Source organism: Pelmatolapia mariae, linkage group LG1 (assembly GCF_036321145.2).
Source record: "Pelmatolapia mariae isolate MD_Pm_ZW linkage group LG1, Pm_UMD_F_2, whole genome shotgun sequence".
NCBI lineage: Eukaryota > Metazoa > Chordata > Actinopteri > Cichliformes > Cichlidae > Pelmatolapia > Pelmatolapia mariae.
In genome coordinates, this window is record NC_086227.1 from 1,244,746 (window position 1) to 1,297,939 (window position 53,194).

Here is a 53,194-nt window from a genome sequence, read left to right on the forward strand (position 1 = left end):
CCATAAGCTATAACCCTCAACTTGCCATTACTGCGCTGGTAGAGCACTGCTCCCAACCCTGCTTGGGAAGCATCAGTATGAAGCACAAATGGTTGGTTTAGGTCAGGGTAGCCTAGGATCGGAGGACTGGCCAGCTTATTGACTAAGTAAGACAAAACCTGATGGTGTGACTCTGTCCATTTCACAGAGGCTGATGAAGGCAACTGTCCTTTAGCCTGTTTGCTTTTTTCCTTCCTTCTCTTGTTCTGTGTTTTTAAGTCTTGTGGGCTACTTTTAGCATTTGTTTGGACTGCTAGCAGTTCATACAAAGGTTTGGCGATACATGAAAAGTCCTGTATATAGGCTCTATAATAAGATAGGAAGCCCAAAATTTGTCTCACTTCCCCCACTGTACTAGGGTGTTTCTCTTTAAGTGACATCACGGAGGCGACCTCTGCTGGATCCATACTATGGCCATCTTTTGACACCACTCTACCCAAAAACCTGACCTTAGGCTTGAACAGTTCACATTTCTTAGCAGTAAGTTTGACCCCATGTTTCTGATACCTTTGTAGCACTGCTCTTACATGCTCAACATGGTCCTCAAAAGATTTACTGTGGACCAAATTGTCATCAAGGTATGGTAGACAGATATCATCACGCAGACCCCAAAGACACTCCTCCATGCTCCTCTGAAACTCTGCTGGGGCGGAGCTGAGTCCAAATGGGATTCTAACCCACTGGTACAAACCCCAGGGGGTGATGAATGCAGTGAGTGGCTGACTGTCTTCGTCTAGGAATCCTTGATGATAAGCCTTTCCCTGGTCTAGTACTGTAAACCAGGAGCTACCAGTAAGGCTATCCAACATGTCTTGTATCCTAGGAATGGGATGTCTGTCAGGCACCGATTTGCGATTAAGTTCTCGATAATCCACACAAAGTCTGAGGTCACCGGACTTTTTCCTAACACAGACTATCGGTGACGAATAAGGCGACTTTGATTTTGTGACCCACCCCCTATTGATCAAGTCCTGCAGGTAAGCTTTTACTTCCTGATGCAGAGGTTTAGGCACACTATTGTAAGTCTTTTGAACTGGTGTTTGGTCGTTGAGAGTGATGTGCATCCGAAGGCTAGGAATGCAGCCTACATCATTTTCATCTTTGGCAAAAGCTTTACATTCCTCCCTGAGCATAATCCTCACCGCCGCCTGTTGCCCGCTCGTTAGATGGTCTAGAACTACAGGAGGATCCCAAACACCACTTGTCTCCCCTGTGGGGGCTAACGGGACTTCAATACCTGCATCGTCTGCTGTTTTAGTTGTTGGCGTTTCTACAGGTTTTAGGGCAGCTGGGTATATTGCTTTTACGCCCTCAATGTTCCCCAGGACAACACGCGAATCTACAGTAATATTATGGCATGTGGTGTTTGTGACAGATACTGGGACCATGGCTGAGTTGCCCCTTTTTACTTTAAACAGTACTTCCTGCAAATGAAGCCCCTCAGGCAGGCTGGGGTTCAGAACAGGACAAAATAACATTACAGTGTCCTCGTCAGCCTGTATGCGTGTGCGACAGCGAATGGTAGTAGCTTCACTAGGGCCTAAGACAACTTTACTCCGCCCTGTCTTGACTTGGATCTCTTCCGCGGCTGTTCGATGTGTCTCTATCAACTGGATAAAAGTCTTAGCAGATCCGGTGTCAATACCAAAAGCACTACTCACAATGTTTGCAGCACAGTCACTGTTTTTAACGCCCTGTTGTTTAAGTTGCTCGTTGATGACTTCCTCTATCACATTATATCCAATAATAGGATCCTGAGCTACATTTGCGTCACTAGAGACCAATACAGGCACTAGGAGGCTAGAGCTGGCTGTCTCCACCCCAGTCAGTCTAAACTCTACAGGGATCCACCCCATAAATGGTATCTCTGTCTGATTAGCTGCAAGCCCATTTAATGGTTCTGATCCTAAGAGTTCATCTATCCCCCTGATAGTGGTGTGAGGTAAGTGCTCAACTCTCCAGCTCTCATTTATTACTGTAGCCTGTGCACCTGTGTCCCACAATGCAGTGACTGGTACATTATCAAAAGTGCATCTCACCATTTTCCGCCTACCAATCAGTTTCACTAGTTTTTGTCCTTGCTTATCTGATAGAAGGTCAGAATATCCCATGTGTGACAACCACCCCTTTTTCTCTCTTTCATTCAAATGTTGTTCAACTAGCCTCACCGCTCTACATACATGTTTGTGATGGTGCCAATGTTGTCCCTGACAGGCTTTAGAACAGTAACTAACAGATGAGCAGCCTGCACACCTCTGGAGTGGGGTGCTGACCGACTCCCTCTGGTGGCAGCAACCGCAGCGGCGGGACTCCTGATGTGGTGGTGGGGTCACTGCTGGTCCCGTGGCAGTGGCCCTCTGGCGTTTCCCTGCAGCTGAAGTGGAGCTCGGCATCCCCTGGAGATGTGGCCGGGCTGGCCACACTTAAAGCAGTGGGTGCAGTTGTCTCCCTCTCCGTTGCTCTGGCAGGTCCTGCAGCCTTTCTTCCTCCGGGTGTCCGCGGCAGCATCTGATGTCCTCTTTGTAGCCTGCGACTTGCCAGCGTTCAGGGAGGCAAGAACCATCTGCCTCACCTCTGCAACCTCGTTCCTCAGCTCTTTCACCAGGTCGTGCATTTCGGGTGGAGGATGATTTTTCTTGTCTTGCTTGGTGGTGGGGATCTGTGAGCTGCTGCCTGGTTCATCTCTAGTATGCAGCTCACTGATTCTTGGTGGTTTTGCATTGTTCCTCTTTAACTTGTTCAGTCTTTCCGTCTCGAGATTTGCAGCTTCATTTAGTTTCTCAATCAGCATTTCATCAGTCACATCTGGGTTGTCAAGAAGGGCTTTAATCTGGAACTTTATGTTGTCATTTTGCAGCCCAGTACCGACTGATCTCAAAAACTTCCTTTTTACCAGGTCCGGACTGTAGTGTTCTGCTTCTTTGTCCTCGGATGCATACAGGAGGCGATCTTTAAGCTCAATGGCCCTGAATAAAAAGTCTTGAGCTGACTCTTTTGGATCTTGGGAAATGTTTATCAGTTTTTGGTACAAATCAGATGTGTCATCTTCTCTGTAATGTCCTTTCAATATTGTCTTTAACTGTGTGAGTTTCAAATCAGTCTTTATTTCAAGCATATCACGCAGTTTGAGACCTGGATTGATGGCTCTTATCACTGCTTCAATAACTTCTGACTCACTGTGGCCTTTGCGGAGTCCATTTTCCATCTGATGCAGCAGGTTGGTATAGGACAGCCGATCGCGCTGCCCTCCCTCTCCTATTTGGCCACAGATGCGAAACTCCCTGCGAATTGTCACCTCTGGTACTTTAGAAGACGGCAGGTTCTGGCTGGGGCTCAGGGCAGCGTCTGCCATCTTGAGTTTCTGCCCTATTGCTCTAATTTCTTCCTGCAGCTCGTCATACTTGTCTCTTTCGTCTGAAGGGCGGGAAAAATCACTCTCGGCCGCATTGTCTTTAGCTTTATATTCGCCCAAAAACGATAAAAGTTCTTTCACAAACTGTACAGCATCGTCTTGTGTATAACTGTTTTCCACCTCGTCCAGTTTATGCTCTATAACTTTCATTAGGTGGCGTCTGGAAGTGTCTTCTGTGGGCTCATCTAGCGGTGTAGCAAAGCCTTTCACATTATAACCCACTTCTATGAGCTGATCACGACTTAGCTGGCAGAGTGTGGCGGTGATCTTATCTCGTAGGGCTTCTACCTCCATTGTGGGTACTCACAAGCTTGTCTTTAGTCCGTTAGATTTTAGATCCGGTGCTTGGAGAAAGGTTTTTCTTCAGCGGTGCGGTAGCGCTAACGTTAGCCGCTAATGGCGCTAACCAGGCCTCTGCTTCACTCACGCGCTGCAAGTTCTTCAAACCTTCCTCCTGGCTGGCTCGCCATGATATGTTGCAGCTTTAAGGCAGGGATGACTCCGGGAGTTGCTTTCTCACTGCATGTGCTTTATTTCACAATCAGATAAATGATAAAAACATACAGCAGCTCCTCTTCAACTCCTAGCCCTTCGCTGCGGTGGAAAATGAACGACTCTCAAAACCCCTTCAAGGAACATAGGTACACAAGAGTTTTTCTGACACACCCATGAGGCATTCACTGCTGTCTTGTAAATATGAGTGCTTTGGCAGAAAAACAGTTCAAATGAAAAATACACCAGAACAAACAAGCAAAAAAAGAAGTGTGGGGTACCTTTGAACCAATGAACAAAGTATAACAATTTATACTCTTTAATATAACCCGACCCCGTCAATATCTGTATCTCTCACAATAATAATAATAATAATAATAATAATAATAATAATAATAAGAAGAAGAAACGGAGCAGATACATTAGGGCCTTCGCACTCTCAGTGCTCGGGCCGTAATTAAAGCTGCAAGCAGCGTTATGATGGTCCTCGCACCCCGGCGCGTCGAGCCACGGCCAACACCTAACACCAGCACGTCCGATCTGATGTCACATTGATGGAATTCATGCATTTAACCACCAGCTAACATTTCATCTCATTCAATCAGGATTATAGTCGTCCCACTAGGTGGCGCGGTAGTCATTAATGACAAATGGTATAACAAACATTTCCGAGCTCGAGTCTCATCATGCCTGCGACCTATGGGAGAGATTGGACATTGTATTTTTGAGTGACAGCAGATTACTGCTTTTTGGCAAGTGATTGAAACTCCACGTGCCGCCATGACCACACCGTTTCCCTGAACGTAAAAAGCTTCGCAATTTAACATCACAAAGGTCTTTAGATTACACGCACTTGAGATTGCGGCAATATGATGAAATCCCTTGGAGGAGTTCGTCAAAGAACAGTGCCTTAAAAGAGGTGAAAATGTCGCCAAAATTACACATTCATTTTAAAATGGCTGACTTCCTGTTGGATTTGGGATATTGCTCCAAGAGACTTTTTTGTACATCTTGATATCTTCCATAAGCTTACCAGGTTTCAGACTCATAGATGAAACACAGAGCGAGGGCTGATGTTTTGAAATATTGTAGGGGGCGCTGTGGAGCCATTTTGCGCTATTCAATGAACATGATGAGAGAACCTGAAAGCCCTCATCACATTGGAGGTGTACGCCAAATTTCAGGACTTTTTAAACTTTCCAAGCCCCTCAAAAGCCACTTCATTGTTCATGGTGAACTGCGTTGCCACCAGGGTGCGCCGTTCAGTTTAAAGTCACAATTTTCTCACTGAAGCATCAAGAGGGGCTGCTGGTGATATTCACCGCTTTTCAGGTGGCCACGATGAACCTGTGAAAATCAGTACAACAAAATGAAAGACATGACATTTCCTGTTCCCACTAGGTGGCGCTCTACGTATTCCTGACAATGGGCACATCAATCTGTTCAGGGCGGGTCTGACATCATGCCTGTAAAGTCTGGTTCTGATCAGATTGGATTTCATTGAGTTATACTCATTTGTTTCTTCATGGCGAGACATCAATGTTCGCCATGCTGCTGGGGTTACCCCCTTTCGCGAAAACTCACAGTTTTCACTATAACCCAAGACCAACTCCTTAAGGCTTTCCTGGAGAAATTTGAGGCTGCAGATGTCACCGATCACAATACTGTACCCCAAAGTGTAAAACATGACATTTCCTCTTCCCACTAGGTGGCGCTGTCCCTGAGGTCAAATGTGGCAGTTGAAATATGTTCAGGGGTGGAGCCTTATCATATGTGTGCTCTTTGGTCCACGTCGGACCATGTATGACAGAATGGGAGGCATTAAGATTTTCATGGCGAGTCATCGAAATTCGCCGTGGCGCCACGGCCTCACCGTATCGCGAAAACTCAAAAGCTCCGCAATTTAACATGGCCCAGGTGTGTAGTTGACACTGACCAAATATGAAGCTTATACGACCAAATCCCAAGGAGGAGTTCGAAAAAGTTCGAGGCATGGAAATGGCAAAATTAGAGCCAAAATGTCACCTTCAATCCAAAATGGCAGACTTCCTGTTGGGTTTGCGTCAATGGGCCCACAGGCTTTTTTGTTCGTCTTGGCATGATACACATGTGTGCCAAATTTCATATATGTAGCTCCAACGATGTGTTCGTAGGGCTGCATTTAACAACACATAGGTGGCGCTACAGAGCCATTTCCCAGTGCTCATGTGTAAAACCATTAAAATATAAAATTTTTCACCAGACCTGGCATGTGTGCAAAATTTCAAGAGTTTTTGAGCATGTTTAGGCCCTCAAAAAGGCCCTTGTTTTGCCTGAATAATAATAATAATAATAATAATTAAAGCTGCAAGCAGCGATATGAGGGCCCTCGCACCCCAGCACGTCGAGCCAAGCCCAACACCTAAAACCAAGCACGTCCGATCTGATGTCACATTGATGGAATTCATGCATTTAACCACCAGCTAAAATTTCATCTCATTCAACCATTATTATAGTCGTCCCACTAGGTGGCACTCTAACCATTACGGACAAATGGCATAACAAACATTTCCGAGCTCGAGTCTCATCACACTTGCGACCTTTGGGAGAGATTGGACATTGTGTTTTTGACTGACAGCAGATTACTGCTTTTTGGCGAGTGATTGAAACTCCATGTACCGCCATGACCACCCCGTTTCCCTGAACGTAAAAAGCTTCGCAATTTAACATCACAAAGGTCTTTAGATTCCACAGACAGGAGATCGCGCCAATGTGATGAAATCCCTTGGAGGAGTTCGTCAAAGAACGGTGCCTGAAAAGAGGTGAAAATGTCCCCAAAATTACACATTCATTTAAAAATGGCTGACTTCCTGTTGGATTTGGGATATTGCTCCAAGAGACTTTTTTGTACATCTTGACATCTACCATAAGCTCACCAGGTTTCAGACTCATAGATAAAACACAGAGCAGGGGCTGTTGTTTTGAAATTTTGTAGGGGGCGCTCTGGAGCCATTTTGCACTATTCAAGGAAAGTGATCACAAAACAACAAAGCCCTCATCACATTGGAGGCGTGCGCCAAATTTTAAGACTTTTCACACTTTCCAAGCCCCTCAAAAGCCACTTCAATGGTCATGGTGAACTGGGTTACCACCAGGGTGCGCCGTTCAGTTTAAAGTCACAATTTTCTCACTGAAGCATCACGAGGGACTGATGGTGATATTCACCGCTTTTCAGGTGGCCACGATGAACCTGTGAAAATCAGTGCAACAAAATGAAAGCCATGACATTTTCTTTTGCCACTAGGTGGCGCTCCTCGTATTCCTGACAATGGGCACATCAATCTGTTCAGGGGGGGTCTGACATCATGCCTGTAAAGTCTGGTACGGATCAGATTGGTTTTCATTGAGTTATACTAATTTGTTTCTTTATGGCGAGGCATCAATGTTCGCCATGCTGCTGGGGTCACACCCTTTCGCGAAAACTCACAGTTTTCACTGTAAGCCAAGACCAACTCCTTAAGGCTTTCCTGGAGAAATTTGAGGCTGCAAATGTCACTCATCACAATACTGTACACCAAAGTGTAAAACATGACATTTCCTGTTCCCACTAGGTGGCGCTGTCCCTGGTGTCAAATATGGCAGTTGAAATATGTTCAGGGGTGGAGCCTTATCATATGTGTGCTCTTTGGTCCACGTCGGACCATGTATGACAGAATGAGAGACAATAAGATTTTCATGGCGAGTCATCGAAATTCGCCGTGGCGCCACGGCCTCACAGTATCGCGAAAACTCAAAAGCTCCGCAATTTAACATGGCCCAGGTGTGTAGTTGACACTGACCAAATATGAAGCTTATACGACCAAATCCCAAGGAGGAGTTCGAAAAAGTTCGAGGCATGGAAATTGCAAAATTAGAGCCAAAATGTCACCTTCACTTGCAAATGGCGGACTTCCTGTTGGGTTTGCGTCAATGGTCGCACAGACTTTTTTGTTCGTCTTGGCATGATACACATGTGTGCCAAATTTCATACATGTAGCTCCTACGATGTGTTCGTAGGGCTGCATTTAACAAGGCATAGGTGGCGCTCTAGAGCCATTTCTCAGTGCTCATATGTAAAACCATTAAAATACAAAATTTTTCACCAGACCTGGCATGTGTGCAAAATTTCATGAGTTTTTGAGCATGTTTAGGCCCTCAAAAAGGACCTTGTTTTGCCTGAATAATAATAATAATAATAATAATAATAATAATAATAAGAAACAGAGCAGATACAATAGGGCCTTCGCACTCTCGGTGCTCGGGCCCTAATTAAAGCTGCAAGCAGCGATACGAGGGCCCTCGCACGCCTGGCGCGGCGAGCCACGCCCAACACCTACAACCAGCACGTCCCATCTGATGTCACATTGATGTAATCCATTCATTTAACCACCAGCTCAAATTTCATCTAATTCAATCATGATTATAGACGTCCCACTTGGTGGTGCTCTAACCATTAATGACAAATGGCATAACAAACATTTCCGAGCTCGAGTCTCATCATAACTGCAACCTTTGGGCGAGATTGGACATTGTTTTTTTGAGGGATAGCGGATTACTGCTGTTTGGCGAGTGATTGAAAGTCCACGTGCCGCCATGACCACCCCGTTTCCCTGAACGTAAAAAGCTTCGCAATTTAACATCACAAAGGTCTTTAGATTCCACGCACAGGAGATTGGGTCAATATGATGAAATCCCTTGGAGGAGTTCGTCAAAGTATGACGCCTGAAAGGAGGGGAAAATGTCGCCAAAATTACACATTAATTTTAAAATGGCTGACTTCCTGTTGGATTTGGGATATTGCTCCAAGAGACTTTTTTGTACATCTTCACATCTCCTATAAGCTTACCAGGTTTCAGACTCATACATAAAACACAGAGCAGGGGCTGTTGTTTTGAAATTTTGTAGGGGGCGCTGTGGAGCCATTTTGTGCTATTCAATGAAAATGATAACATCACGAGAAAGTGCTCATCACATTGGAGGTGTGCGCCAAATTTCACGACATTTTAAACTTTCCAAGCCCCTCAAAATCCACTTCATCTTTCATGGTGAACTGTTTTGCCACCAGGGTGCGCCGTTCAGTTTAAAGTCACAATTTTCTCACTGAAGCATCACGAGGGACGGATGGTGATATTCACCGCTTTTGAGGTGGCCACGATGAAACCGTGAAAATCAGTACAACAAAATGAAAGCCATGACATTTCCTGTTCCCACTAGGTGGCGCTCTACGTATTCCTTTCAATGGGCACATCAATCTGTTCAGGGCGGGTCTGACATCATGCCTTTAAAGTCTGGTACTGATCAGACTGGATTTCATTGAGTTATACTAATTTGTTTCTTCATGGCGAAACATCAATGTTCGCCATGCTGCAGGGGTCACACCCTCTGACGAAAACTCACAGTTTTCACTGTAACCCAAGACCAACTCCTTAAGGCTTTCCTGGAGAAATTTGAGGGTGCAAATGTCACCCATAACAATCCTGTACCCCGAAGTGTAAAACATGACATTTCCTCTTCCCACTAGGTGGCGCTGTCCCTGGTGTCAAATATGGCAGTTGAAATATGTTCAGGGGTGGAGCCTTATCATATGTGTGCTCTTTGGTCCACGTCGGACCATGTATGACAGAATGAGAGACAATAAGATTTTCATGGCGAGTCATCGAAATTCGCCATGGCGCCACGGCCTCACGGTATTGCGAAAACTCAAAAGCTCCGCAATTTAACATGGCCCAGTGGTGTAGTTGACACTGACCAAATATGAAGCTTATACATTCAAATCCCAAGGAGGAGTTCGCAAAAGTTCGAGGCATGGAAATGGCAAAATTAGAGCCAAAATGTCACCTTCACTTGCAAATGGCGGACTTCCTGTTGGGTTTGTGTCAATGGCCCCGGTGACTTTTTTGTTCGTCTTGGCATGGTACACATGTGTGCCAGATTTCATACATGTAGCTCAAACGATGTGTTCGTAGGGCTGCATTTAACAAGGCATAGGTGGCGCTACAGAGCCATTTCCCAGTGCTCATATGTAAAACCATTAAAATACAAAATTTTTCACCAGACCTGGCATGTGTGCAAAATTTCATGAGTTTTTGAGCATGTTAAAGCCCTCAAAAAGGCAATTCATTTCAATGAAAAATAATAATAATAATAATAATAATAATAATAATAATAATAAACAGAGCAGATACAATAGGGCCTTCGCACTCTCGGTGCTCGGGCCCTAATAATAATAATAATAATAATAATAATAAGAAACAGAGCAGATACAATAGGGCCTTCGCACTCTCGGTGCTCGGGCCCTAATTAAAGCTGCAAGCAGCGATACAAGGGCCCTCGCACCCCAGCACGTCGAGCCACGCCCAACACCTAAAACCAGCACGTCCCATCTGATGTTACATTGATGGACTTCATGCATTTAACCACCAGCTAACATTTCATCTTATTCAATCATGATTATAGTCGTCCCACTTGGTGGCGCTCTAACCATTACTGACAAATGGCATAACAAACATTTCCGAGGTCAAGTCTAATCACGCCTGCGACCTTTGGGAGAGATTGGACATTGTGTTTTTGAGTGACAGCAGATTACAGGTTTTTGGCGAGTGATTGAAACTCCACGTGCCGCCATGACCACCCCGTTTCCCTGAACGTAAAAAGCTTCGCAATTTAACATCACAAAGGTCTTTGGATTACACACACTGGAGATTGGGTCAATATGATGAAATCCCTTGGAGGAGTTCGTCAAAGAATGAGGCTTGAAAAGAGGGGAAAATGTCACAGAAATTACACATTAATTTCAAAATGGCTGACTTCCTGTTGGATTTGGGATATTGCTCCAAGAGACTTTTTTGTACATCTGGGTATCGTCCATAAGCGTACCAGGTTTCAGACTCATACATAAAACACAGAGCAGGGGCTGTTGTTTTGAAATTTTGTAGGGGGCGCTGTGGAGCCATTTTGCGCTATTCAAGGAAAATGGTAAAATAACAAGAAAGCGCTCATGACATTGGAGGTGTGCGCCAAATTTCAAGACATTTTAAACTGTCCAAGCCCTTCAAAATCCGCTTCATCTTTCATGGTGAACTGCGTTGCCACCAGGGTGCGCTGTTCAGTTTAAAGTCACAATTTTCTCACTGAAGCATCACGAGGGACTGATCGTGATATTCACCGCTTTTGAGGTGGCCACGATAAACCTGTGAAAATCAGTACAACAAAATGAAAGACATGACATTTCCTGTTGCCACTAGGTGGCGCTCTATGTATTCCAGACAATGGGCGCATCAATCTGTTCAGGGCGGGTCTGACATCATGTCTGTAAAGTCTGGTTCTGATCAGACTGGATTTCATTGAGTTATACTAATTTGTTTCTTCATGGCGAGACATCAATGTTCGCCATGCTGCAGGGGTCACACCCTCTGACGAAAACTCACAGTTTTCACTGTAACCAAGGACCAACTCCTTAAGGCTTTCCTGGAGAAATTTGAGACTTCAGATGTCACCCATCACATTTCTGTACACCAAAGTGTAAAACATGACATTTCCTGTTCCCACTAGGTGGCGCTGTCCCTGTTGTTAAATATGGCAATTGAAATATGTTTAGGGGTGGAGCCTTATCATATGTGTGCTCTTTGGTCCACGTCGGACCATGTATGACAGAATGAGAGGCAATAAGATTTTCATGGCGAGTCATCGAAATTCGCCGTGGCGCCACGGCCTCACAGTATCACGAAAACTCAAAAGCTCCGCAATTTAACATGGCCCAGGTGTGTAGTGTACACTGACCAAAGATGAAGCTTATACGACCAAATCCCAAGGAGGAGTTCGAAAAAGTTCGAGACATGGAAATGGCAAAATTGGAGCCAAAATGTGACCTTCAATCCAAAATGGCGGACTTCCTGTTGGGTTTGCGTCAGTGGTCCCAATGACTTTTTTGTTCGTCTTAGCATGATACACATGTGTGCCAAATTTCATACATGTAGCTCAAACCATGTGTTCGTAGGGCTGCATTTAACAACGCATAGGTGGCGCTCCAGAGCCATTTCCCAGTGCTCATATGTAAGACCATTAAAATACAAAATTTTTCACCAGACCTGGCATGTGTGCAAAATTTCATGAGTTTTTGAGCATGTTAAAGCCCTCAAAAAGGCCCTTGTTTTGCCTGAATAATAATAATAATAATTAAAGCTGCAAGCAGCGATATGAGGGCCCTCGCACCCCAGCACGTCGAGCCACGCCCAACACATAAAACCAGCGCTTCCGATCTGATGTCACATTGATGGAATTCATGCATTTAACCACCAGCTAAAATTTCATCTCATTTAACCATAATTATAGTCATCCCACTAGGTGGCGCTCTAACCATTACTGACAAATGGCATAGCAAACATATCTGTGCTCGAGTCTCATCACGCTTGCGACCTTTGGGAGAGATTGGACATTGTGTTTTGGAGTGACAGCAGATTACTGCTGTTTGGCGAGTGATTGAAAGTCCACGTGCCACCACGACCACCCCGTTTCCCTGAACGTAAAAAGCTTCGCAATTTAACATCACAAAGGTCTTTAGATTCCACATCCTGGAGATTGCGGCAATACGATGAAATCCCTTGGAGGAGTTCGTCAAAGAACGGTGCCTTAAAAGAGGGGAAAAAGTGGCTAAAATTACACCTTAATTTTAAACTGGCTGACTTCCTGTTGGATTTGGGATATTGCTCCAAGAGACTTTTTGGTACATCTTGATATCCCCCACAAGCTTACCAAGTTTCAGACTCATACATAAAACACAGAGCAGGGGCTGTTGTTTTGAAATTTTGTAGGGGGCGCTGTGGAGCCATTTTGCGCTATTCAAGGAAAATGAACACATAACTAGAAAGCCCTCATCACAGTGAAGCTGTGGGCCAAATTTCAAGACTTCTTCAACTTTCCAAGCCCCTCAAAATCCGCCTCATCTTTCGTGGTGAACCGCGTTTCCACCAGGGTGCGCCGTTCAGTTTAAAGTCACAATTTTGTCACTGAAGCATCATGAGGTACTGATCGTGATATTCACCGCTTTTCAGGTGGCCACGATGAACCTGTGAAAATCAGTACAACAAAATGTATGAGATGACATTTCCTGTTGCCACTAGGTGGCGCTCTACGTATTCCTGACAATGGGCACATCAATCTGTTCAGGGCGGGTCTGACATCATCCCTGTAAAGTCTGGTACGGATCAGACTGGATTTCATTGAGTTATACTAATTTGTTTCTTCATGGCGAGACATCAATGTTCGCCATTCTGCAGGGGTCACACCCTCTGACGAAAAGTCACAGTTTTCACTGTAACCCAAGACCAACTCCTTAAGGCTTTCCTGGAGAAATTTGAGGCTGCAGATGTCAACCATAACAATACTGTACACCAAAGTGTAAAATATGACATTTCCTGTTCCCACTAGGTGGCGCTGTCCCTGGTGCCAAATATGGCAGTTGAAATATGTTCAGGGGTGGAGCCTTATCATATGTGTGCTCTTTGGTCCAGGTCGGACGATGTATGACAGAATGAGAGGCAATAAGATTTTCATGGCGAGTCATCGAAATTCGCCGTGGTGGCTCCGCTTCACGGTATCGCGAAAACTCAAAAGCTCCGCAATTTAACATGGCCCAGGTGTGTAGTTGACACTGACCAAATATGAAGCTTATACATTCAAATCCCAAGGAGGAGTTCGAAAAAGTTCCAGGCATGGAAATGGAAAAATTAGAGCCAAAATGTCACCTTCACTTGCAAATGGCGGACTTCCTGTTGGGTTTGCGTCAATGGGCCCACAGAATTTTTTGTTCGTCTTGGCATGATACACATGTGTGCCAAATTTCATACATGTAGCTCAAACAATGTGTTCGTAGGCCTGCATTTAACAAGGTATAGGTGGCGCTACAGAGCCATTTCCAAGTGCTCATGTGTAAAACCATGAAAATACAAAATTTTTCACCAGACCTGGCATGTGTGCAAAATTTCATGAGTTTTTGAGCATGTTTAGGCCCTCAAAAAGGCCCTTGTTTTGCCTGAATAATAATAATAATAATAATAAGAAACGGAGCAGATACAATAGGGCCTTCGCACTCTCGGTGCTCGGGCCCTAATAATAAGAAGAAACGGAGCAGATACAATAGGGCCTTTGCACTCTCGGTGCTCGGGCCCTAATAATAATAAACAGAGCAGATACAATAGGGCCTTCGCACTCTCAGTGCTCGGGCCCTAATTAGAAATGCTACGCTGGGAGACTGAGATAACTAATACTGCTTCCTGTTGTGCAGTTAGTTTCCAAAACACGTTATTCATGGTTAGATACAATTTTAGACTGATGTGGGCCAAAGCCTAGCATAGCCTGTAACGTTATTATGACGGACACATTTTATGAGTGAACTTGACTTTAAGGGACTTACAGGTTTCTTTGAAAAATACTTTCTTATATCCAGGTTCTTCCCTTGTGCTGCCATCCTCCTCTCCTCCTTGTAGGTCCTTGCAGTGCAGGATTGCTGTTGCTAAAACTAAACAGAGCTCCCTTAAAGGCACAGCCAATCACATTGGCCATATTTGTCACATGATGTAGGACTCCAGTAGAGAACGTAATTTAACTCTTTCTGCACCGCTAGGTGAATGAGACGTTGACAGATCGGGTTTTTTTTTCTTTCTTTTTATCGGGTTTTTCGTTTACTCGAAGAGATCAAATTATTGGTGGGGACAATTCAATAATCGCTGGATATTGGTGGGGACATGTCCCTTCCGTCCATGCCAAATCTACGCCCTTGGTAAAATGTCACAAGCGTTACGTTTTTGAGGTATATCTATGTATTTTTATGTGCATGCAATTAAAGACTAATTTTACTCTTTTTATTGTTTTTTACCATTAGAAATTACTGTATTGATAGATAGACTTCATTGCCATCCAGTCTATACAGTAACAGTGCAGAAAAAAATAACTATTTCCTGGCTCAAAATAGCGCAAATAAGAAACAAAAAATATATAATATGTACAATATATAACACATATAAACATATGTAGTGTAAATAATTTTAATACTTTTATAAATATATAAAAACTGAAATATAAAGTAAAAGTGTGACAATAACTAAAAAAAAAATTGCTTATAAATATAATTATTGGACATTAGATTCCAGAGAGAGAGAGAGGGAGCCTTGTTTCCGGTCCGGAACCAAAGAACGGTTTGAGTTTCCAGGTCGGACAATAGAAGACGCGGACTTTGGATGATGTTTTCTTTTGCTGGATAACGATGGCTTTCCCAGAGTTTCAAGCGGAATACATATAGTGTTATAATAAACTATGTGTTCGAGATAGCGACCGCTCACTGTGTATGTACACATTTATTATAATTCTAGAAATAACTTCTAAAATCGTTTGTGGTTCACGGACTTTTGCTAGTTAGTTAGCTAACCAGCGCTACGCGGGCTGAAAAGTTGGTGGCTGTAAAACATCGACACCAATAGTTACTGTTGACTTTCACAGCAACGTAGGTGCCTTGAACGAACGGACCAAGTCCACGGTCCGCTGTATGAGACTGCACTGCTTACACTGAGCCAAACGCTTTGCAGCTAACCTAGGAGCGCCGCTGTAGCGACCACAGTTGGCCAGAAATGCGTGTTCCCTGCGTTAGTCCTGCTCAACCTCCTTAGACCCGAACTCTTTCATGGCATGCATTTTTAATTTCTCTTTGCTATTTGGGCTCATTGAAGACAAAGAATGATCTTTTTACCTGATGTAGTTTCTGAGAAAACTGATATCCACATATGAGGACATTCGCTTTAAATTTCGATAGAACACTAAGTCACATTTAAATAATGATGTGCAAAACTCTTTACTTGGTGTCAGCATTTTTCCTGAGTACAAAAACAACAGTTGTGCCTCTTTGAGCAGTATGGCTCATTTGAAATGCTGCTAACAGCTGCAGGAAGACGTATGTCTGTGACAGTGTAAAAATATTGTAAAAGATTTCTGAACATCGCACGAAACACGAAGCATTTCTCCAGAAGTGCTACTTCAAACGTGGGAACATGTTTACACCTATGTGTGTAAAATTTAGCATTGTGGCTAGACAGCCCAAAATGTGATGTCCACATATGTGGACGCCACGTCCTAGGAGGTTAAAGACAGTATCCTTTCAGATAATCAGAGGTGAGAGTCAAATATACAACGTTAGAAGTAAATACTACAAACATTGCAACAATTTTCAAGATGAAAAGAAAAAGTCCAAAGTTTTTAACTACAGCAGCATTTCAACTAAAAAAATAATCTTGAAAGTCAGCAGGAACTTTTAAGTATTCTGCAAAAATTCAAGAGGGATCCAAATAAGCGTTCAAAAGTAGATTTCAAATGAAGTACAATAAAGAATGAAATGTAGTGTAAAAATTAGTTGTTGTTGTTTAAAAGCTATTGTAAACAGTGGTGGAAGTGAGCTGGAATGAAAGTGGTTCATGGGACGCTTAGATCTGCTGCAGTGCCAAATACGTGCAGCACAGCGTTGCATGTTTACGACGTTATCCTTGGTTTAACTCGTGCCTGTAACCTGCTTCGTATTGTTCTCTACAGCTCGATGGCCTGTCTCGGTCCTCCCGTCCCATCTGCTCTTGCTTCATTTCTCTACTCGTCGCTTCCCTGTGGCTTTGCTGTAGGCCCCTCACATCTCCACAAGGGCAGGCTGGGGCTTTGGTGGGTCGGACGCTCACTAGAGGCTGGATTCCTGCTGGGGAGAGACGGGGACATTGAGTGGGCCTCAGAGTATCACGCTGAGCCGAAAATTCACAGTGAAGACGGCAAACTTGCCACAAACTTTGAGACTGAAAGAGATCAGACCACGAGAACAGAGGAAGAACAGGTAATGCTCAGTGCTCACAGTATGCAGACAGAGTGGGCTATAGTCACTATTAATATTGACTGTGCTTGATTTTGAAGGAGAAGTGTATATTTTTCATTTGGGCCTATTTTCTGAATATTCCCAGTCTAAATATCTGCACTGGCTATCAATAAGCACACTTTCATGTCCTTATTTTCATCCACTCAGTGCACTTTGTTGTTCTCTGTTTGCTTCAGCATGCAGTACCAGCAGCTGGTGTGCAAAGCTAACATATAATGCAGGGAGATAATAGCAAATAGGCTGCTGTTTGGAGTCTGATCTTGCTACTGTAAGGTATTAGTGTTTGGAGAAAATCACAGACTGTATATAAAAGATGGACATAATGAAGTGGTTGTAGATTTCTGCACTCTGTACTTTGAAGCTTCAGCGTGAGTGTCTTAGCCACAGACGTGTTGGTTTTTGTTTTGGATACAGTGACAGTGAGCATATTTGGATGAGAGGGGGAACTGCTCCGATATCAGCGAGCTGCATCTATAAACTGTATGTGTGTGACTCACACATGTAGACACTGCTGTTTAGGACTGGGCAAAAGACCAATCAAATGCTTGCTAAACTTAAACTACCACCTGTACTGTGTGTGAACTGCCCAGTTGAGTAACTTGAATGATGGAGGTGAGGCCTGTGGGGCAGCTAGGAGCTACAGCTCTCTGTATCAGCACTCCTTTGTCGCTCTGGAGGAAAACCATAGAGCTGTTATGAAGGGGTTAAACCATCCACAGAGGCCAACACCACTCTTTGTACAGAGCTGTAAAAAAACTTTTTAATGCTGTAAAATGGGCCATGTTAACATGAGCCTTTTTGGAGATTGAAACGCGTTTGGAGCCAGCCAAAACTCCAGGACATGAAGTTTTTGGCACCTCTGTGTTGGCTTCATTTTTCAGCCCTGGAGGTTGCCAGAACGCTAAACCGACAGTACGAGAAGCTTCATTGACAAGCCTGTTATTTGGCCCGAGCAACAACGGCGTCATGTCAGAGCTGCTGGCTTTTTCAAGGTCTTCACACAAGAAGCCTCTGCATTGGTTACATTCCTGTTATTATTCTCTGCTTGTAGCCAAGAGTTACACAGAGACAGACATCTGGCTTTATCCTCACAATATGGAAACTTGTAGACAAGTACTTACCTCCAAGTATTCACCTGTCCGGTTCAAACATGCTAAATAGCTGTGTAAGGCCTCAGACATGTAAAGAAAGCTGCGTGTGCAGAGGAATATATGTTGGACCAGCATGTGAATCATGATTCATGACATTGTTTTGGCTGTGTAAGAACTGTATGCCTGACAGAGACAAAAACAAGCTACAGATGTGGATTCTGTGCATGTGATATGTAAGGAAGTGAGGAGAGTAAACACACACTGGTGTTCCTGAAAATCTTTTCAGTGATTCTGTCTCGCAGACATGCCTTAAAAGAAGACGTGGCAGCAATAACCCACTGCTGATCCAGTAAAAGTCAAACATCTTGTCCTGCTCTGCAGGCTCGGTGACATCGTAGAGCTGGAGTCCCGATGGTGGGAGAAAAAAAACGACAGGAGGTGCAGCTGAATGATATCACAGACTGGCAGAGCACTGGCCAGCAAATCAGCCTGTAGGGAGAGAGAACGGGTGAAGCAGCAACTGAACTTTTAAATGACACCGAGGTCCCTAAGCTTTGGGACAGTGACACATTTCTAGCTCTGCACGCTGTTATAGTGGATTCTAAGTCGAACAATTAAGTTGTGTTTGAAATGCTTAGGGACCAGGCTATACACACACACACACACACACACACACACACAAACAATTTTTACAGTTGGATGAAAATCCTTCAAAACCACAAACATCACAAAATGCTTCTTTTCCTCTGCCAGGCCTTTACAGCAGCTGCCTTCATTTGCTGCCTGTTTGTGGGTCTTTCAGGATTCAGCTCTGAGGACCTCTGCTCTGCTTGGGTCATTACCTGTTTGCACTCTGATTGTTTTCTCAGGCTGAATCTGAGCAGAGAGTACAGAGAGTCATGCTAAAAAGAAAGTACACTGCATTCAAACTATGATTACATATCATAGTAAAATGAAAAAACACTCTTTTGATATTTTACTTAGTGAGTGATGATGAGTGAGTTATCCCACAGGAAGGCAGGATGTCACTCGTCATTCTGTAACCACTGAACTTATCAGAAGGTAGTGTCTGCTGCAGGTGAGGTGAAAGCAGTCAGTTTGTTTGTGACAGCTTTTTTACCACCAGTGGACAATATCACACACACACCCCACACACACACACCCCACACACACCCCACACACACCCTCCACACACCCCACACACACCCCACACACACCGCCCCCCCACACACACACCCCACACACACCCCACACACACCCTCCACACACCCCACACACACCCCACACACACCGCCCCCCCACACACACACCCCAAACACACCCCACCCAAACCCCCCCCCACACACACACACCCCCCACACACACCCCCCACCCCCCCACACACACCCCACCCAAACACACCCCCCCCACACACACACACACACCCCACCCCCCACACACACACCCCACACACACCCCACCCCACCCAAACACACACACCCCCCACACACACCCCACCCAAACACACACACCCCCCACACACACCCCACCCAAACACCCCCCCCCCCACACACACACGCCCCACACACACCCCACCAAAACACACCCTCCACACACACACCCCCCACACACACCCCACCCAAACACCCCCCCCACACACCCCACACACACACCCCCCACACACACACACCCCACCCCCCACACACACACCCCACCCAAACACACCCCCCACACACACACACCCCACACACACACACACACCCCACCCTCCACACACACACACACACCCCACCCTCCACACACACACCCCACCCACACACACCCCCCACACACACCCCACCCAAACACCCCCCCCCCCACCCCCCCACCCCCACACACACACCCCCCCCACACACACCCCACCCACACACACACACACACACACACACCCCACCCAAACACCCCCCCCCCCCACACACACCCCACCCCCCCCCCTCCACACACACACACACCCCCACACACACCCCACCCCCCACACACACACCCCACCCACACACACACACACCCCACCCAAACACCCCCCCCCCCCACACACACACACACACACACACACACCCCCTACACACACACACCCCACCCCTCACACACACCCCACCCCTCACACACACACACACCCCACGACAGCTTACGTGTATGTCTGCCTGTCTAAAACATGGTTGGCATCCATGTGACCGTGCTGTCTGCCTGTTGTCTCCACCGTCGTTTGCTTTTAATATTAGTAACACAAGCAAAATCATATTTTTCCAGCTAAAATCTTTTCACTTCCTTGAGATTGTTACTGCGAACTTCTTTTTTATGTTGATTCTTTTTCCTTTTGTTTGAATGTATCTGATATTTCGACCCCTCTGTTTCCAAAGCTGTAATCTGGAGCTGATTTTCACATGAATCTGTTTGTACGGTTCACTGAAAATATCTCTCTGTTTTTGTTCATAGTGACCTTTAATTTGTAAAAACCTGAAAAAGCTTTTACTAAATTCAGAAATGTGTTCCTCTGGTTATTGTGCACAGTTAATGTTCATGAGCATCACTAGGGATGGAGAAAAACTGATACGGGATAATATCGCAATATTTTCCTTGGTGATTTTGTATATATATGGATATTTAATAAAATACAGTAAAATACTCTGTGAATACCACCAACGAGCACCAAACATCAGTTTTCATCACATAAATCTGTGATTTACAAATACTGAGGTTCACACCCTCTTGTTCGATCATTGGCTAACGACATGTGAGTGACAGCTCGTTAGCCAATGAGCATGCAGTTTCATACCACAGATGATCCTCCATTTTTTTCTAGAAGTGGTTTTTGGGAGCTGTGGCTGTCGCCTCCCACCTGGAAGCTCCATCCATGTTTTATACTGTCTGTGTTGGAGATCCTCTAGCGTGTTCTCCCACCTCACCCAGTGGAAGCTGGGTTAAGCTCCAGTGCCCCGTGGTTAAGCCGTCAGGGACATGAATGAACGTGCTGAATATTTACTGCATGTAGAATGAGTGAAAAATCAAACTTGAAAAGTGAACTAAATTAGTATCAAGTTCAATAAGGGGCGGCAGTCTGTTTTGGACTCTTTATTCAGTGGCGTGTCCAGCGGGGTGGCCTGGGGGGGCACAGGCCACCCCCCCAACCAGACTGGCCACCCCGAAGCTAAATCAATAAAATTCAATGAAATATCAAATGTACGATTATGTTTTCAGAGTGAAGCTCAGATATCCGAGTGTAAGTGAATGCAGCGTCGGCTTTTGTACTATGAGCATCATGTTAGCAAAGGCAGGAGAGCCAAGCACGAAAGACGGCACCGCAGAAAACAGTTTTTCGGCGAAAGATTAACAGTTTAACATAGCTGGACTGGCCATCGGGTATACCGGGCATTTGCCCGGTGGGCTGATGACTTTTTTTTTGTAATGGCATGAACAATGAGAGGTGGTGGATTGGCCAGATGCTGGCCGATGTGTAAAAATAACTCAGTTGTTTGGTGGTGGCTATGGCGGAGCTTCCACAGAAGCAGCAGGTGGATGAGGGAAGGGGAGGCAGGAGGAGGAGAGACCCGAGGCGGCCGTCGGTCCGAGTGTCAGGTGAACTGAACTTCAGGTAAGAAGTTATGACCTGCAGTCTATCTGGGTCAGATATAAACCAAGTTTAGGTGGGGTTTATTTTCGTTGTGCTGACTTTTTACAGTCAGTTACAATAACTCGTACTGCGTACTAGCTAGCATGACGGAGTTTCTATACAGCTGGGTGGGTGCTATGATGTTACTGATAGTGAACTTTATTTTATTCATAAGGTTAGTTAGTAGAGTTGCCAACCGTCCCGTAAAAAGACGAAATCGTCTCGTATTCAGAGAAAATATTACGCGTTTCGTATTGCGCTGAGAGAGACACAGTTTGTCCCGAACTTCAGCCAGAATGAAAAAGACACAAAGCTGGAGTTATTCTGCGTCTTTACGCTGTCAGCTGACTCTTCTTCTCTCATTCCCTCCCCCTCCCTCTCCTGTTGCTACTTTAATCATGAAACTGATCAATAATCAGCTGATCGTCTCTCTTGTTTGTTTATTTCCCACTTTGCGCCTTCAAAGATGGCGCGGCCACGTCCAGACGCCTTCCTGACCGCTCCGCTCCGACTATCCACTTTTCTTGTTTTTTACTTATTTTTTGCACTGGTTTACATTCCAAAATCCTCTAGTTTTATAGTCTACGACGGCAGATCACTTGTAAACATCGGTGACAAGGTTGCACATCTAATCTTGGACACTTTTAAATCTGACCCATCCTGGCCGCCAGAGATTCTACGCGGCGCGGAGAACAACAAAGGACGGGCCGCTCATCCGAGGCGTAGAACAAAGAAGCGCCGGGGGAAACGCGCTGGCATTAGGAACAGACTGAGACAGCAGGCGCATCGCGCACCACTGCCCAGTATCCTACTGGCCAACGTACAATCCATAGAGAACAAGCTCGATGACCTAAGAGCAAGAGTCACCTTCCAACGTGACATGAGGGACTGCAACATTCTGTGCTTCACGGAGACATGGCTGACCCCCACCGTGCCGGACCAGGCCGTAACTCCGTCGGATTCATTCTTTGTGCTCCGCGCGGACAGAACAGCAGAGTCGAACAAAACCAAAGGTGGAGGAGTGTGCTTCATGGTAAACAGAAAGTGGTGTGATGCCAGGAGCATTTCTACTCTTTCCAGCAGCTGCTCGCCACATCTGGAATTCCTGAGCATTAAGTGCCGCCCTTTCTATCTGCCCCGTGAGTTCACCTCGGTCATCGCCACGGTGGTCTACATCCCACCCCAAGCGGACACAGGTATGGCTTTGTCCGAACTACATGATGTGCTGAGTTCGCTTCAAAACAAGGACCCGGGCGCAGCCCTCATTGTAGCAGGAAACTTTAATAAAGCGAACCTCAGACAAGTCATGCCAAACTTTTACCAGCATGTCTCGTGTCCAACGAGGGGGGATCGAATTTTGGATCACTGCTACACACCATACAAGCAGGGCTACAAAGCTGTCTCACACCCGGCTTTTGGGAAGTCTGACCACAACGCCATCTTCCTCATCCCCAGTATAAACAAAACATACGGAGGGAAGAAGTAACCACGAGGGAGGTGAAACGGTGGTCTGCCCAATCAGAAGCTACGCTACAGGACGCACTCGACGACTTCGACTGGGACATGTTCAGAGCATGCGCAGTCGACATCAACGAGTTTACGGAAGTAGCAGTATGCTTCGTCAATATGCTAGTGGAGGAGATTATCCCCACTGCGAGAGTCACCACATTCCCAAACCAGAAACCGTGGATGGACAGATCGATCCGCGCTGCAGTAAACGCCAGGACCGCCACCTACAACGCGGGTCTCGCCACTGGCGATATGAGCGCCTACAAAGCGGCCTCATACGCCGTGCGGCGCGCGGTGAGAGATGCTAAACGCCGGTACCGGGAGCGTGTGGAGTCCCGCTTCCTCCAGGGCGACACACGGAGTATGTGGCACCATTACGGACTACAAACCACGGACTACAAACCTCTCACTCATCTTCAACGAGTCCCTGGCGAAGTCTGTGGTCCCCACATGCTTCAAAAGATCCACCATCATCCCGGTGCCCAAGAACAGCAAACCCTCATCCCTGAACGATTACCGGCCAGTTGCGCTGACCTCGGTAGTAATGAAGGTGTTTGAGAGGCTGCTGAAGAACATCATCTCCTCCTCCATCCCAGACACCACAGATCCGCTCCAGTACGCCTACCGACCCAACAGATCCACTGAGGACGCCATCGCCCACGTCCTGCACCCTCAGCCACGTGGACAAGAAACAGGGTAACTATGTGAGAATGCTGTTTGTTGATTACAGTTCAGCGTTTAACACAATAGTGCCCAGCAGACTGTTCACAAAGCTGAGGGATCTGGGACTCAACAGCCGTCTGTGTGCGTGGGTGTTGGACTTCCTCACTGGCAGAACTCAGGTGGTGAGGGTGGGTAGGTGTGTCTCCGACAGCATCACCATCAACACAGGAGCACCACAGGGGTGTGTCCTCTCGCCACTGCTCTACTCCCTCTACACTTCAGACTGTGTGGCCACCCACGGCTCCAACACCATTGTGAAGTTTGCTGACGACACAGTGGTGTTGGGTGCCATCTCCAACAGCGATGGGGCGGCCTACATGGACGAAGTGAAGAATCTGGCATCATGGTGCCAGGACAACCACCTCCAGCTGAACGTCGGCAAGACCAAGGAGCTGGTGGTGGACTTCAGAAGGAGTCAGCACAGAGACTACAAGCCCATTATCATTAATGGAGCTCCAGTAGAGAGGGTGCAGTCCTTTAAGTATCTTGGCGTCCACATCTCCTCAGACCTGACATGGGCTGCCCACATTCAGGTCTAGACCAAAAAGGCTAGGCAGCGCCTGTATCACCTACGACAACTGAGGAAGTTCAGGGTCTCTCCAAAGATCCTCAGGATCTTCTATACAGGCGCTGTGGAGAGCATCCTCACACAGAACATGACATCGTGGTTTGGAAACAGCTGTGTGAAGGACCAAAAAGCTCTCCAGAGAGTGATCCGTACAGCAGAACGCTGCTGCAGGATTGCTCTCCCCCCGCTTCAGGACACCTACACCAGGAGATGCCAGACTAGAGCAGCGCAGATACTGAAGGACCCGTCCCATCCTGGCAACAAACTGTTCCAACTTCTACAATCTGGTAGAAGGTTCCGCATCATCCGGGCAAGGACAGAGAGACTCAAGAGGAGCTTCTATCCCCAAGCCATCCGGGCCCTAAACCAAACCCCCCCCCCCCCACACACACACACACCCGCCCTCTCACATCATCTATAATTGACTGAGACTCTCCTCCAGACACTCAATTCCTTTAACTATAAATATGTTTATATTGTCCATTCTGTAAAATAGTCAGATGTCTATTCATATTAATGTACAGAATTCACCTGCTTGCTGCTACTACTGCACATTCACCCAATGTGTATACTATATATATATATATTTATAATGTTATTCCTCTACCCCCCCCCCCCCCCCCTTTTTTTTTTTTGCACATGTTGAGGAGCGTGTCAGGATACATTTCACTGTGTGTTATACTTGTATAACTATGCATGTGACAAATAAAGAACCTTGAACCTTGAAAGAGGAAACCAGCGGATGTCGCGCTAAACAACAGCAGCACGTTTAAGCTTGATCAGCTGTTGTTAGAATTTATTTAATATTAATTTCTAGTGTCAGCTGATGTTTGCTGGAGCCACAGCCGTAAAAGCTGCTGGTCATGATGTCGGTTTGGATATGTGGTGAGAGGGAAACATGAAGATGAAACCAGGAGATGTCCTTACTGAATCATCAGAGCTGAACAGGTGATGGAGAAACAGGTTTACCTTTTAGGTGACATGAATGAGTTGAAGGGAAGTTATGAACTGTTTCTGAGAGACAAATAACACCAGGATCCTTTTCTACGTAGCTGACAGCTGGTAACTGTGCAGGGGCGGGTCTAGCAAAGTTATGCCAGGGGGCCAGGTAGGGCATTAACAAGGAAAGGGGGGCACAAAGAAATACTTTTCTTTATTATTCTCATTTAAAATGTCTCGCTTTTATTAAATAATTATCTGAATCTTGCGAACAAAGTTTTTATCTGATGTAATATTTATAAAAATCATACATATACCAAAACAAAACAAATTTCCCACCTGTGGGACTAATAAAGGTAATCTTTATCTTTATCTTTATCTTTAAGACAGTGTACATCACTGTCACAACAGCATTTGTTTTCATTCAAAGGCTTTATGGCTTTAATACCTGGTGGGCCGGTCTGTAGTCAAAATGCCAGATTTTTTGTCCCAGTCCAGCCCTGCAGGTTAATACTGGCAGTGTCACCATGCCAGCTGACTGTATTTCATCATCAGCCAGTGTTGTTTTTTATACATCAATATTACCAAAGTTTACAATAAGGCAGCATAGAAAGTATTTACTTGCTTTCAGGTTTCATTCAAATGTTAGTCTTTTCATTTGTTTCCCCACTTTTTTCCTGTTTCAAAATCAAACACCAGTTTGTGAGAAGATGATCTTTTTTTAATAGGCAGATAGAGTTTTGCATTGGCATTGGCTAATTTGCCAATTGTATGTTAAAAATGTTCGTTTTTTAATATTCAAAAATGTTTTTGCCCAAAACATATGTGCACTATATGTCAGTAAAAATACTATGCAAATATTGCTGTCCTTGAATGCTGAATAAACACTGACAAAGTACTGATTGTATCTCTTGTACTTTATCAACGCAGTATCTAAAAACTTTGCACCGTAGTGGTTAAAATCTCATTCTAATAAGAGTTAAAAGCTAATTCAGTTATTAGGTTTATAGGGTTATTGAATTATGGTTAACGGTTGGTAGATTTTTTTTAACATTATCTGCCAATTACATCTGCCACCATTCTCCAAATCTGTCCCCCTACCTGGCCCCCCCAACAAAAACGCCACTGTCTTTATTGTCTCTGTGTTTATTTCACAGCTCTACTCCTTCCAGCTCCTACCTCAAAGCTTTGTGTCTTTATGATGCAGCTGACTCTCAGCTGTGGGACAAATTGTTGCTTTAATGCCCTTTAAAGCGCTGCCATCATAAATGCATGTGATAATAGAGTTTCTCTCTGCATGCTTAACATTGAGCAGAGATAGAACAAATCGCCAGTCATTAAATTTAACCTGTACAGAAACCTTCAATTATCTCATCTTTGGGCCTGAATCGTGGCTGCACCTGAGCTCTTCACATCAGCTCTGCAGTACAAAAGCAGTAAGCACTCTGCAGCAAACACGCTGACCCTGTAAGAAAAGAAACGTTCGAGCGTCGTTCCAGCAGAGTGAAGTCTCAGACCTGAATCCCTCCTGGCTGACTGAGGCATCTCATTGTGGAGTCAGCCTTGAGATTCTTCATAATAATTTCACATTGAGTGGGAGCTTTTGTCCGATGCCGTGCTGTGTCGGCAGCAGACGGAGCGAGAGCAGTAAATGGGAGTGTTTCTGCTTAATTAAGTGCAGACCCTGTGGGAAGATAATGAATCAGTGCTTGTAATTTCTACCAAACGTTTTAAAGAGAAAAAACATGAAGAGATCTGGTCAGCGATGCGTCGCTTTATCTGTGATTAATCTTTAAAAAAAAGATTTCTCACAGATAATTTGCAAGGGCACCTCGATCAATCCACGCACAATGCACAAGCTGCCCCTCTGAGACAGACGGGAGGGTAATTATCAGAATTCTGTACATATTTCATTCACGTACGGCAGAGTCAGTCCCGGTGCAGAATGGGAGACGGTTTGTGAATTATAAAACATATATTAACTGTGTTTTCCAGGCTTCGGTGGTGAAAGCAGCAACTCGAGATGCTTCCATACAAAGAGCCGTCTGGGTCAAGTAAGTCAGTTTTTCAAAGCAGACATTTAATCTGATTTATTTTGGACAGTGAAATCAAACACTTCCTCCTCTGATTTATTGCCACTGAAATAAAAACAGATCAAATTTGTCACGTCCATCACTGTCCTACAGGAACTGTAGTAGTGTATAGTAGACCTATGAAAACTGAGCAGGATGTAATGGGTGAAGTCAAACACTGTCCCTGCAAATACTCCTGATGCATGTGAAACTGCTTCTCTAATCATTAAAGTGGCTTTCAAATGTCATGAACACGCGTGGCGCCGTGTGCCAATGCCAGCGTGGCAAACCCTGCACTCAGTGTGGTTACACGTCAGTCTGGTTGGTTTTATGAACGCCATGTTTACAACTTCCTGTCACAAAGAAAAGGAGCTAGGCGTTGCTGCTATCTGCCTGCTAGCATGTGGCTGCTAACATCTTACAACCATTATCGGCTGGTGTACATTAAATAAACAAAAAAAACTAATGAGTAGTTTAACCAACTAGCAAAATTTTAACTTGTGGTTGACCAGAAGTTTATTTACAATGGTTCTTTGTCCAGAAGGTAACATTAGCATGCTAACATTGTCCCACAGACAGCTAGCATGCTAACAGTACAGAGTTGCAGTTCTTAAAAAGTCACAGGCTGTATTCACTGTGAAGGTTACCTGCTTTGTCCAGTGTCACATTTGGACTTCATATGCACAGTGACTGAGCTCAGGACTGATCACCCAGTAAAACAGAGGAGGCTGAACAGGCTGGACTTCCTTAAATGCAACTTTCCTTTATTTCATCAGCAACGTTTTATTTCAGAAGTAGTTTAAAAAAAACAAATACACTCTGTATAAAAATAACACAAGTTAGCGTGATATGTACCAGGGAAATAAAATGGTAAAATATTAATAATTGCTTATTCAAATACGGGACATTGAATGATTGCACTAATCTAAAGGCTAATAATGTTATTATAATTCATGACAGTGCAGTCTAAGTAGAGTTAGCAGGTAATAACTGTTAAGATATTTCAGCACAAACCTCGTGGTCAAGGACACAAAGTTTGTGTAATATTCATTGAGTGGATCCGTGAATGTCCACCATGCATGGAGGTGATGTGATTCAATGTCACATTCAGTGTAATTTATAATTAAAGTATTCTGATTGATTGTGATTTGGTTCAGTAAGCCTGGAGTCTGGATTTTACCATCGTGACTTATACAATAGAAGCGGAAACAAGACAAACTGGGAGACGTTGATTTTCTCCTGAAAATATTCAGGCTTAGATATTCTACTAGACTCAGGTACGTGTTCAATGCGTGGCATGGAAGGAGCGTGGCAGCCTGGGTGGAGGCGTGTTCGCTGTGTGATGGGGAATCAGCTGTCCACGGTGCTAACACCACAGGCTCCTGCTGCAGCTGCTGCTTAGATGTGTTGAAGTGTTCAGATAATGTTTAGCTTTTCATATAAAGCACCCATCATATTCAACATCTGGATGCTGGAATGGCTCCTGCATCACTATTTGAAACTTCCTGTTCCTCAGCCATCTCCGTCCATTCTGGAAGTTTCTACCAGGTGGTTTGTTTTTTCAGTGCTGCAGCCTGCATGTCGTCCACATTACCTCCTCCTGCAGGCAGTGTACTCCACGGTTCCCTGATTGAAAAATAAAGAGTAATCAAATAGGCTCTGCTGCCACATTATGCATCACCTCACATGTATTATGTTGGCATTCAGCCTTTTTGCCCTAATTCTCAGTAATCAGATGCAATAATGCAATATAAATTCTGGGAGTTTCTCTGATTATATACATTTTTCTTTAGTATGTATTTCTGTTGAATTCTCCCAGCTTTGCCTGCCAGGCACCAAGCAGAGCCCAGCAGAACGTGTCGGTGCAGTGTGTGTGTGGGGATGTGTGCGAGGGCGAGTGTGTGGATGTCCGTCTGCGTCTGTGTCGGGACATCCAGCCGGGAACAGAGCTGCTGCTGTACGCTGACAGCGTGGGAAAAGTGTGTTCACATGTTCGCGGTGACTCCGCTGGACATACAGGTGAGAGAACACGGTCTCCTCATGTCAGAGTCTGTCATTTATGTTATATCAGGAATATTAGAGCTTTTTCTCAGTTGGATTTTTACTCAGATCTGTATTTGTCTTTTTTAACTGCATCGTCACAGAACTTTGCAGCATGTTAAAATAAAATCACAGCCAATTAAAATACATTTAATATATGAGATGATCAAAGGTTTATTTATCTATTTAACACAGAGACCAACATCTTCTGTCATCTGCAAGGAAGAGTTTCTGTTTCACTAACAGTTTCAAATCCAATATTTATCGTCTTTTTCGCTCGGGTTTGTCCCTCACCGGTCCTAGAGAGCGTCTTTCTTCTTAAGCTGCAGTTAGTCATGGAAACGAATGAGTGGCTCTTTAGATTTGAGCTCCTCAAAATAGAAGGCTGTGTGTAAAATCACATCCAGGTCATTGAATTCAGGTCTTCCAATCACTTCCATGGTCACAAGTACGTAAAATCAAGCATCTGTGCCGTGATAGGATGTCACCTGTCCAGTCACAAAATGTCCTCGCTACTGAATATTCCTGACTGGGAACAAAAGCAGCCCAGCCACGAGGTGGTGGGCCCTGTAAAATGAGCGGTGCTGAGGCAGATTTGCAGACTTTCTGCAGAGTTAGCCACTACAGACCTCCCAGCTTCATGTGGCCCTCGTATTAGCTCGTTACTTCTGTCTGAACGATGTGGTTTCTGTGAAAATCCAAAGGATATGATGCTTATGCTGCTTTTCAATGCATCGCCTTAATGCTGTCTTAAAAATCCAACAGTGAGCAGCTAGCTACAAACTCTACATCATGACAAATAAAAAAACAGATGTGGCTCCTTATTAGGGTTAGCCTTCTAGCAAACAAGTTACACTAAGCTAGGCTAAGCATTAGCCAAAAGAAGATGATGTTTGTAATCAGGTCGTCTGGCCTCAAAGGAAAGCTGTGGTGACATCAACAAGCTATTCGAGGGATTGTCTCATTATGCTGATCTTTCTAATGTTAAAAACACTGTAACACAAGCATCAGCCTGTTGTTATGATGATATGTGGATTCAATTCATAAAATGACTTTTAGCAGTAAAGTCTCCTTATTTCCACTCTTCAGCAGTCTAGTTTGAGCTTAAACCCACTGCAGCTTAGTGTTTCTGTACTTTCCTCAACCGTTGTGTGGCTGTCTCTGCTCAGTGCAGTTAGAGTCGTGATCTGAGTTCCTGATGCTTCTCATGAACAAGACATTTCAGTGCTGCTGCGATGAAGATCCCAGGAGATCAGCAGCATCAGAAACCAGCCTGTCATAGTTAAAGTCTGCGATAACATTTTGCCCTTTCAGATATTAGATGTTCATGTATCTGTGGCTCCTGATCCGTATCTGTAAGAGTTTATGTATTATACCAGGATCACATGATCGACTGACTGTAAAGTTGCATAAACGAGCACACCTAGGTGGATGGTTTCTGGGTAAAGTTGCATAGATATATCTTTGTGTATCCAACCCTTTGCAAATGTCAAGATGAGTTAACAAATCAGACACATTTGCTGGAAATACTCGTACTCTTGGAGTACTTCATATAGCTGTTGTTGTGAAGTGTGCAAACAGAAGTTCGAGTGGGTAAGGTGCAGTTTTCTCTCTATACTGATTTATGTGCTTCACCTGCAGGGTCGAGGGGGACATTTTCCAATCCGTAGGTCTGAGACTTGAATGTCTCAGCTTCTATGTCAACATTATTTCATGTTTAACAGCATCATTTAGTTTCAGCCGAGAACTGCACGCTGAAAAATCTCTGCAGTCAGATAAAAGTCACTGAAAACTAGGATGGAAGCTCGGGATTAATAATTAGTAGATGTAAAAAAATCTGGAACACAGAATGCATTAATTAAAAGGGAAAATGGAAGGAAACAAATGTTGAGCTTATTTGTTTTAGAGACAATAATATACTCTCCAGCTCTGCTTATCTTTTATTATTTATGTTTGTGGAGGAGTGATGTGCTATATGCTGTGATCGATGGGACGCTGAGGAGGAGCTTCATGCAGAAAATACCCAAAAGCACCAGACTGTGGATGTCTTATTAAACTTGTGCATATGTCGTGTTGATTCAGGCTGAAGCTATAAATCTCAAATGCATTTCCAAGACAATTTTGAATGCTAAATGAAAGATAATAAGATAAAAGCAATTGATCCCTGCAGGGAGGTTACATTGTTGTGGTGGCAGATAGTAATTAGATTTAGAGGGGGGAAAGAAAATTGCAATATTAAGATTATAATAACGAGTACATAAAGGAATTAAACTGAACAAGAAATAATGAAAGAACAAAGGTAAGCAATGAAATAGATGGCAAATATTTGAAATCCTTCCAGAAGAAAAACAGAGCAAGCAAATCATAAAACAGATTTGCTTGCTCTGTCCATGAGTAGTATGTGTCTGTCTAAATATGGGTTTATAAGTCATTAAATGCAATAAAGACATTTGTTTCTAAACCTAATTAGCACACAGACAGCACAGCGGTGCTCGGTGGATATTTAGGACATAAAGGCACAACATTAACATAAATACAGTGATACAGATATAATTGAGGCACAAAAGCTTTGCCGTATTTAGGCATTAGTTCTGAAGCTGGTTTCGTCCATGTTTCACTGCAGTCCAGAGATAAAAGACAGACGGTTGCAACAGCTTAGTTTTTCTTGTGCTGCACTTGTTGAACAGTTATTTTCCAGATGGGGCTCGTGTCCACAGGCTGCTGTTTCCGTGTTAAGTGCCTACGACCTCATTTTCTGAGCACTTCTGTCAAGCGCTCATCGTTGCTAGGATACAAAAACTGTGTTCTAGCATTCAGACTTCAGTTGCTTTAAATGTGAGAGCTTAAATAACTGGGCTGTCAGTGACAGCAAAGTTGCAAACCATCACCATCATCACTTTGTACTAACAAGTGCACATTTGCTAGGTTAAAGACTGGCTGAGGTACCACTGGCATCCTCACACGCATCTCTGTCAAGTCTACACAGGGCTGCAGGGAATGTGGAAAAAGGCTGTAGAAGCACAGCATAAACATTTACTGTAAAGTTTAGTTTTTCTTCAGTACACTTCATATTCAAGTCACTGAGTAGAATGGCTGAGGAGACAACTTCCAGTGGGTTAGTTTGGTAAATTGGAGTATTTATGTTTATGAGTCCAGAAAACCTAATTTACCATCAAGTATTATGATTATAATCTCAGTCAGTGGAAAATAAAAAGTGCGTGCGTAGAATTACCAGTCCAGTAAAACATAAAGATTGGCACTGTGGCCCCAAAATAAGGTTTAGATGTTTTTGCCCCCCGTAAGTTAAAGTCCTACTTCACAGTAAACCTGATGTGTGCATTTTGAAATCCGGTCTTTGAGCGTACAGGCTGGACAACCGGAATCTTTAACGCTTGGAATTTTACCAGATTACTGAGCCGTGTCAGCAGAGGTGACATTTATGGGCACAGCAGTGTTGCACAAATTGAATGACTGTCAGCCACAGGATGTGTATAAAGGATCAAAGTAGATTCAGGTTGTGCTCTGTGAACGATTATTGATTTCTGAGTGAGATCCATACCATAATCTTGCCATCTTGTTTAAAACCTGACATGCTGTGACAGCCACAGTTCAGTGGGTGTCATGGCAATGACTATGTCCATCTTTAATGTAAAGATATATTTGATTTTTTACTGAGAATACAGTGAGCACGGTAAGAAAAAAGAAGGCAATGATGAGCACTGTCCATACTGACGATAGGAGGATTAATATGGGAGGAAGACGCAGCTGCAGCCCCCCATGTTTAACTTCTTAAAAACACATGGCATAGTTTTGCAATACAAAATGTAAAAAATGCTGCAGTGTCTGAAATCTGGTAGTTCTGAATTCTAGACGTTTTAACCAATTGCTACATTAGCCAGAATGAGCTAACAATAGCGTGTTAAAAATGATGTGATAATTGAGCAATGAAGTAAAGAATAATTTAACACCGACATTTATGCTGTGCAGTAAAACGATGTTTCCAACATACCGTGATTTTATTCATGCTTAGATGAGGAAGTGGACAGCACTTTCCTGCTCCTGAGGCTGCCATCAGTAGCCTGTTAGCTTAGCTTAGCATAATTACTGGAGGCAGGGGAAGAACTAGCTTAAGAGCCACTGTCTTGTGGTAACCACAGCAGGAAGCCAACTAGTTTAAGCCTAGCATAAGAAATGATCTGATTTGTTAACCTCTGTAAAATCAGATTATAGCCCTTTGTTTAGTTTGTGAGGTGTATTAGTTACCTGTGTATTTATTGTAGGCTAAGCAACCAGCTACAGCCTCCTACTGAAATACATGTGTGGAAGTGCTTGCCCCTTTGAAAGCCAACAGGGACTGATTGTTCTCCAACTCAAATCACAAAAACCTCAAAATATTCAGTTTACCATAATATAAGGCAGAGAAAAGCAGCAAATGCAGATTTCTCTATATTTAAAGCTGGAAACAGAGAATTTGTGGTGTTTTTGACAGCTTCACTGTATTTCTATTGGCCAGGAGAGAAGGTGGAGCAGAGAGACCACTCAGAAGCCACAGCTGCCAGTGTGTCAATCAATAAAGAAGTGACAGCTAACAAACAGGAAGAGAAAATGCTGGATGATGAAGAGGATGAAGATAGAAACCCCAAAAGATGCATCAAGATGAGTCACCCAATTACACAAGGGAGGAAGAGAGTCAAGGGAGTGTTGTCGGAGCCGAGTCCAGACTATGACAGACAGCAGGACGATACCACAGACAGTGTAACAGACAGGACACCTGATAATGACACAGCAGCAACTGGTAACAAAGACAGTGTCCCGTCTCCTGTGGACAGTCAGCCACACTGTAACTCTGCTGAAGGAATAATGGCAGAGCCCAGAGTCTTCCCTGCACCCGCTCCTGTCCGCTGCAGCTCCCGCCTGGCTGCTAAACCCCGACGGGTTCACTGCCTGAACAGCCGGGTGAAGCGACTCCATGCCCGCCCCGACTCATCCAAACGCCTAGAGGCACAGAGCCAGACCTCCACCAAAGATGGAAAAAGCTCCACAGAGATACCAGAAGGTGAGATGGCTGCAGCGCTTTGTCCCGATGGAGTCACCCATATGTGGCATTCAGAGACCAGAGAGAGGCGCTACAAGTGTCCCATATGTGGTAAAAGGTTCTACCAGATCGGCCACTTGAAGAAACACCAGTTCAGTCACACGGATGAGAAGCCTTTCACCTGCCAGGAGTGTGGGAAAAACTACACGTCAGCAGAAAGCTTCAAGGCTCATCAGGTATCACTCAGTCAGCTTACTGACTAGTCCTTTATTTTGACTCCTTAATTTTATCTCATAAGTACACCGTATGATGGTGAATGCACATATTAAATATAGTTAATATAGTTACAGTTAGGAGGTTCACTTATATACAAATAAAGCTTGTGACACTGGCTTCAGATTGTTCCAAACGCTCTGTTTCAGACAGTTGTCTTCAGTCCTGGCTTTGAATGATGTCATAAGGAGCAACCAATCAGAAGAAAGGTGTTTTATACTGAGAGGGAATGGAAGCACATCGGCTTGTTTCTGACACTGGGTGAACTGAGGGGCTGCACAAAAAGTATTTATTTGAATGATGTAAAGTGTCAGTGTAGGTAGTGTTAAAAAATAAAAAAAAGTTGGAAAACACTTTATTAGAACCAGATTAAAAGGCTCTTTTTTCATTTCATGCCTTTCTTTTTTTTTACCCAGTTGCTCCATTTTTTCCTCTTATTTATTTCTTGAATACAAAATCCAAATGATTGAGGTGGTGATCAGAATGCTGTGGCTGATCTGTATATACACAGTACAGCAATTTGTTTGCGATGAGCTGAAGTTTGAGAAAAATCAGGTTGGATGGAGGTCCTTACAAAGTGCATTTAAAAAGCAGTAAATTGTCACTGCAGCAATTTCCAGTCAAAGTGCTGTTGTTCATCTGAGACCGTACAGGGTCAGAGCAACTTGTTTTATTTTGGAAAGTCTGGATGCTTACACCTGTAGACATCCTCACACATCTTTGTTTCTCTCCGTGCTGTTCAGCGTGTCCTTTTTTATTCCCAGGCTTTGAGTCCCTGAATGATTCCTCTCCTCCAGTACAGTAAAAGTAAAGTAAAAACACAGTTTTTAAATGTTTTTATTTCTTTTTTATTCTGAGTGGTGGACACAAAAAGTGTTGTGTTGTAGTGTCAATGTTTAGGTGAATTTCTGCTGTTTGCTGGGTTAGCCCAAGGAGTAGAAAAAGTGGCCTCTGAATTGCACACCAGAATGTTTTTGGGGGGTCAGGTTGAGTGGATTGGAGACAAAGTTTGAGATGGTTTGGACATGTGCATGGAGAGGAGGGGTAGTAGAAAGGTTGAGCTGCCAGGCAGGAGGAAAGGAGGAAGAGAAGGTGGACATGCAGAGGGCCGGTGTGTGAGGAGAAGATGCTTGGGGTAGGGTGCAGGGGAGGCAGATGATCCACTGAACAAGAAGAAAAAGATTGAGTTAAATATTGTATAAAATCTGTTTATGTGTAGATGAGTCACCGCGGGGAGCGTCCCTTCTCCTGTCCTCACTGTGAGAAGACGTACGGCCTGAAGCGGGACCTGAAGGAGCACATGGTCCTGCACACGGGGGAGAAACCCTATACCTGTGAGCACTGTGGGAAGGCATTCGCACGCCGCCCATCCCTACGCATCCACCGCCTCCTTCACTGCAGCAGAATGAGCTACACACAGCCTCCTAAGGTAGGGAAGAGTTCCACTCCACTCTGTTAGGTGTTTGTTCTCTCACATGCGGCGACATTTTCAAGTAATTTTAATAAGGAGGACAGTGCATACAATTGATTCATTTCCTCCTGTGTGCAGTGAAGAAAGCTGTTTCCCAGTGTTGTTTGTGTCTCAGCACCACAGTTTGAAATCACTCACGTAGCATCTTTAAATTTACATGCCAGTCTTGTTTTCTTTTCCTTTTTTTTCTCCTTGAACAGCAGTTTGAAGTGAAAATGTTTAATAAGAAGGAAAAAAGACGTGCTGCTTTTGTGTTTCTCCTCTCCCAGGTGCAGTGCACAGTCTGCCGCAAGCTTCTGGCTAACTCGGGCTCTCTGAGGAACCACATGAAACTCCACACGGGGGAAAAACCTCACATCTGTCAGCACTGTGGGAAGTGCTTCAGTCAGAAAGGTAACGTCCGAGGCGTGGGTGTGATCCTTCAGCTGCAACAAGCTGATCACTGGCCAGATGTGCTCGGCTGGAAATGGGCAACTTTCTACAGAACACCAGGTCTGGTTTTAATATAAGAAAATGTAATAAAATTGTCACACATACCTGCTTCATAAGTCACTTCTTCATAATTAAAGAAAATATGTGATGAGCAGAAAAGAGACAGAAAAAATGCAAACAGCTGTTTTAGCCATAAGTCTGCATATTTTAGTTGAAACTGTGTGACTGTCAAAGTTGTTTCAGCTCTCAGACCAGCAGTGAGATTCTCTGTCACGCTGCCTGTTGGCAGTCAGAAGGTTTTTGTTTTATGATCATTAGTAACTGCATGATCTAAACTCACACTGCTTCTCTTTAATAACCGGCCTGCTAATATTTTATTATCAGGTGTAATCAGTTCATCCGACTTTAATGAGGGGGCTCTTTATTTCAGATTGCCAAATCACAACAAGAGTCGCCTCGAGGCGCTTTATATATGTGCTGCAGCAAACTCTAAAGCAACATTTTGACACAATTAACAAATACTAAACAAGGTAAATGAAGCCTGTAGGAATGCCTGAATCTAGATGTAGACAGATAGTGCTGTTGGTTCACTTCATTGTCTGTTTATTACATTTAACAAAATAAACCTGTAGGCTGCTGTCTGTGCAGATGCTTCCAGCACAGCTGTTTCTGTCCTGTGTGCAGTTTGCACTTTACCAACGCATCCTTTTGTGCAATAAAAATAAAAAAAAAGGTCCATACCCCGCTGTAGGGGGCGCCACACAAACTAACAATCAGCTGATTTGTGTACTTGAGCACGATTATAAAATATACTGGCTTCCTGTTTTGCCACAGTTTATTTGAGAACATTGATCGTTTTTTTCGGCAGTTTTTAGACTGTTCTATATTTCTCCATAGATATGACCTAAAACATCATTGAAGAGAACCCAATATTACATTTGTACATTATGCAGTGAGGAAGATGATTGATGAAGTCCATAATTTCACCTGCTCCACTGAGGCAGCAGAGCTGCTTCTCCCTGCTGCTGCCATGAGGCAGAAATCATTGCTGCTGCTGTACAGTAACTCTCCTTTCTGTCACAGGTGAACACACCTGTCGGGCTTAATAGATTCTGTATTATATCTTCTTCCAGCAGTTTCTTTGATTTATAGGGGACATATTATTTATTAATGCAAATTCTTAGTTTCACTTTTTACTCTTTGATTTGGATTTTCTGACAGTATAAGAGCCTCACTATGCACCTGTGGCACTTTACTGTGCTCATTTATTGTGGACTGTGCTATTTTTATTTCTTTATCCTGCTGATATAACAGCGATCAATAAATCATCAATGTGTCTATTAATCTAAGAAGGACTCTGTGGTAGTGCTGGGCGATATGGAAAAAATATTTATCACGATATGAATTATTTTATATCATGATAACGATATATATCACGAGATACCACCTGACCTGTGGTCATCTGGAAAGTATGCAGTCTGTAAACAGCGAGTGGAGAGGGTGCAGTCTTTGTTTTGAGTTACCGTAAAGCATGTCGCAAATCCGGGTGCACTTAAAGCAGCACCATGTCGCAAAACCACAAGCGAGAGTTTCTTTGCAAAAAATATCATTTTTTTTATACTTTATTTTCTCTTGCATAAAGTTCAGAGTATGTATAGTGAGAAGACAACACTAATATATTTGCACAGGCTATTTAACCCTTTAAGACCTACCATAGAACCAAGTCCGCCAGAGCTTATCTTTATGTTTATTTATGTTGAGTGTCTTCATAGTTTTCTTTTTGAGATACACAAATTTTTATATACTACAGGAAAAATGAAAATAAATAAATGCAAATTTGCAAAAACACAGCATGTGCATCAAAATAAAGTATTTCCAACAGTGTAATTTGACTTCTAAGCATCCCAGAAACGATACAGAAGAACATAAAGTCAAACATGATTTTTAAAAACACCAACACCAACACCAACACCATAGACTTTGAAGCTTAAAAAACTACATTTTCCACGAAAATGACGTCACTTTCGGTTTCGGACAGGTAATGGCGGACATGCGATAGTTCGTGCTGACTTATATTCCAACATAGGAAGTGTTATGAACAGCTGATCGGATCGGCAAAGCCTGTTTCTGGAATATTATGTTTTTGTTGCTGGAAGTGCTTTTTATGCAATTTTTGCAAAGCTATATGTGGAAGGAAACCGTGACCGAGGACAAGCTAATGGAATAAGATGTAAGTACAACTCCTACGGTTTCATATGCAAAAAAAAAAAAACATTATTGCGCTACCTTACGTGGTTCCAGTTCTACAGGGATTTAAAAATAGTTAGGGAAAACGGAGTGTGCCTGCTCCGAAAAGGGTTAATGATATATTTTATGTAATAATTTGTAAAATTCGGGTTAGAAACGATAGAAACGATAGAAGACAAATGACACAATAGACACTTTTCTATCGTCCACACGATATATATCGTCATATCGCCCAGCACTACTCTGTGGGCTCAGCCTTTGACATACGCTGAGGAGCTCAGTCACTCAGAGGCAGTCAGAGTCGAGCTGCTGCTCTTTTCCTCTGGGGGGTGGGGTGGGGGGGGGAGGTAAGGGAGCTTTGCCGTGACTTCATCATCTTGTCCTGACCAATTAGGTGCTCGTGTCTTGTTTTTATTGATATTAGCTTTTCTCTTTTTTTAAAGTGTGTCTTGTGGAAAAACTCCTTGGAAAGCTGCTCCTTTTTTGCTTGTTTCCTCTTCAGACATTAAGTTTAGCTGGACTCTCTCCTGCTTGTTGTGCTGTGCAGGCTTTTAACACCATCTCCCTGCACTTTGGGGTTACTGTGTTTATATGTAGAGAAAGCAGGGTGTGGCACTATGCAGACCGCAGGAACTGAGCAGGAGCTTATAGGTTAACTTTGCTTTTTTAATGTAGACGTGTTAGTAAGAATTGAATTGGCTGGTGAATATGGGAATCAAAAACCAGTCCGTATAGAGAACTGGTTCCCAGTAGTCCAGTTCCTTGGAATTGTTGGTCTGCTTGCCTGTCGGTCCTGCTGCTCTTGCACTACAATATGCATGTAAGTTTTTATGTTTATTACACAAAAGGACAAGAGTGCAGCAGTAAAGTTGCATCATGCTACTTCAGCTCTTTGCAAGCTAGTGCTAAGCTGAGAGCACAATGAGAAATGATAAGAGAATCAATAAGGATTGAAATCAATAAGTAAAATAGATAAGGGAATCACAATCGCTAAATTCTTATAATTCACATTTTCACTCTGCTGGTCATTTCTCACAGTTCTCTTAGTGAGATGCTATAAAGGCATCATCATGAAAGTGAAAGCAAAATGAGAGGAGAGACATTAAAGTCTTGTCCCAGGATATCACTGAAAGTCCTGAGTGTGACGCCACCCTGTGGCCTTTCTGTGTGCGTGGGTTGTCTCCTCCCACAGGTCAAAGACAAGCAGTTAGTGGGGTTCATAGATGTGAAAGTGAGGCCTTTGATTTGGATAACAGGAAAACAGTTTAATGGAAACACAGAAATGCTCAAACTGCAGTGTCATAAATGAAGCAGGTTTTCAGTGTTAGTCGTCTCCCTGAACCAAACTGTTTACACACACGGATCAAATTGATATTGATCTTCTCAACTCGATACGCTGCTGAAAAGTAAACGTGTGACTTTCTTACTGTTGTAAAGTGTTTCCCAAAATGTCACATTTGTTCTGGTCGCACTGACGTCATCATTATTTTCAATACGTGACTGTTACCCTGCTGTTTTCCTTCCGCTCGATGTCGCTTCCAGCTGTGATCAATTCCTGCAGTTTATCTTTTCCATCCGTCAAAGTGACACCATCAACACGTTACTGGACAAATGCATATTCATTCCCCTGCTCCCACTGCTGCTACAGCCCCCCCGACCCCTCCTTTTAATAAGCAACTGTCTCTGTCTGTTTGTGTGTGCAGGAAACCTTGAGTGCCACTTGAGAATCCACAATGGAGAGAAGCCGTTCTCCTGCTCAGAGTGCAGTCAGACATTCTCCCAAAAACCGGAGCTGCGTCGGCACATGTTCTCCCACACCGGAGGCGGTTTTCTCTGTAGCTACTGTGGAAAATCGCTGAGGGACCCCCACAGCCTAAGGTCCCACGAGAGACTGCACACTGGAGAAAGACCCCATTGCTGCCCTATCTGTGGAAAAGGTTAGAGCTGAATATTAAAGCTTTATAAGTCAAATCATTTTTTTAAAGCAAGGAATGAGGCTCTGCAGCAGACTCAGGACACGCTCTCGACTGACCTGGGAACGCCTCGGTGTTCCACGGATAAGCCAGAGGAGGTGGGCGGGGAGAGGGAGGTCTGGGCTTCTCTGCTTAGGCTGCTGCCCCCGCGACCCGGCCTCGGATAAGCGGAAGAAGATGGATGAAACAGGATGAGAAATCCCTCATAATGTGTATAAATGTATAATTCTGCATAATTACCTCTGTGGCATCTTGTAACTCTGTGTAGCACAGTATGCTTTTTATATACTATCCCAGTTGGAAAACCAGCAAGTTGAGTACATTAAATAGAAAAACACAAGCCTTATGCATTCAGACAAGTAAGCTATAGAGTAGGAGCTCTAATTTATAAGTTAAATGCACTTTAAAACCTCTGAAAACGACACTATGAGAAACCCACATTTAGACCATACACACCACAAAGCATTAGTCGGGAGGCTTTTCAGTCACGCTGCAGGGTGATCGATATGAATAACTAAACTTTTAAACACAAAAACCTCAAATCAAACCCTGAAGAGTCAAAATCTGAATCAAACGTAATCGAGATGTATTCTCCCTCTTACTACAAACAAATGAAGCACAACTACAGTATGTGTGCAAAAATACACGACTCAATATAAGTAAAACTTCCAAAATGATTACAATTGATTTAAAGGCATTCATTTATATAAAGCAAGTCATTCTGCATTTAAAGGTGTAAAAAAATAATGTGCACATTTACGAGCCTGAAAAGATGAATAAATAAGCCAACAGTAAGAGCACCGCACCAATCTCAGAAACCTGCTAACCCTTCATCCACAAGAAAAAATTGGAAGTGTGTTACCATCTGTCAGATCAGTGAACCACTTAAAGATGGTTTAAGAGTCAAAACAAGCATCGATTATTCCTTTTATAACATATAACCAACAGTGCGTGTCGAACACCAGGCCCCCTTATATACATTATATTCTCTGTTTTGTTATTTTGTCAAAGAACTAGAAATTTGTTTTTTGTTAAAAACTGCAGCTGAACCTAAACAGGGAAAAATGAGGAAAGTTGGACAATTTCCCTCCAAATTGCCTCGTTTGTCTCACTCATCTGCAAACGTTGTGTCCTGCATGCATGATTGCAAAACACAAACTACTCGTTACAACTTGGGCCAGCTTTCTTTTTACGAAGCATCAAACAGAAAATATGCATCCATCATGTTCAGGGTTTTATTATTGATGTCCAGCACATACAAGAAACATTTTATCTCTCACGGACAAATGAGATGTATTTATACCTCATTTATACCTCATTTCTTGTATTTACAGCAGTGAGCATGGACGTTATATTACTGACAGATACATGAAGGGTTATTTAGTGTTGTGAAGAAGAACTTTCACAGTACTCTTTACAGTCCTGTGAAGAAACAAGTACACCCTAAATAAGAGGCAGGTGCTGATGATCAAATGTATAAGGGAGACTGACTCCCCAAAAGCAGGAGGTTTGACAGTGTGCTGCATGTAGGTGTGTGTTAATATCTTCCCAGGAGTGCACATCTAAACAGATCCACCCAGGCTCAAACTGTGCACAGCTCAGACAAACAGCTACATCTGAGGCTCTACAGCTCTCATGAGTATGTTAAATGAAAAAGTTCATGACAGTTAAATCAAAAAAGACTGAACTGAAAGCCTCGTCTCTCTAAACAGAACATGGAACAAAGTCCTTTGGACAAATAGGAGGACATGTTTGGCCATAATTGGTGAGAAATAAACACCTCATCATCTGCCAGGCAGGGCGGTGGAGCGGTGGGCACCTTGTAGTCACGGTTGATCGTGACCTCCCCCGTACACTGAAGTACTCTGCAGTCGGTGTGTGAGATGGAGCTCGGCCGCAGGATAAAGATTCCAAGCACTCCAGGCCCAGTTAGTCCAGACCTGATTAAAATGCTCTAACATGACCTTAAGATAGATGAATGTCGACAATCCTCAATGAACTGAAGCCATGTTGTAAAGAAGAGTGAGCTGAAACTCCTCCACATCGACGTGAGAGACTAATGAAGAAAATTATTTCTTCAGGTTACTAAAGATGGTCCTACAAGCCAGAGAATCAGCTGTTCTTAGTTTAAACCTTTTTTCCAGAGGATCATATTTCTTAGATAAACACAGGCCTTGAGTGCTTTACATACAACGACTGTAATATATGAGATTTTTCTTGATTTGTAAATTTCATTAAAATAATGATGGGTTATGAAATCAGACGTCCACTGTAAAAAAAAATAATACAGGTGTAAAAAGCAACACAGCTGCAAACAACGAGTCATCTTCCATCATCCACATTTAATTTTTTTTCTGCTCTTTGTGCTTTTCTGATGACAGATGGCCTTGGATTAAAGTAAACTCATGCTCAGCTCATGTGCAGAGACATGTTGTGCAGCTTGGACTGTAACTTTATGCTCTGAACTTGCTAAAGTTTGACCCTGACAAATATATAGATATACTACACCAGCCATTAAAGTGAAAAGGAGGGTAAAGCAGGGTATACTTTAGGGTTGATTTACGAGTTGCTAATCTGAGTCAGAAGATTGCATATTCATGTGTTACCAGTGGTGAATCTTTGCATTTGAAGTGTACTTTTGAATTTTCTGTCTAGGCTACACGTTGGCTACCAAGCTGAGGAGGCACGTGAAGTCGGCCCACATGAAGGAGAAACCATACACCTGCCACTGTGGCGCTTCCTACACTGTGAGACAAAGTTTGCTGAGGCACCAAGCTCAGCACAGGACAGACGGAGGAGTTCAAAAAGAGGAAGAAGAAGGACGTGGAGAGGAGACGCACACCAGAAATCAGGAGGTTCCACAAGAGTTAGCAACTTCAGGATGCAGTCACCCAAAGCCAATCAGAGGCAGACCCAAGAAGAACTTCATCCCTCAGGGCACAGCAGAGAAGGAGGGAGGTGAGGTGAAGCAGAGAAGATCACAAGAAAAAGGAGAAGAGGAAGCAAAATTAAAGACACTTGACTCCTCAAGAGAGGGAGATAGCGTAGCTAACATCCAGCACGCCGTCGTGTACGTCCACACAGACGACCTGTCAGCGCCAAGCTCCACTCCTCTGCTCTTCACCTCGGAGGGCTCGCTGCCTGCAGGGACAGAACAGGAGCTGGTGGAGGTTTTGATATCGGAAAGCGCAGAGCAGTGCATTGTGGTCCACGGGCAGCAGGCGGTCGGAGAGCTCCTGATCTTACAGGAAGAAGGAAGTGGACTCTGCTCTGTTGCTCAGACAGTAGAGATAAACACAGTGTAGCTGTGTTCATGGCTTCTGAACCCTTTGAGGACATCTTTAGCATTTAGGCCCTTCCTCCAACCTACCTCATCAACGGTTTATTTATTTTGGTACCTTTTATTGCCATTGAACGACCTTTACAGAACAGCTGTGAACTAATTTGATGGATTAGCTGCCATCAAACGATGCACACTTACTTGTCTGCCTTCTGTACAGGAAAGTGTGTGTATAGAAAAAGCTCTGAACACCAGCGACTGGTGGATTCTGTCTGACACCCAGTGCTGACATTTACTGCTAACGCGCAGCACTTATGCTGTAAAATTGACATCAAGTCCTCTGCATTTACTTGGTTATTATCTTGAGTTAAAAGAAACAAAATAAAAACAAGTTTGAATTTATCATTAGGGTCTTGTCATTATAACCAAAGAGCTCAATCTTTGTCTCGTTTGACCATAAAACTTTCTCCAGAAGGCAGCTGCACATGTCAGTCGAGCTCATGTACGTTTTGTAGCAGAGGCTTCATTCTTGGTTGGCACAATCAGTCCATTACAGTGACTGGCTTCACTCGTGGTGCTGGTGCTCGAGCAGCTGCCAGTTCATGGAAGATTTAAGGCTTACTGGTTCCTGGGTTGTTCCTAAACAGATTCCTGTTTTGGTGACAAATTTGGTCGTCCTACAGACCTTGGAAATATGCTGACACATCATACTTATGTCCAGTTACAGATCTGAGAGTCTGCAGTTACATAGAAATGATCCATTAGGCTTCTTTCGATCGTGCTCCAAATTCTTGTTGTTTAAAGTTATTAAAGCCCAGACTTACCATGATATTCATGACCATGATGAGTGTATGCAAATTTTTGACCACAACTGTGTGTACATGAGGTTTTAGACGATGATATCGTTTTTGTAATTTTGCTGCTCTATGACGATACAGAGAACTGTAAATCAAACAGTCAAAATATGATTAAAGTGCAGACTTTCAGCTTTAACTCAAGGGGTTTATCCAAAGTATTGCATTAACTGCTGAACTTGTCAGCAATACCAAAAAGTCTACCTCTCCATGGTTAAGAAAAACAACTTCACAACAAGAACATTCTTGAGGAGGTGGGCGTATCTCAGGCCGATCAATGTCTACACGTAAATACAGAAGATTTACAGTAAGGTGCAAACAAACCAGGAAGGCCAGATTAGACTTTGGCAGAGAGCAGCTGTAACAGCTGACACAGTTCTGAGAGAAACTCTTTGGATGAAGAAGAGAAGAGTATGGAGCCCAGGGTTGATGAAGGGCTGTCATGGCCATCACACACTACAGCAGGTGAACTCTGAACTACGTACATACTCAGAGAACTGGATTCACATCCATTAACTGTTGTTTTTCTAGCTAAACTTTTTACACTCGTTGTTCTGGGAAGGACACCTTTATGTTGCAGTTGTCTTATGAGCTCTGTCCACGTGTTCTTTAATCACTTGAGGTCTACATAAAATAGGCTGTTATGTAAAATTCTGTCCTTGTGCTGTTGTACATGGCAGTCAGGCCTGCAAAGGCAAATGATGAGAATAAATGGGTGTTTGACCTTTAAACTGACCTTTCCTCCTTTGTTGTATTCCCTCTGTGTAGGATGCCGTGTTATAAAGGTGCGCTTCAATCAGGGATCCCACTCATCATTAAAGACAAAAGGCTGTTCGAACAAATGGGATCTAACTAATTCCCCCGTGGAAACGATAGGAGAACATGCGGCACTGTGCAAAGATTTGATGCCTGAATCTTAAAATAAACACTTCACTAAGATAATAGACCCACACAGACGTATATACAGACAGCTATTGTGAGTGACAAGGAGTCTGGACCGTAGGGATGAGCACAATTCAAATTTCCACATTAGGATACATGTTGTAAGGTGTGCTTTAGGTAGTGGCTATATATTAGGCTGTTTTCTCATGTAATAGAGGAAGCACTTGTGCAATTTCTGTTTTGAAAAATGCGTTCTTGGGAGGTTAAGCAGACTTAAGGGCACTCACAGGCTTCAGGTCTTAAGGCAGTCACCATGTAATTGCAGTGTCTGTGGTTGGAGGCTGCCTGGAGAACTTATGTTGCATGTCATCCCCTCTCTCTTTCACCTCATTTCCTTCACCTTTCTACCATCGGCTCTCAAAAGGAATGAAAATGTCTCCCAAAGCTGCTGAAGGCAGGAAGAAGAAAAGCATTAGAAAGTATCCAAAAAGTATCATTTTGCAGCCCGTCAATTCAGACCCATTCACGTTTTGCTCTTCATATTGTGGATGGAGTTTAAACTCATGCACATTACACTGCACTATGGGGTATTTAATGTTGGAGGGGAAATGGCAAATATGTCCATCCAGACAAAGTCTATATCATAAAGCGAGCTGTCTGAATAATGTGAAAGTTAGTATTCGGCATTTTAGAGCCACTTTCATCTACTCCACAATTTACAATCTTTCTGTTTAGTCCTTGGAAATATACACAGCCACTAGAGTAGTCTACTTACTTCACTTTAATTGATATGTAGAAGTGAAGAAAAGAAACCTTACAAAGCTAAGAGACACAAAAACCAAAGAAGAACCTGAGGCTCTGTGATGTGAGGTTGTCACAGTTTTTTAAACACTACTGTCTGGTGTCTTAGAACCAGGAGACTGAGAAGGGGATACAAGCAGATTCAGCTTGTCTGCAGAGACTCTGGGCTCAGCCTTAAAGACAGAGTGAGGCTCACTCTGTCTGATAGTATTGGAGGCATGTGAGGTGACGGGGAAATGTCCCACCAGATCGAAGCCCTGGGGCAGATCTCTTCAGGCTTTGGAATAATTCATGGTAGAGTGGTCTGGGCATCAGACTGTTGTCCCCATAAACTGGACTCCAGTAAGTATCAGACGATGGGTGTAAAGAAGAAAGGAAGTGCTAAGCTATTAATGTGAAGGCCAAGATGATAATGGTAAGAAATGAAACCAGATAAAATATCATTCAATAAAACCAGCCGACAATCTTCTTGTATGGTCTAACTGTCACAATCTGGGAGGCAGATCATCTGGAGGAGGAGGATTTGGACCCAAACGCAGGCACGGACGACAGCGTAGCTGTGAGAAAGTTTATTAACAAAGAAAGGCAAAATATAAACCAAAGCAGAACACTGCAGGGAACTACACTAACAAAAACCTAAACTGGGAACAGCTACAAAATAATAATGAAAGGAACAGAAACCTGAAGAAACACATGGCAGAAATACAGGGGTAGACACGCAGATGAACCAGCGACTAACAGAGGGAAATGCAAGGCTTAAATACACAGGGGGATAACGAGGGAATGAGACACAGAAGGGGAACACAGCTGGGAGTAATCAGACATGTCAAGACCAAGGGGAAGCAAAACTCATTACATTGACATAGGACACAGACTTTCAAAGTAAAACAGGAAACATAACAGACGCAGACTTGACTAGGTGAGACAGCAACCATGAAACACAGAAACTAAAAGACTAGAAAAGATAAACGATGACAAAATCAAAGTTCAATAGTAATACAGAAACACTGGGTCACAGACCCAGGACCGTGACAATGACATATTTGTCAGGTAATGCTTGTGTCATGCACCTGTCAGTCCAAGTGGGCTGATAGGTGCACTTTGACAGAAGAGTCTATGGGGTTCACTAATGTTTGGGGACAGCCTCATGTGTCCTTTTAAGGAACTGGTTAAAGTTCCACCAATAATTACCAGTATCACCCATTTGATGAGGCTGCGTGCACTCCAGTGACATCACCGCATAGAAACATGAAACACTGTGTTCTGAGTCTGTTCACGTTTCTCAGGGGGAGTAAATGCAAAGCCTTAGTCATGCCGCTGAAAATGGATACGAGCCGCTGGAGCCCCAGCATGTTAGCGTCATGAAAAATACATACAACCAGATCTCGAAGGCTAATGGATGTGTGACGCACACAGAGAAGTGGTGATGCACAGGGTGAGAGGGAAAAAATCAATTCATATTACTTAGTTAAAACTTACCCATAGTTACTGTATCAGGGCTGCCACTCAGCCAGCAGGTAGATATTATGTTTAATGGTTTCAGAGCGCCTTTGAAAAAATGTCTGGAAAATAAATAAAAAATGAAATACATTAAAACATGACATGAAGTACACAGACTGATATTTCTTTAACTCGTAACCGATGAAAATTCACATCTAACTGGACACGATATGATACAAACTGAGTACATCTATGCTATTTAGTTCCATTATGGGGAAACTGGACTGCTACTACACGCTGCAGTAGTGCAGATTTCAGCTCAATCAACCAGTTTAAGGTGGAAAAACCTGACTGGACACCTCAGACCACAAAACTATCCCACGTTTGGTCAGAGGTCAGGACGGCCTCATGGCTGATTCAAAGGTAAACGCCAGCCAGCAAATCCAACCAGTCTTTCATTCACAATGTCTGTCATAAGATGAGCCGGGGTGTTCAGAGTATAAGGTAGGAATTACAGCCCTTTTTAAAAAGTGTTACTTCCTGTTTATCATGATAAAGTAAGAACTTGGTGCAGGATTAGTGGGGAGGGAAGTGAATCAATACTCAGTACTGCAAAAGAAAAGGAAATAAACACATCTCATGTTTCCTGGATGTCTGCTCACAGCAGCGGGTCTGAAGGGTGAATGAAAAAGTGGATCTGTTTTAAAACAGTGTGATATGTCTGATATCAGACGTCTGAACTTTTATAAGAATTAATTACAAATCGAGCAAATTCAGATGTGAACATTTATATTTAATTTAAATTAAATCACTGAATCACACTTGTTATTAATCTCTGTCTCTCTTCCACAGCATGTCTTTATCCTGTCTTCCTTCTCTCACCCCAACCCATCGCAGCAGATGGCCCCGCCCCTCCCCGAGCCTGGTTCTGCCGGAGGTTTCTTCCTGTTAAAAGGGAGTTTTTCCTTCCCACTGTCGCCAAAGTGCTTGCTCATAGGGGGTCATATGATTGTTGGGTTTTTCTCTGTATGTGTTATTGTAGGGTCTAGCTTATAATATAAAACGCCATGAGGTGACTGTTGTTGTGAGTTGGTGCTGTATGAATAAAATTGAATTGAATATTTACATTAAAACATCCTCACTTTAAAAAAAGTGAGAAGAGAGTCCATTCTTTCATACTGCCAGAGCACCCAGAAACCTATTAAAGCACAGTGTCTTCTAAGTTAATGAAAATACAGTCTACACCAGTAACCGTCTAAACCAGTCACAGTCTAGATCAGTCACAGTCTAGACCAGTAACCGTCTACACCAGTCACAGTCTACACCAGCCACAGTCTAAACCAGCACAGTCTACACCAGTCACAGTCTAAACCAGCACAGTCTAGACCAGTAACAGTCTAAACCAGCACAGTCTACACCAGTCACAGTCTACACCAGTCACAGTCTAGACCAGCCACAGTCTACACCAGTCACAGTGTAGACCAGCCACAGTCTACACCAGTCACAGTCTAAACCAGCACAGTCTACACCAGTAACAGTCTACACCAGCCACAGTCTACACCAGTCACAGTCTAGACCAGCCACAGTCTACACCAGTCACAGTCTAGACCAGCCACAGTCCACACCAGTCACAGTCTACACCAGTCACAGTCTAGACCAGCCACAGTCTACACCAGTCACAGTGTAGACCAGCCACAGTCTACACCAGTCACAGTCTAAACCAGCACAGCCTACACCAGTAACAGTCTACACCAGCCACAGTCTACACCAGTCACAGTCTAGACCAGCCACAGTCTACACCAGTCACAGTCTAGACCAGCCACAGTCCACACCAGTCACAGTCTACACCAGTCACAGTCTAGACCAGTCTAGACCAGTCTACACCAGTCACAGTGTAGACCAGCCACAGTCTACACCAGTCACAGTCTAAACCAGCACAGCCTACACCAGTAACAGTCTACACCAGCCACAGTCTACACCAGTCACAGTCTAGACCAGCCACAGTCTACACCAGTCACAGTCTAGACCAGCCACAGTCCACACCAGTCACAGTCTACACCAGTCACAGTCTAGACCAGCCACAGTCTACACCAGTCACAGTGTAGACCAGCCACAGTCTACACCAGTCACAGTCTAAACCAGCACAGCCTACACCAGTAACAGTCTACACCAGCCACAGTCTACACCAGTCACAGTCTAGACCAGCCACAGTCTACACCAGTCACAGTCTAGACCAGCCACAGTCCACACCAGTCACAGTCTACACCAGTCACAGTCTAGACCAGTCACAGTCTACACCAGCACAGTCTACACCAGTCACAGTCTAGACCAGTCACAGTCTACACCAGTCACAGTCTAGACCAGTCACAGTCTAAACCAGCACAGTCTACACCAGTCACAGTCTACACCAGTCACAGTCTAAACCAGTCACAGTCTAGACCAGCACAGTCTCACCAGTCACAGTCTACACCAGCACAGTCTACACCAGTCACAGTCTAAAGCAGCACAGTCTACACCAGTCACAGTCTAGACCAGTCACAGTCTAGACCAGCACAGTCTCACCAGTAACAGTCTACACCAGTCACAGTCCACACCAGTCACAGTCTAAACCAGCACAGTCTACACCAGTCACAGTCTAGACCAGCACAGTCTACACCAATCACAGTCTAGACCAGTCTAAACCAGCACAGTCTCACCAGTAACAGTCTACACCAGTCACAGTCTACACCAGTCACAGTCTAAACCAGCACAGTCTACACCAGTCACAGTCTACACCAGTCACAGTCTAGACCAGTCACAGTCTAAACCAGCACAGTCTCACCAGCACAGTCTCACCAGTAACAGTCTACACCAGTCACAGTCTAGACCAGCACAGTCTACACCAGTCACAGTCTACACCAGTCACAGTCTACACCAGTAACAGTCTATACCAGTCACAGTCTACACCAGTCACAGTCTAAACCAGCACAGTCTCACCAGTAACAGTCCACACCAGTCACAGTCTACACCAGTCACAGTCTAAACCAGTCACAGTCTAAACCAGCACAGTCTCACCAGTAACAGTCCACACCAGTCACAGTCCACACCAGTCACAGTCTAAACCAGCACAGTCTACACCAGTCACAGTCTAAACCAGCACAGTCTACACCAATCACAGTCTACACCAGTCTAAACCAGCACAGTCTCACCAGTAACAGTCTACACCAGTCACAGTCTACACCAGTCACAGTCTAAACCAGCACAGTCTAGACCAGTCACAGTCTACACCAGTCACAGTCTAGACCAGTCACAGTCTAAACCAGCACAGTCTCACCAGTCACAGTCTAGACCAGTCACAGTCTACAGCAGTCACAGTCTAAACCAGCACAGTTTACACCAGCACAGTCTACACCAGTATACTTTGAAGTGCCACCTCATGCTTGAACTTTGGAAATGACACAGTTTGTTGCATTAAAGTACAGAGTGCAGAGAAATGAAGAGTGTGGGGTACAGACTTTCCACATTGACTGTCAGAGCTCCTGCTTGATGTTTTTGCTCGGTGTTCAAACCAAACTTAAATCCATTTCTTTGTAACTGTGTTTTCTTTGTGCGTATCCGAGTCATTATCGGTACTATTCAGTTTACTTCTTCGGGTTAACAGCCAACTTTCTTCCATTCCTCTCCGAGTCACCTAACACATTTCTGGTGCAGAAGTTGGCCTCACTTTAAGCCATGTACTTATCAGCCAACATCAGCGTTGGACCTCTCTAATGCTCTTGTGGCTGAATGAGAGCGAAGCTACGCTTGCCAGGTTCAACATCTGCTGTGAGGAGGGTGGATTAAGTGGATGACTGAACAGCATCTGGCAATTTCGGCGACTTTCCCAAGCCAGCAATCACATCCAATTCACAGAGTGATTGGCAAGGTGTGCAGAGGTGAGAAAGGATGCAGGGTTTGAGCATACTTCAGTCAGCTGCTTTCATCACTTTAGTGTGTCTACATGAAAAGCGTACACTGATGACAGACTTTTCACACCACTTTCCCTCCAGCTGACAAAAAACAAATGTCCAAATATACCAAAGTTTTTTTCTTACCTTTAAAGCTTGAGTTGTATGAGAGTGACGTCATATTGACAAAAGACAGATTTCACTAAAGAAAATCTATCTGCAGCAACCATACAGTGACCCTGACCCTATTGTGAATTCATTACAATGTAATTGTCTGTTCTGATAACAGCATACAGCAGCATTTACAACTCTGATATGAAAGTACTTCACTCTGAATTCTCTTCAGTTAGTAGTATGCGTTTTATTACCATACACCTGAAATACATGCGTGTAAACAGTGTAAGCACTGTAAGACCGAAGGCTGAAATGTCTTTGGGACCATTTTGAGGCGCTATTGTTATGTAAATGTGTAGTGTAGGCTTCAGGATATTTGTTAGTGTCGTACAGTTTCGACTGTTATGTTTATGTCTTGTTTTGTTCAGTCTTTGAGTAGTGACGGAAAAGATCTTTTAGGCTTTATTCCTCTTAGTTTACTTTTAAATGAAATTTGAACTCATTGACCTTTCTGAACGTGAAGGCCCAAATGCAGCCGTTTATTTTAGGCTCAAAAGATGAAAAAAGGTCCAAAAATACAAGAAATTAAATTAAAGCACACCGCCTGACAGGAAACAACAGGGGATATTAACAGACACTTTGACAAAGACTAAAGGGAAGACAGTGCTATTTATACCCAGAAGGGGTAATCAGATGGAGTGGAAATAGAAGAGTAATGTAGAATGTGTAGTAGAGTAAACAACAGACAGGACACAAATAAGTAACAGGAAGTGAGGAAGAATAGCTAAACATGGAAACAGAAACATATGAAAAGACACAGGAGGAAAACCTGAAGGAACAAATAAACTTGTGTACAAACAGAAAACTAGATTGAGCACTAAAGACTCAAAAGAATGCAGAATGTAGATGATAACCAAAGCAAGAACAAAACAGACACTACAATGAACAAGAACTGAAATCTCTAAAAACTAAAACCAAAGGTGCAGGACAGCGATGCTTTCATATCCAGTGTTATCAGCAAAAACATTCAAAAATATTCA

The 53,194-nt window shown here is 43.8% G+C and overlaps 1 protein-coding gene across 2 annotated transcripts; it reads left to right on the plus strand.

The window, feature by feature from the left end:
* The first annotated feature begins 15,189 nt into the window (after positions 1–15,189).
* On the plus strand, positions 15,190–45,710 carry znf408 (zinc finger protein 408). Of its 2 annotated transcripts, none has more exons than XM_063475034.1 (9): positions 15,190–15,300; positions 16,535–16,820; positions 27,310–27,368; positions 29,206–29,405; positions 33,940–34,697; positions 35,954–36,163; positions 36,475–36,697; positions 40,588–40,821; positions 43,513–45,710. In XM_063475034.1, exons 2-9 carry the CDS (start codon positions 16,539–16,541, stop codon positions 44,160–44,162), a joined length of 2,616 nt encoding a protein of 871 aa, XP_063331104.1. In that variant the 5' UTR covers positions 15,190–15,300; positions 16,535–16,538; the 3' UTR covers positions 44,163–45,710. The 2 variants fall into 2 exon arrangements, with proteins under 2 accessions (XP_063331104.1, XP_063331114.1); XM_063475044.1 differs by having other exon boundaries at positions 36,475–36,598.
* Positions 45,711–53,194: the final 7,484 nt, after the last annotated feature.

Bases quoted from the DNA above. Each gene is read 5' to 3' on its own strand.
- znf408 (XM_063475034.1), top strand. From the start codon at position 16,539: ATGGCCTGTCTCGGTCCTCCCGTCCCATCTGCTCTTGCTTCATTTCTC. The intron at 27,369-29,205 runs GTAAGTCAGTTT...GAATTCTCCCAG, and splicing joins CAAAGAGCCGTCTGGGTCAA to CTTTGCCTGCCAGGCACCAA. The intron at 40,822-43,512 runs GTTAGAGCTGAA...TTTTCTGTCTAG, and splicing joins CTGCCCTATCTGTGGAAAAG to GCTACACGTTGGCTACCAAG.